This window comes from Terrapene carolina, unplaced genomic scaffold, assembly GCF_002925995.2.
Source record: "Terrapene carolina triunguis isolate 2854851 unplaced genomic scaffold, T_m_triunguis-2.0 Scaffold231, whole genome shotgun sequence".
NCBI lineage: Eukaryota > Metazoa > Chordata > Testudines > Emydidae > Terrapene > Terrapene triunguis.
Genome location: NW_020664582.1, coordinates 19223895 through 19295983, shown reverse-complemented (window position 1 = coordinate 19295983; position 72089 = coordinate 19223895). Strand labels below are relative to the sequence as shown.

The 72089-nt window shown below is 41.8% G+C and overlaps 1 protein-coding gene and 1 long non-coding RNA gene across 2 annotated transcripts; one reads left to right on the top strand and one right to left on the bottom strand.

Annotated features, from left to right (window-relative positions):
• The first annotated feature begins 36948 nt into the window (after positions 1-36948).
• Positions 36949-58412, top strand: FOXN1 (forkhead box N1). The gene is made up of 8 exons (XM_024194352.2): positions 36949-37071; positions 38651-39154; positions 42651-42761; positions 47239-47366; positions 48811-48907; positions 54569-54776; positions 55424-55954; positions 57996-58412. Exons 1-8 carry the CDS (start codon positions 36949-36951, stop codon positions 58265-58267), a joined length of 1974 nt encoding a protein of 657 aa, XP_024050120.2. The 3' UTR covers positions 58268-58412.
• A 3110-nt stretch (positions 58413-61522) lies between these two features.
• LOC112102878 lies at positions 61523-68278 on the bottom strand. Its single transcript, XR_002907789.3, has 4 exons — positions 65780-68278; positions 64544-64617; positions 63925-64046; positions 61523-61634 (listed from the first exon to the last, which is right to left on the bottom strand). It is a non-coding gene; the product is annotated as an uncharacterized LOC112102878 (long non-coding RNA).
• Between the last annotated feature and the right edge of the window lie 3811 nt (positions 68279-72089).

Sequence of the window (72089 nt, the reverse complement as noted above, 5' to 3'; positions counted from 1 at the left end):
CCCTGCAGGGAATGACTCCAGAACATGCCTATGCTCCCTGCTCCAGCAAGATCGGTTCTTGGAGCCCTGACGGGTGCATACATAAGTCAGTCAAATCCTGACACCTCTCAGCCCAGCTGCAGCTCCTTCAAGACACAAGACGACATGGCACTAAATCTTGTGCTCAGAATTTTGCCCATTTTTCTTCCTCTTCTCATCCCTCCAAGATGTAGCATTTAATTTCCTGGTGCTGTCAGTGTGTTTGCAATTTCTACAGAACATAAAATGTGTCATCAAGAAAGTGCACTGCCATCTCACACTGCAGCCACATCATGAAGCATACAGAGAAGAGTAGAGGGCATCCTACGTAAAATAAGCTTGGTGTCTTTGTGTCCCAAATACTTAGCCTCATGGGATACTAACCAGGCCTATAAAATCCAGAAAGGTGATGAGCCTGACTGTCCATAACATTCCTTAAAGGGTGGTTTCTCCTGCATGTGATTCTGGACAAATATGTTACAGGCAAAGAGGAATCCACATAAAAAGGTCAAATTTCCCACAGAAACAAAACTATATTTCCCATGTGTTTCTTCTTAAATGGATGGCAAGTTGCTTTAAAGAACATTCTGATGATAGAAAAATGTTGTAAGTGTCTCTTGTGACAAAGACAAGTTTAATAAGTGCAAAAGCAGGTCCAGGTGATATGAGTTGCAGGAGACAGGGCACACTGGTGTTTACAGACAGGGCTGTGCTGATTTCCTGACTATTTTTTTTGAAGTCACAACTTCTCTTTGGTAACAGTGCCAGATAACGTGATGCAACGTTTACTGGAGCAGAGCATGTAGTGAGAAGCCGTCTGAGCAGATATGTTTTACCACATAGGCTATGATACAACCAGGGCACAGCCCACTTCACCAGCTATCCTGGGACAGGCTTTTAAAAATAGTTTTATTGAAGGGAAAGACTAGAACATACAAAGAAATATAGTTGTGTCTTCATCATGCTTCAGTTCAAGCAGGAAGTTAAGTCTTGTGATACATTTTATTTTAATCTTTTGTTCATGACTAAATGGCATTTTGCGACTGTTTAGAGAACAAGCACTAGAAGAATAAAACTGGAGGTGACCGATTGTAGTGATGGGATGGAACTGAATTGTATTGCACAGAATGGATGGAATGGGGTTGCTTTAGTTTAGACTATATGAAGTGGGTGTAATTATATTATCATTATTTGGTGAGATCCGACATTGTGCTCAGCACTGTACAAGATATAGATGAAAGCAAAGTCTCTGCTTTCTGAAGTTTACATCTTCGTTGGGAGATGACTGTATGAGACAGCATGAGAGTGAAGTGATTACACACAAATCGTAGGAAAATACTTCTATTTACTGGATTTTATTTAGATTTTAATTTGTCATGTAAGAAATATTTGCATGTGCAGCAGTTGTAAAAGAGCTAAGTATGGCACCACCTGCCAGGCTAATAACAATAATTACAAATGTAATAAATTGTTCATTGGAAAGGTAACAAATTGTCAGATCCTTTGAAAATCACATTGGCCCAAGGCAATTCACCACAGACACATTCACCAGTGATGAGAAAATAATGGCAATGAAAGGACAAGAGCAGTTTTCAGGACCTGAAACGCTCATGACAGATCAGAAAACATTAAAACTCAGGACATTCCATGTGACGTGTCCCCACCTGTACAATGATCTGGAGAGAAGCCTGCTTGAGAGAGAATCTCTCATCTGATAAATCCTAATTTTCCTTCTCCTTAGGTCTGCATGTTTGCACCATTTTACATTCTCCACACAGTGTAAGCTGCAGATTCCTTGATGCCTGATTGGCAGTTAGATAGCTGGAGCTGGAGCACAGAACTCTGAGAACATTTAGAGGTGGGAAGACCCAGCAGCTTTAGGCTGACGTTTTCAATGTGCAGATCTTATCATCTGGATTTCAGCCACATGTTTCACACCAAAGGTGGCAGAAAGGGTGAATCAGCCTTATTTCCATGAAACCCTAGCAGATTGCACTCTGAATGGACTGCAGGGTTTGGAGAAATATGTAAGCACAGAAACAGCCGCTTAATTAAGAAGCTGAAACAAACTTTATTGGAATAAAAGTGAAACATTCACATGCAATAACTTCTTCTGGTGCCTCCTTAACTCCCCTCTACTTCCTCTACAACACTCGTCCCAACCCTGATCTGCACTGAACCCCCTTTGGGCTGGGTTCTTCTGACCACCCTGCATCTCACTCACTCAATTTTAGTTCCCAAGTCAGCTCTTCTGCCCCACCTAGGTTTCGCACCAGAGGCACGCGGCTGGTCTGCTAGACAGGAGCTCAAGGAACAGCTCCCCCCAGTTGCCCAGTCTGGAACTTTACCATCCATCTTAACTCTGAACAAAACACACAATTTCACATTGTTTTAAACATGCTCCTAGGAAAGGCCTCTCACTGTACATAAACAAACGTCAGTACTGAAAATATGGCCTCATTCTTTCATGGCCCTGCAGGGACTTAGCCCCGCCCTTCGCTGCATCCCTAACACTTCATTTCCAGTGTCTGAAATTAAAAAGCAAATCCAGGAATTTGTGAGTGCAAAATACTTGCCTCAGTCCCATCCCTTTTCCTCCCTCCTCAGGAAGAGCTGCAGACACTCAAACCCATGGGCACAGGAAGATGTCTGCTGCTGAATCCTGAGCTGGTTCTCTCTCCCAGGCAGCAGAAGAGAGAAGAAAATCAAGTCAGAAGTGCTACATAAGCAGTTCTTCCTGAGGCCACGGGTGAGCTCACAGTCCCAGTAAGTCATCTAGGAGGGGCCCATGCGAGGCAGGCGCCTGCTTTTGTTCTTTGCTTTGTATTGGCAAGGGAGTGATATTGCTGTGGTTCGGCACTCCACATATTGACGTGATTCACTCCTTGTTTCACTGAACCATTTTCTAGTTTCTAGAATCCCGTAATACCTGCTGGGATTTTCCCAGCTACTGTCTGCCCAAGTTTAAGGTGTTATGTTCTCCACTGCAGAAGGGGAAGACAAAAGGTGGGAATTCAAGCAAGAGGTGAAAATTCTGAGATGAGATGATGGAGACCCCCTGACAGAGTTCTGATTTCTGGCTGTATCAAAATCTAGCCTCAGACATCAGAATGAGCCAAATTCTCCCCTCAGATATGCACATGCAATTCCTATGTACTTCAACATGAGCTTGTGCACACGTATCTGAGGGGAAAATCTGGCCTGATGTCTCCAAAGTTTCATGCACATGATCTTAGATGGGTCAGCTCAAGATACTGACTGATTGTCAATTACTTACACTCCACAGTCTCTCTGCCAAGTCTGCAATAGCCACAGATTTCCCCAAATCCAAGCCAGCTGTAAAAATGATGTGGTTGGTGTGCACCCCAACGATCCGTCCCAGGTCCTGTTTGCCATTGAAAGGTCATCCAGTAAGTGGCTAAGTAAATCCCAGCAGAGCATTCCTTATGAATGAGCCAGGTCATCGAGTTCAGCTCCTGTTTCCTATTTCAAAGGCAGCGCACTAGCTGGCTAGCTCCTAAGATATAAATGTCTCTCGATCACCTGAAAAATTTGCCACTTTTACCTGTTGACACTACAAATACAACCGTGATTTTGTAACCAGATCATGACATTTTCATGTTTCAAGAAACATATTTGAGTTGTGTTCACGCAAGAGCTTTTTCCCCCCAACACAACCAGGGTTTAATTATGTTTGTGTATCCATGCCTACCACACCAGCCTGTGTCTTTGTCAGTGCATCCTGGGAAAATCTGGGCAGCTATGCCATAATGCGTCAGGAGGTATAGAGTGCCAAGAGGACATGCACACACTGGCACCAGCAGCACATGGAGCAGTGCACTCTGCAACATCCTATTACACAGAGAGACGGAAAGAAGATGGACCAGCCATACAATTTATCGGGAATGGTTCGGGATCTCAATTTACCCTGGAAAAACAACAACAGTAAATAAATCTGTGCTGAGCCAGTTACAGAAAGATAATCATGTGGTAGCCTAAAAGCCTCTGGCAAGGGAGAAACCTGTTAGCTGCATAGTTAGCTAAATATTAACCATATTGCATGTGGGGAAAAACATGTTTAGAGCCACTAACCGGTTACAAACTTGGTTAAAAAGTGTAGTGTAGACAAGGAATGCCATAAGTAATGTTACTTCTAACAGCAGTATTCCTTTATACTCCCCTATACTTAGTTATTACAGGAAATACTTGAATACTGCAAATACAGAGGTAAAGTTACTTAGTTATCCTGTGGCCAGGGCCGGATTAATGCAGGGGCTTTAGGGGCTGCAGCCCAAGGCCTCGGACTAAGGGGGGCCCCGCAGGCCTGTGGGCCAGATGCGGCCCGCTGCTTCTTTTAATCTGGCCCATGGTCCATGCCATGGGCCCAATACCGGTCCCCGAGCCTCGGTGCCCCCTGACCCACCAACCCCCGGGGCCTGGAGCTGCGAGCGCCGGCTTGCCAATGTACCTCTGCGGCCCCTGGGTGAGTGGCATTCAGGGAATCTCTGTGCGCTGCCCCCACTGCCAGCACTGGCTCTGCAGCTCCCATTGGCCGAGTACCACGGCCAATGGGAGCTGCGGGGGTGGCGCCTGCAGCAACAGGCAGCATGCACCATGCAGAGCAGCCTGGCCCCTCTGCCTAGGGGCTGGACATGCCAGACACCTCTGGGAGCAGAGCAGCACAGAGCCAAGGCAGGCAGGGATCCTGTCTTAGCCCTGCTGCACTGCTGACCAGGAGCTGCCTGAGGTAAGCACCTCCCGGCTGGAGCCTACACCCCGTACACCCTCCTGTACCCCAAACCTGTACCCCAGCCCAGAGCCCCCTCCAAGACCCTGCACCCCCACCTGCACCTCAACCCCCTGTCCCAGCCTGGAGCCCCCTTCTGCACCCAAACTCCCACCCTGAGCTCGAACCCCAAACCTCCTGCTGCACTCCAACCTCCTGCCCCACCCCGGGCCCCACCCGAGAGCCCAACCCCCAGCTGGAGCTGCATCCCCTCCTGCACCCCAACCCCCTGGCCCAGCCCTGAGCCCCCTCCTCACTCCAAACCCCCAGGGGCCCCACAAAATCTAATAGTCCTGGGCTCACAGGAGAGTTTATCCGGCCCTGCCGGTGGCAGTATGGCCTAGTGGGTAGAGCACTGGACTGGGACTCAAGAGACCTAAGTTCTGTTCTCAGCTTTGTCACTGATCTGCTGGGGGACCTTGCGCAGGTCATGTCCCCGCTCTGTGCCTCAGTTTCCCCATCTGTACAATGGTAATAATGATCCTGACCTCCTTTGCAAAGTGCTTGGAGAGCTACTGATGAAAGAGTTCTCTGAGAGTTAGATATGGTTAGCAGTAGTATTATTGAAAGGCAATTGGCAGGTTTGTACACTTTCCAAAAAGGATCTAGGAGGCCCTGTGAGCTAAGTACTGCATTCCTATGCTTGGGTCCCACATCGGAGACTTGAAGCAGGCTTTCTGCATCTTTGAAAAGGATTTGAATGCAAGTGTGAAATGTGTTTACGTATCTTACAGCCTGAGAAGTAACACTTTACATTACCTGCAATGTTATTTGAGCTGCATACAGAGCAGTTGTCACTCACAGGGAAATCCTGGTGCCAGCTCAGTCACAACACAGGAAAGGATGCTTCAGCAAAGAGAAGAGAATATGAAAATTGTCCAAGAGCTAAAAGGTGCACAGACTACTTACTGTAATCCTGGCTCATTCAACACACTGAGAAAGCACCTCAAAATTTAAGACAATGGAAAATAAAGAGGGAAGATATCAAGATTTAGAAGCATCAATCTGAATCAGAGCATGAGTGATCATTTCATTGTTTATGTCCTAGTATCACATGATCAAATCTGCATAACACACTCAAAATCATTAATGTGACTCAACAAGATTTGGAGGAGTCACCTGGTGTAAAGGTCTCACCTCTAGTTACAAATGTTCTTAAAATGCCCACAATCCCTCAGGTCCTTTAAAAGAAAATGATCGTAACTAATGTCTCACAAAGAATCAGAACACAACAGTATGCTCATCAGAACGTCTCTGGGTCTCAGCTCTAGAAGGAGCTGTGTAAAAAGAGGCCAGAGGGGTGGGAGGAGGGAGAGAGAGGGTAAGTTCCCCGTTCTTTCCCCTCCAATACCAATACCTAAGTTCCCAACTTCGTTGCCAGGTCACATGAGTCAGACCAAACTCTTTGCCTTTCATTAACCTGTTATGTCTCTTGATTTTGGCCCTAATCTCCCATATTCATGATTTTCTCAAAGAATCTTTTTATTTACCCACCTGCTGTGCTCTGGATGCTGATGTGTGGCAGACTCTTGCCTTTTCTGGGCTATATCATCCCAGCTCCTTCATCCCCTGCTCTGAGTCTGCCATGCTATGCATATAGCAAGACAGCTAAGAATGGAGGAGCCACAAGACAGAGCAAACAAAAGACAGCCCAGCCTGCCTAGCTACCACTTATCCAGCAGCTTCAGGTTAGGAAAGTTCTTCTCTGTTGTTGACACTGTAATGGAGAAGGGAGGGGAAATTATGAGAAGCTCCCTTAAAATTGCAATCAGGTGGGGAAGGGAGAAGTTGCCAAGATATTTCCAGCTCTGCACTAATCACAGTGGTGTGAGAAGACAGAGAGCTGATGACACCTCATAAGACTTCACAACATGATTTTAAAGTCTCCTTCTGAACACATCTTTGACCTTAACAGTTACCAACTTCAAGATTAGAAAATATTCCTCCTTGAGTAAAGCTAGAAGGGCCAACAGCCTCTGGAGCAATCCTGGTCCCGGCCATGGCATGTGCTACTGAACCACTGCAATGGCTCTAGCAGACCCAAGGTCACAGTGTGAGGAAAAACTAACCTATGCCAACCATGACAAATTCTCTCAGCCACACATCCCAGGCTACACACAAGCAGTAGGCAGACTGCATGTCAGAAAAAAATATTGTTAAATGACATGGTGACATTAACATGTGTCTGGTTCACCTGGCAGAGTTTCATCTAGAGCAGAAGGGCACAGGTTCAAGTCCAATATCAGGCCTTGGGCTCATCCCTAACACTAAAACAACAGAGACAAGATAGGTGAGATAATATATTTTATTGGACTAACTCCTGTTAGTCAGAGAGACACGCTTGTGAGCTTACAGAGAATTCTTCTTCAGCTGTGTAAGCGCGGCGCTTGTCTCTCTCACCAACAGAAGTTGGTCCAATTAAAGATATTACCTCCCCCACCTTGCCTCTCTAATATCCTGGGACCGACACAGCTACAACACCACTGCATACTAAAACAACAGAGCAGTATTTGTTGGGAGGGGCTGTTGAACTGCTGGAGGTGCTGTTCTTTAGAAGAGATATTAAATCAGCAGTCAGGAAGTGATAGTTCATATTGAACAGTTTTGAGTAGTTTCGTACATTGTTTAATCTTACATTGATATGGCTGGATATTGCAATCAACAGATAGAAAGTTCTACAGATCTCAACAGCAGAACCCTGTTATTTGAGTGCCAGATTTGAAACCTACATTCCAAGTCAGCTCCCTTCAAGATTCCCACAGAATATTGCGACTCTCACATTTTCCTGAGGTTGTGAAAAACCAGAGGGCAAAAGAGAGAAACCTTTTGTCAGAGAGAAGGGCTTAGAATTGTAGCAAGGTTACAACTTGGAGGTTTCAAACTGCCAAATAAATGTACTTGAAATTGTTTCTGAGGGACCAAAACGGGCTGCAATGTATGTAGGTTAATCCAAGGTGTGTATTCCCTAGGGATATCTCAGAAGATAAAGAGCAAGCCCTGACTACTATTTAAAGGCAGTACAGCAGACGGTTAAGTTACACCCAGGTGTGTCTTCCCTGAGGTGATCCCAGGGGAGGGATCCCAGGCCGCTTTTCCTATTGAAAGGTTGCAGACTAGCTGGTTGGGTTATGTCTATAGTAATTTTGTAACCATATTGTCTAAACGTTATGATACAAAAATGATTAAAACAAAATCTACAAAGCTGCTCATAATGAGTAGCATAAACACTGTGGCCACCACAGCAAACCAAAGTATAACACACCACATCAAACACTATTCCCAGTCACATCATAACCTGCAGATGATTGAACCTGGCCTCTGGTGGGCCACAAAGGGGACAAGTTCCAAAGGGGGGATCCTCCGCTGAGAGAATTCCAGGGACTAACAATAATGGCCAATCTTAAATGCCATGGCAGGATTCCAGTCAGGTGACAAGTGGTCTTGGGGCCTAAGACCATTCAAGGCTTTAAAGTTTGTCATAAACACCTTGAATTGCACCCAGTGAGCTAGTGCAAAGCTCTGCGCCCAGGTTTTAAATTCTCATTGCAGCATGCCCCACTCAGAAGAGCACTAGACGAAGACTCTGGGACAGGGGACAAATTGGAACAAATAAAAGATCTTGATACTCCTCCAAATTCCGCCCACTTGAGATGCCCAGATGAGAAGCCACTGAGTAGATAGTGCATGCTGTCTGGGCTTCTTGGGATTGGCTCCTTCTTCAAAAAAAGTGTTGTTACTGTCCTAAGTGCTACCCGCCTCATAGAACCACACTGAGACACCGCTGTCAGTAGATTGTGCAGATTTTCTTCACTTCCCTCTTTTCTTTTCCAAAACACTCTGACCAACAGGGACATGTTAACAGTGTTGACATTTTAATAATCCTCACCAGGCCCCCGAGTTAACGCCTCACTAACACAAAAATGGGAAGTTCATATTTCTCAAAGCTATTTTTTCAGAGTCAGCGAAAACATCACTACATTAGTTCTATTTGGTTCAAATATAAAGGTTTTCTTTGCAAACATGAAGGCTAAAATTTTCTTTTTTCAAAATGGAAACTTAGATCCTGGAGCACAAGCTGGCAGCTTGGAAGAAGTGCCAGGGCACTGAATAACTGCTTACCGCCCCAATTCAGACCCTGTCCTGGAGGAGTCCAAAGGGATAGCTCAAAATACAATTCATTACAGTAGTCTAGTCTGGATGTAACAAAAGCTGTAGATGATTGTTATTAGGTCAGCATTAGAAAGGAAAGGTCACCACAGTTTGGCCATAGATTAAAAAAAAAAGTACTGAGGCTACCTGGGAATCCAGGAACAGTAATGGATCCAGTAAGAGCATCTTGGTGAAAGTGGGCATATGCCTTCAAACAATATTGCAGACACTGTCTCAGCCCATTCCTCTAATTCCTCCCCCTTCCCCTCCCCCTGAGCAATCACTATTTCTCCCTTATCTAGGTTAACTCACAACCAGTTCACTTTCCTCCAAATCCCCATCTTAATCAGAAACTGGGAAATAATGAGACTGTAGGAGCTGGGTTCAATGAAACAGCTGTGTTGTGCAGCCCAAAACAGATCACAATCCCTCCTAACAGATTTACATACATAACCTTGAGGGATGCTAAATGTGAGAGCCATTGGATAGGGCAAGCAATTACCAGTACTATCTTCAGACAGGAAGGAGCAAATCCACTGAGATCCACACTCACAACCTCCACAAGATCCTGTAGATCAGTGGGTCTCAATCTTTCCAGACGACTGTACCCCTTTCAGGAGTCTCAAGCCTGAGCTGCGCCGTCCTGGGCTGAGGCCTGAGCCCAACATCCAGGGCTGAAGTATGAAACTTAGCCTCATGGGGTCCCCTGTGGCCTGGGGCCCCAGGCTATTGCCCTGCTTGCCACCCCTTAACACCAGCCCTGCACTTGCAACCCCCCCAAACCCATCCCATGACCCCCAGGTTGAGAAACACTGGTCTAGATGAATTGATGTACCCCCTGGAAGACCTCTGCTGTAGATGAACTGACAAAACCCTGAGGTTAATAGTGTCAAAAGTTGCTGCTAGATCTAATAAAACCAGCATGGATAACTTTCCCTTGTCTACTGTGAGGAAATTATTAACTATAGATAGAAATACAGTCCTATTCCATACCCCCTACTTTTTATGAGAATTAGCTAACTTAACAGATATTTTCTTTCTATGGTTCACATGACAGAGTCAAACTAGGGTGCAGTGTTTGTACCATCACTTTGCCTTCCACAGTAAAGAGTTTCTGCTTTATGAAAATATCAGGATCTTGTTCAGTATCTCACCGTAACAGTGGGACATAAATATGGGTTGTTTCTGCTGTTTTGTGGGATGATGATAATTATATTTAGCATTTATATAGGGCTTTTCATCTTCAAAGTGTGTTACAAACATTAATCAATCCTCACATCACCCTGTGGGGTAGGTAAGTATCATTACAGTAGTGTGATCAGGTTTTTATAGGGGACTCTAGCGTGTGCATGAGCCAGGTAAGGGAAGTGTATACAAACATGTACTTCTATACCTGCACATATGTATATCCACACCCTCCTATACACCTCGGTACAAACAAATGCACACCCACAAACCCCTTTACACATGCACATGCACACCCACACAAATCCACATACTTGCAGCTCACTCCTATTTTTATGCCTGTGGTGCTGAAGGTTTTAGTAAGGAAAATTCCCTTGAGGACACTTGCCTTGTGCTGAGTTTCTTAGATTGAAATGGTCCAGTGTGTTGACATTATTCCACAGTGGAGCCACAGTACTTTCCCATGATGAAACATCAGACCAAACAAAAGTATGGGAGACCCTGTTTCTGACAACTGAATGCCTTTGCCAGTAGTAAGGTGACGTCCAACTGAGGAAAACCTGTTTTTAATCAACCTACTTAGGGTTAGAGGTTTGCAAAGCAAAGTAAGAGGTGGGCATTTTAAACCGAAAGAAAAGCAAAGAGGGAGAGGGGGGAAATTGCTATCTCCAGACCGTCAGAGTTCAATACCTGTCCAACTTCTCTCAAGAATTACCAAGAGTCTGTGCAAAATGAGGGGAAAAACCTGCAGCTTAGTCATTTTTGTATTCTTATTAAATGCAGGATTGCCTCAGGCTAAGAGGAGCTGATATCATAATTATTGGCTTGCCTAGCCAGCTGCCTTCCCTCACCTGATGTAAGATCAGATCTTTCCAGCCTTTGGGAGTCTCGGCACTGCTGAGCCTCCACTCTCTCCTACAAGGCTGTTTGCATGACCTAATCCCATCCTGGAGCAGCAGCACGCTGTTTTGCTTCAGTAGAAAGGTAAGAGGAAACCTCTGTCAACTTCATACAGCTTTTTAGAATTCACCCGTGAAAGCCAAAGGGAAGGGGGCGCAGAACTCTCTTATCTTGGCTCTTCTATTTAATCTGAAGTCTCTGAACTCCAGGCTGAGTCGGGTGGAAGGTCAGCATTTATATCCCTTTCCCCTCCGGCTCAGTCTAGGCTCTTGTCAGCTGTGAATGGGGAGCATTAAGAGTGGGAAAGAGTCGAGTAGACACCAGGTAAGCTCAGAGCTCTATTTTTCTTTTACTGGGAACAAGGAGTGTTGGTGACTAATGTTTAAGGGAAATAGTGACATACAAACGAGCCCTTAGCTGTCCTTAGCATATGTACCAACTCCTGGGCTGCCAATTGCTTCATTGTTACAGGGAAAATCCAGGGGGATTTACCATTACTTGAAAAGTAATAATAAATATTAATATTCACAGGACAGAATATGGGAAGCATTCGCAAGAAAATAAAATGGGTAACTCTCATGCCTTGTAGTATTAGAATGGGATTTATTTAAATTACATCTCCAATGGTAAGTCAAAAACCAGGAAAGCAAAATCTTTTGAGGCTAATATTGTGACCCCTGTTTTGGTTTAAGTATCACTGGTTTTGCCTTTTGTATTTTGCAATTTTTGGGTGGTAGCTGTGAACTTCTTTTCAGATTTGCTGCTGCACTGAAAGGCATTTCAGGATGGACACCTTAGATTAATTGAGAAAAATTACTTATATGATGGCTGCAGGTTGAAAGTTGGTTCTGTTTCTCTAAAGCACATATTAAATCTGTAGCTGTCTAATCTATCCCTCAATTTCAGACTACCACAAAGAGAACCATTTGTGTTACAAAGGAGAGTAGTTATCAAAATTATCTGTAACAACCAGGCATCTCTGACCCTCTTAAGTGACAGATGTGACATCAGATTAAATCTTGTTTGAAACAGAATTTACTGTACAAACAGTTTGGCTTGATTTATCCTAATCACACATTTTCTAATCCGAATATTGGTATAAACTGGGATGAACTGGGTCAAACTCCATTTTATTTTTAAATTTACTAGGAGTGTGAAAGAGACAAAAGTATTGAAATCTCTGGAGTAGAAATGCTCCGGCTTAGGGTGCAGGTTTGTGCACCTTGCTCTCAAGCATCTGCTGAACTGTACAAACAGGTGCATCCAGGTGGCATGTGAGTCAATAGCTACCTCACTTTCATTTACTTTACATCCAGATGTACATCCACCATGAGGTGGACATGGGCAGGATTAATTAACATGCTTCATGTGGTGCATTAATCTGAAGAAAGAGGTATTAGAACCTTGTAATATCAGTGTCTATACTGATCCATAGCTGATAATGTACAGCGTGAGATGGTGCTAGTTTGTACAATGAGCACAAATCATTGTACATACACCTAGAATAACACCAGGTTGCTAGATAGATAACCAGATCCACATACTTTTTACTTAGCTAGCAGCCAGTTGAATGCACAGAAGAGTATATGCAGGTGCCCAGATACCATGGTGATGGGCACGGTATAAGAACCTAAACAGAACAGAATAAAACACTGAATCGTTATTGTAAAACACAGGGCTGAAGGAAGAAATCAGTGGACAAGAGACAACTAGATAAGGCAATGTCTCTCAGTTCCATTCATTACAGTTCCAGGTTTTCTCCAAGACAATATGGTTGCTGTTCAGATACACCCCAATATTTAGGAGGAGACAAACTGAGAGGAGGCCCCAGGAAGGGACATGTTATACTATTTTGAAACAGCTATAGTGTGAAAACAGAAACAGGAAAATATAATAGTTTAAGGCTCCTAGAAATCAAAGATTAACAAGAAACCTTGTGCTGTGAACCTGGGAGAGAGACTGGAGAAGGGGTCCACAATAGGACAACTTTCAAGAACAACTCCCATAACACAGTTCTCTCAGGTTGTTACAAGGCAGAGAGACAGGGAGACAAGCAATGCTGTGGGGCTCGAAGTCACACAAGGCCCCCAGAAAATTATGAAACAGAACCCCTCACACGGTACACAAGGTAATGAAGGCTACACCCACCTTAGAACCCATTCACTGAGAGAGCCTGAGAGTTGGGACATCTGTAACCATAGGTGACTACAGCCAGACTTTTCATATTCAGGGCTCCAGGCTCTGAACAGCACATAGGATTCTCACGTGGTGTCTGGCTGAGCTCCGTAGGTCACGGGAGATAGGAAGGGTCCTGTTCGGGAGACGAGCACAGGTGAAATCGTGCTTGACATTTAGCATTTGAGTGAGAGCCACAACAATAGCAAAAGGAGGCAACTCCTCAGCAGGTAGGAACTGACTCTTTTGTGGCCATGTTCTGAGCTATTAACCAGGGACCCTGAGCCTCATGGTTTGGGTTAAACACCCCTCCCTGATCTCTTGAACCTTGCCAAGAATGACCTTGAAATACAGAGAGATTAATTATGGAGATAATGCAGATTAAATTAGTGGTATGAATAAAGCCCTCCTGAGACACACCTACCTTTAGGCATACCCAGGGCCACATCTTCCAAGGTGTTTCCATTATATAGTTAATGTGTATAAAGCAAACTGTTAGTTCTCACAAGCTAAGCAGGCTTGAAAAGCGTCAGAGTACTTAGAGGGGAGACCACCAATAAACAGCTCTAAGCACGTGGCTGCTGGAGGAAGTGATGCTGATGATTCAGTAGGTGGTACTCTTTCCTCTGAATCAGGCTTGAACCAATACCCCAGCATGGTGCTCAGGGGCACTGTGCTGCTTACATAGCAGATCAGATTTAAAACAAAGGTGTTGATCAGCTGTCATTATTAAAGATCCCATGACACTTTTCATAAGAATAGAAGAATTAACCATGGCGTCCTGGTCAATTTTAAAGTCAGGTCATCTAGCTTGTCTGCTTTCCCAAGCATGATGTGCTGCTCTTCAACTCCCCTCCTCACTAGTCTCCCCTTACCCACACTAACAAAGCTCCTTGTCTTTGGCTAAAGGGCCTTGTACAACTTAGCCCACCTACCTCTTTGCTCTCACCTGTTTGCTCCCCTCTTGCACTGCCCAAGCTGCATGACTAAACATCCCAGTCACCTCTTTCACACTGTCAGTAGCTTCCTCCATGTTTCCCTCTAAGCCTAGAGCCCTTGATGTGACTCAGTCTATCAGGCCCTCTAGCTACTTGAAAACACAGTCTTCCCCAAGAAGCTTGTATACACTAGTTCTCCCCTGAATTAGCATTTACAGAAATACAAATATTACTAAGAAATATAAAACCATTCTCTATCCTGTTTCCATTTAGAATGTAAGCCTTTGAGAGCAAGGACCGTGTCTACTTACCTGCCCAGAAAACACCTAGCACACCTTTTGCTGTATATAAAGAATTGGAATAAAATAATATGAATGTAAATATGTTCCAGTTACCTACATTTCCTAAGCAGGACTGAATACTGCATTCCTCACTTCCTGTCTTAAAATGTTGTTGAATATTGCTGAGTGCTGTTAATGTGGTTGGGAAAGTGATCCCTGTATAGCCCTTGATGAGGTTTAATTAATGTATGTAAAACATTTTAAGTTGCTTGGATGAGACAAGGCTCTTGCAGTGCAAAGTGTTATTATCCTTCTGGCAGTGAAGTGCCCAAAAATGAACACAGCTTGCTAGGGTGAGGTCTCATCAGAGCCTTGTAATGAAGTTTAACATGCTCTCATTTTGATCCAGTTTCCCTCTGTACTGCTGCCGTACCAGCTTGTCACAGTCTCTCAAAGGAGCCCAGCTAGTGTCAGCTTACTACTTCCACACTTACCCCTTGCTTTCCTCCTGGAATGGGGTAAATATCCCTGCCCTGCAAACTCTAGATGCTGGTTCAGCAGGTCTGCCAGGGCAGGTCCCTGCAACATTCCCCTCTCTGGGCAAATGGTAGGATGCCAGAAATATTAGACAGGAACCTGTTCTTCCAGGAATGTAAGTAATCCATTGAAAGAAATCATTTACTATTGTCCCAGCTGGGCAAATTAAACTGCTAGGCACTGACCTCCATCCATGAACAAGACTTCCAGAAAGGAACAGTGCAAACACCAGAGGAGAGAGGGAGCCTCAATCAAAATCTTTCTGTCCCATGTTGGGCTGACAACCCCGTACCATTCTCTGAGGTCAAATCACTACAAGAAGTTTTCCCTTATGGACAACAAGGTCCCCCAGACTCAGGACTCTCTACAACAAGTGCATACAACTAGGGGAAATAATTTTAGAGTTAGGGAGAGTTAAGCCCTGTTAACACTATCATAAAATTAAATCATTCTCAAAATAAGATTTACCTTGACAACTCTTGTTTTTCCACAAGATTAGAAAAACATACCTGAGGAAGTGTCAAATCTCTCTGCTGTTCCCTGTGATTTAACTTCACTGGGTTTAAAATGCATAACCATGTTATTGCAAGTTAAGCTAATTTTATTACTGTAATAGTGTCCATGCTTTCCCATTGGGAAACAGGGCACATGTGCTCTTTAATGCATAAAATCATGGGACAGGGTCATGTCGTATCCCAGAATTCCTCACACTCTGACTTGGCATTTCCCAATTAGCTGTCTACTATAATTTAAGGCCATTAATCAATGGAATATATGCCCTAGTTCCCCCTTTAGGAATATAGGAGCAGTGGGCTAGGGTTCTTTGGAATGCTGAGCAGCTGGAGAACCCCTGAACTGGCAGAGGGGGGAGTCACTCTGAAGTCAATTACCCAGATACTTGAATTTTGTTTTGGTGATGTCCAAGAAATATTGTCTTCTGATCTCTTTCTGAGAGCCTTTCAAATTATTGCAACAGCAGCTTAAATACTAAGGCCAACATTGTCAAAAATACCCTGTCATGTTGGAAGCCCAATTTGGAACAGGTTGGGCCTAATCTTCAGGGGTGTTGAGCACTAACATCTCTTATTTAAGTTAACTGGAGTCAAAGGAGCTCAGCACTTCTGAAAATCAGGTCCAAAAGTGTCTTAAAGTTGGGCACAGAAAAATTAAAGCACCCAAAATCAGCAGCTACTTTTGAAAATTTGGGTTAAAAGTTAAAATAGATGTAACCCTTTTATTTATTATTAGTAGTTCACCTAGGAGCTCAAGCTATGGACCAAGCCCCCATTGTGCTAGGCATTGTACAACCACAATCTCCGCCTCAAAGAGTTTACAATCTAAATATAAGATCAGAGACAACAGATGGGTACAGGTAGAAGGGGGAACACAAGGAAGCAATGAGGCAGTATCGGTCAGCATAACAGGTAAAGGTCTCCACACATCTTGCTTTTCCCATAGAATTCTTTTTTGTTTTTCTTTAGTGGGGGGACAGAGGCAAAGTCTGAGTGGGACAAATTCAGAGATACCTATCACATGGAACACAACATCCTTCATTATGAATTTGTAGGAATTATGGGATTCCAGGACAAGTGCTTGGGATCTTTCTGTGATTTTAACCTAGTAATAGCATGGCTAAGGTCATGTCTGTGCTCTGGGCGCTAAAGTAGCATATATTGTAGCAGAGATGCTGCCTACATGGATGGAAGGTGTTTTTCCTTTGATGTAGGTAATCTACTTCCCCAAGTGGTGGTAGCTAGGTCAACAGACTATTCTTCAGTTGTCCTAGCTGCATCTACACCAGAGGGTTGCTCAGTTTAACTACAGCACTCAGGGGTTACGCTGGCCTTTTCTACACAGGAAGTGAAGTTAATGCACATAAATTGAAGCACATGAAATCCTTGGCGTCTGAATGAGACTGTCTACACTATGTTTAACGTGCTTTAGCTTATGTGCATTAACTTCACACTTTTAGTTAATTTGTTTAACTTTTCTGAGTGGCCCTGTGTAGACAAGCCCAGCAGATAGCAAAAAAATAAGGGCTGTATTCTTGTTGGCATATCCTATCTACAGGCATGAGTCACACAATGCAGAGCAAAGCAAAGATATGATACCAGAGGGACAAACAAAGAGTAGCAGAGTGTACAGGGGAAGGATTGTCCAGTGGCTAGGCCACTAAGCTGGGACTTGGGAGGCTTGGATTCAATTCCCTGCTCCACCAGCGACATCCTTTATGACCTTGGGCAAGTCCCTTAGCCTCTCTGTAAAATGGGGATAATAGTACCCCCTACCTCACAGGGAAGTTGTGTGGATACATACCTTGAAGATTTTAAGGTGCTCAGATATGATGGTGAAGTACATTGGATAGATTCTATACCATGCCAAATTTCTGCTTGGTTATGCAGTGAGTGGGGCAGCATCGGGAAGCTGGTTATGGCTTCCTGAAGCTCTGCCCGTCTGCAGCACAGAAAATGCACCTTGCTTTAACCTCCACTAGCTACCAACAATTTTCAAGAGACAATATGCAACTTTCTCCTTGGCCCCAGTGTCTGCTCAGCCAGGGACTCCCCTATGCAAGGGAAATCCTCAGCAAGGAAAATCATGCCAGATTCCATCCCCTATGTGCCATGAGAGTGGGCTGAGACTCTGTAGCTGGAAGGCTTCACAGCAAAAGTGGGTTTTAAGAAGGTATTAGAAGTTCCAAGCACAGAAGTGGGGTGAAGTTCAGAGTGTGGGAAGTCAACAAAAGGAGCATTTAGGAGAGAGGATTAAAAGTGTGAAGAGTGAAAGAGGGTGTAGGCTGAAACAAGCACTGGAGCTGGAGTGGAGTGAGCTGCTTGAATTTAACATTGTAGTATTGGCAGTTGCCGCGTTCAGAAATCATGAGAGTTTGAAAAATGAATAAATGTGGGGTTCTTTTAATTTTCCTTCTGTTTTGTTTTTTATCACCTTGGGTTCAGGTTTCAAGCTTTCCTCCACAAGCATGGAGGCTAGAAGCATGCTTTATTTTTAAAATGAAAGCTGAGTTTCTCTCTTATTTACATGATTCCAGGAGCTGGGGCTTTTTTTGAAAAATGTGACATTGTGCGAGACTTAGGGTAAGATGGTGAGAGCTGCTCACACAGCGCTTAGGAAGAAAACAGGAAAGGCTTCAAGAAGGACTAGTAATTAGAGAGAAACAATGTGGGATATTCCAGGGCAGAGAGAGACAAGTTTCCATTTTCTTCAGGCTAATTAAGCAAATCAGAGTGGATGTGTTAACTGGAATAGGAAGTACGTGTGACATATTTAGGGTTCAAGCAGGCACCAATGTTTTCATAATACAAGTGGGCTTAGGTTTCTCTTGCAGGAGTTAATTCAGTTCTTTATATTTTTAAGCTTTATTCTCCCTCTAGTTTTCCATTTCCTTCCCCTTTCTTTCCCCACATTTTTGCCAGCTCTGCCACACCACAAGTCAGAAAGAATGTACTGAGCAGTATGAGAGAGTCAGCCAGCCAATCCCATCACATAGCCTGAAAGAATAGCTTGGATTTTTGGCCTGACAATAAAATGCATGTCCCTCATACCATAACCAGTGGGCACCATCCATTAAAGTTCCGAGTTCTGCTGAGAGAAACATTAAATCAAAGGGTATTTATCCCTGAATTAAAACAGGAAAGTCTAAAATAAAACCAGTTACTAAGCCCTCTTGCTCATGGCAGGGCATTGTTCTGCAAATGAAAACTGAACACCTGAGTAATCCCTCTGCTCAGGATCCTACTTTGATTGACATCTTAATAAATAAGTACTTAGGCCAGGCTTCAGCTTTCATTTCCTTATTTCTGATGTAAAAACTTTTTTTTTTTTTTAAATGGTGCATCACACTGTGCTCCAAAGGGAAGATAAACTACTTTCGGTTTACCTCAGCAATACTCACCTCCCACCAGTCCTGCAGACAAATCGTTCATTTCCCAGGAGATCTGCACAGTATCCAAACCCTAAACAATACCTGACCTCTTGACTTCAACAAACAGAAAATGGTCAAATCAACAAGAACTGTATAATGCATGTCTGTACGGGAATTACCAGAAAATCTCTTTGGTGTCTTTTGGGGCAGTAGTTGACACTGGTATACGATGCACACAGGATCATAGCACCAAAGCTGTGGCTTAGAGTTCACATTTCCATTAGAAAACCAGCTACTCCACATGCAATTCCCCTGTTGGAATTCTGCAGGGCTTCCAGCACAGAGCATCTTTTTAAAATAAAAAAAAATGTTTAAATGAGTGTAATTGGAATATTAATTTTAGAAATGGGCATGGGTAACAGCTGATGCTTTTGAGACCATCTTGAATTAACATCTCAAATAAACAAATGAATAAATCAACCACACTTTAATATTAACCCAGCCAACCAAAACAATTTACATCTGTTTAGCTCCTGTGCTGTGGAGCCTTTTAATATTTTGAAAATGTGGAGAAACAGTAATTTATAAAGTAACTGCTGAAGATACATATGTTGCTCACTTCTTTGGTGTCCATAATACCATTACTTCATATCCTTTCAAATGGCACTGGTTACTTTGGACTCAATAGATGAGCTATGTATATAGTTATGAGAATAGGTTCAAATCATCTCACCTTTCTCACCAGTGAGCCCCTGCTACAGAACACCTTTTGGTTTACAGTTACTCCCTGCTCTACAAAAAAACACAGTTCTTTTTGCTCCATTTCCTTATTCCTATATATTTTTTGCATTTATTTATTAAGGCTGGGCTATTTGAGGAGCTCCTTCACTCAGGCTCTTTGTCACTATTGGGCACACACATTCCCCCTCCAGCTCCCTGACTCAAACGGATTCCTACACAGACTGACGGTTTCTCTAATGGAAGGAAGTGGTTACCCTCCTCATCAGCAGATCTTTATTTTTAGAGGAATTAGCGTCCCTCCTTCCCAGACTCTGAACCAAATTTGCAGGTGAGTTTAAGCAAGTCCAAGAAACTCTAGACGGGGTCTAAATTGGTATAATTTATGCTACAGCTACATTAGGAGGATTTGCCGGTATAACTATGCCAGCAAAATGTTATAGTGTGGACAAGTCCTTATATTTCTTTTCCTTCAATTCCCCACAGATGTTTAGACTCCCTTGGGGACCTGTCTAAACACAAACTGTCACTGAAATATATCAATTGGTTTTAATTCACATCTTTTGTAATTATGGTCCAAGCCTGAATAGACTCTCATATCAGATTAAGAGCGTTCTACCTTAATTTATCATTTTGCCAATTTAGGCTAAATTGAAATAGAATTTTTAATCCAAAATAAGAGTGTCTATACACAAATTTTCATCAAAATAACAAAAGGTGTAAACTAAAATCAAGAACGTCCTTATACTAAGGAGCCAAAATCAGAGGTGATCTGTGGGTTAGGTTCCCACACACAATCTAGATCTATGAGAGTTTGGTGTAATTTACACACTAAGGTGCTGAAAGATGAAAGAAGCTGTAAATTAAAGTAGCCTGTACCCTATTTTAACATACACGTATTGTCTCCTCAGTGTGTAAATTACAGCAACCGAAACTCCCTGGCCTGGTGTAGAGCAGAGTTTTTGGTCCTGCTGTAACTCAAGTTAATTGATTTCCACTTTACTCAAGTAGATTAACAGACTAGAAAATGCTAATCTAGACACTCAACAAACATTTGTTCCAGGAACAAATGTTTACTGGGCATTTAAATTAGCATTTACAGTTGTCTTGATTATCTTTCTATTTCCATTCTCAATTTGTTGTCTCTTCCTCATCTGTGTCCTAGTTGCATTTGGGCCCAAAGGAAACAAATCTCAGGGTCCAGCCAAGCCCAGATGAAGAGGCTACTTTTGGGATTTAATGTTATTCTAACTGTGAGCTGTGATTAGGAGAGCACAGAATGGGATGTAGTGAAGAGAATTTCTGAAGACTTCCTCTAAAATATCAGACTTTATTGTTCTGATGATTTCAGAGTATTTTAACACTTTGGAATTCAAAATTAAAACAAGAGAAGACTTTTCAGTCATTAAAAAAAAAGGTTAAATTCGAATGTACTGCAGTCCTTACCTTATCCCCGAGTAAATCCCTTGTTAGGTTTTAGAATCTTACTCCCTTCACAATAAGGATTGTTGTGAATCAGATTAATTTCTTTCCCAGGAAAGGCTAAATATAGACATAGATCATGAATCATGGAGACAGACAAACCTGCTCTGACCAATACACCAACCACTTTGGAAAGGTAGTGGAGTTAGAGCAGAGGTAGGCAACCTATGGCATGTGTGCCGAAGGTGGCACACGAGCTGATTTTCAATGGCACTCACACTGCCCGGGTCCTGGCCACTGGTCCAGGGGGCTCTGCATTTTAATTTAATTTTAAATGAAGCTTCTTAAACATTTTAAAAACCTTATTTACTTTACATACAACAATAGTTTAGTTATATATTCTAAACTTATAGAAACAGACCTTCTAAAAACATTAAAATGTATTACTGGCACGTGAAACCTTAATTAGAGTGAATAAATGAAGACTCGGCACACCACTGCTGGAAGGTTGCCGACCCCTGAGTTAGAGTCTAGCCTTAGAAGCAGTAAATCTTTATTGAATTATTTACTGGTACCATACTACATTTTTCTCTTTAAGGGCAGATTATTCTTGAGAGTCAGGTATGTCTATGGCATAGCGAAGAAAAGTGCAAGTTTGTAGAGGAGTGGCTTACACCACATTTTCACGAACTAGGATGGAGATGCAAGAGTGTCACACTTATTTCTACCAAACTATGATAATGTGTAATTATAATCATCAAAACATGGTGCTTAGATGCCTAAGCAGAGCAAAGCAGCCAGAAGCATGGTCAGTGATCTAGCTCCTAGTGTGAAGTATTACTAGAAACAGCAATGGTGTTTGTCATTGTTCAATAATTTCCATATCAAACGTTCTCCCACCTTAAAAGATTTTTTTTTCTAGCTGCCCGCCCTGGAAACTCAGACTGGAATCAGAAAGTCAAAGAGGATGCACATCATCTCCAGTAACGTTCTGCAGCCAAATCATGGCCTTAGTTACACGTGTGCAACTCTATTGTCTTCTGATTATAAACTAGATTCATCGATTCTAAAGCCAGAAGGGAGCACTGTGATCTTCTAGTCTGACCTCCTGTATAGCACAGTCCGGAGAACTTCCCCAAAATAATTCCTAGAGCAGAGCTCTTAGAAAAACCTCCAATCTCGACTTAAAACTTGTCAGTGATGGAGAATCCACCACAATCCTTGGTAAATTGTTCTGATGGTTAACTATACCTTTGTAACTCCATGGGCTTTATTGTGTACACTGGGGTAAGTGATTGGCCCTGGAACTGGACGTTTGTAAACAATTCTGTTGATGATGCACAGGAGCTGGGTTGGCTCCACAGAACTAACAGAAGTAAAAATAGTACAAAATGGCTTTTATCACTAAAATCAGCTTATAGTTCTCTGAATATACCTAGGGAGATCTGCTGAGCAGGAAGGTACCATTTCTACATAGTCACTTTTCAGAGCAGAACCATGCTTTGGAAAGGGAGCTTTCATAAAGTAAAATTGGAAGGAAAGAGAATTGTAACAAAAACTTCCCCTGAAATTTTCTGTTCTCCCTTTGCTAATCCTGCACAGTACTGGGCACTCCACCCCCGATCCAGCAGAGCACATACGCACACCTGCAACTTTAAGCATGAGCCGAGTCTTACTGAAGACAAAGCATAAGTGCTTTGCTAGATTGGGTACAGAGTAATCAGCATCTTGTTGGATAGGACTGAGCCCAGGGAGAGCAATTCAAGTTTTGCGATATGCCACTTACTTTAAGGGACTTGTTTAATTGGGTCATTTTCTTGTCTCTGGTTGTCGGCTCTGCTGTTTTAGAGTAGCACTAAGCATTATCTTGGTATATTACTCCGGGCACCTGGCTCCCTAATTCTCCCCAACAGAAGCAAAGACTGTTCACTCAGAGGCATTTGCAATTTTCTCAAGTTTGGGGGAATTGTTCCTTTCTGGATTAGATACCTACATCTTTTGTGCTATGATGTGTTTGTGCATATGACAGGCTCATCACCAGAAGGAATTTTTTAGTGGTGAGAGAGCTCTCTCTTTCCTAAAATCACTGGGGCCTGTCTATAAATGAGAAGAGTTGGGGAATGACATTCATAGTGGGATATAATCTGAGACTCCTCCTGAAACATGACCTGACTGCAAACTCTCTGGATCCCATGGGGTTATATTTGTATTTCTTTTGAAAAAAAGGTTGTATCATGAAGAGGTATTTTTAGTTACCCTTAGTGTGGGACTGGGAGAGGGGAATCTATTGATAACTGAGACTACAAATACAATAGTAAAATTCACCCACGAGGAATCAACTGATAGATGGCCTGGATACCCAGCAAACAGAAAGAGGACCCAGGGGGACAGTGATGGGGCTCTGGAATTTACAGCTCTATGACTTGACTGTACGGGTCACTCTGGCAAGCAGACCCATCCCTTTGGGCATACAGTCAACCATTCAAGGTGGGAGTATTTATTTTATTATTTTAGAAGTTCTTAAAAAGGCTGAAATATCTCCAAGCCTGGAACAGACAGAGATGGCACTTGCACTTCTGTAAGCGTGAAAGCCTTCATTTATTCTTTGGGTGTGAGTGTGATTGAGAGGGGGTGGGAAGTATTTTTACTGAGGTCTGAGTACATTTTACCGGTCTGCTGTGTAATGGCTACTCTTTATATTTGCCCCTTTGTTTGCTTTCTATAACGCTACTTAGCACAGGGACTCATAGACAGAAGGTACAAAATGAAGGGCAGCTAATGTCTCATGAATGGTGATTGTATGGTATTGTTGATATAGCAGTCAAAAGTGTGCTGGCTGCCTCCCCAAAGAGCTTACAGGCTAAACAGATAGTACACAGACAAGGGAGGCGGGAGTAGGGTCTGTGCTGTCAGAGCTAAGGCCGGCTCCAGGCACCGGCGTAGGAAGCTGGTGCTTGGGGCGGCCAATACAAAGGGGCGGCACTCTGTCCGGTATCGGGGCGGCACGTCCGGGTCTTCGGCGGGAATTTGGCGGCGGGTCCCTCATTCCCTCTCTTCCTCTTTGAGCTGCCGCTGAAGAGGAAGAGAGGGAGGACCCGCCGCCGAATTGCCGACGACGAAGCAGCGTGATTGAGCTGCCGCCGAAGTGCTGCCGCTCGTCTTTTTTTTTTTTTTTTCCGCTTGGGGCGGCAGAAAAGCTGGAGCCAGCCCTGGTCAGAGCCTTGTTTTTAACCCTTGTCTGTTTGCCACTTATTATTTAGGGTTTAGGGTTTTTTCAAACCCATGTTTATTTGATCTCACTCCTTCTCTTTCTCTCATCAGCACAATGTGGACATCTGATAAGAGTTGAAAGAACTCCTAGCATTTATATTATAATATCTTTCTCCTTCTGAAAATGAAACTAGCTTTGGGAATAGGAAGGGCCTTGTTAATAGTTGGGGTTATTCTTCCACATAAATTGGTGCCTCCCCATGGCACCTGTTCCTCCACATTTGGTGCTTTGTGTGAGATTTTTCCATGCATCTCTAGGGATAAGCGACAGAAGCTTATATCCCTCCAAATCCTATGGTGTGCTTCTGGGAGACAGCTGGATTAGTTAGTAGTTGCTAAATGGATGCTGAAAGGCATTTGATCTTGGGAAGTCAAAGTAAGTATTTAAGGGTCACCTTTTTTCAAGGGCTTTATCAACAGAAACTAGAAATTTGAGCCAGAATCTCTTCATTCTAACCACATGCAATTCCTTGACTACACTGAGGATTTCAGCCTCCAGTGGCCAGCCACCAGTGCAAACTCTTGTAAAAACAGGTAAAACCACCAGTGTAAATTGCAGCTTATAGGAGCTTTGCCTGTCCACACTTGGAACTAGCAATGGTGAAGCTACACCACCAACGGCTGCAATAGGAGCAAATCCCAAATGTAGACAAGGCCTTGAAGACAGCATCTTAAAGAGGACAAGAACTAATGCTCAAAAAAAAAAAAAAAAAAAAAATCTCAGAGGTTTAGCAGCCACTGGAACTTGAGAACTTGTCCGGGGGAAATTCAGTGTCTATGTCTCTGCTGGCTTCTCCCCTTCTTAGTGAACACATCACTGCTCAGTGAATCAGTTGCCCATGTTTTTTTACATACTCAACTTACAACCATACCAATAAAATTCCCAAATCCATTCCCTAGATCAAATAAAGGTAATTACAGAGCTCACTGTGGGCGATTCCCAGGGGGAGGGTGGGAGTGGCCATGGGTGGGGCTGGAAGGTGAATACTGTAAATGCACAACAGAGAAAATGGGAATGTACCACACCCATCGTAAAACATGCTGTCACAGTCAGCAACAGAAATCATTAGGGTGGATCTTTATACACACCTTTCTCATAAAGAAAGAAAGATGGCACAAGATCCCAAGATGAACTCACAAGCCACAGGGAGCTGAGCGTGACTCACTCACTGTGGGAGAGGAGAAAACTGGAGAGGATTGTGAGACTGTTGAAGGAGCAATGTCTTCATGTTTTCTGTGAGATCCTTCCCTTATGGGATGGACTGGGTACATCATATTGCATAGTCTCAGAGAGAATTCATTGGCTATGTCTCACATTCGCAGCACCTCAATAGAAGACACATCAGGTGTGTGACCATACATTCTAACTCCCAGCCCATTCCACGTTACCCTGTGCATCCATCTCAACCTTGTCACATGACCAAGGCTTCTCCCCACTGCTTTTCTCCTTCCATCTTAACTGCTTTCAGCCCCACCATATGCAATGGCTTCTTCAGCACTGCTTCTGTCCATTGATTCTTGTCAGCCAAAAGACAGTGCTGATGTCTCTTCGGTGTTTCTCTAGCCCATACAATGCCACTCCCAGCCACACTGCAGGGAGAAGTGTTGCTCCTGTCCAACTCCTGGAGAATTTGGTCAGATTCATGCTAGTGAAGATGCAACATTGTTCTCTAAATCTGTTTTGCACTGTTTAAACCTGCCGGCTAAGATGGTTATCCTGGGAATGGCTACACTTCAGCTGGAAGTTTGCCTATCAGCTCAGGCAGACTGACAGGTGGTAGCTGTACTTGAGCTAATGTACTAATAATAGCAATGGGCACATTGCAGCAGGAGTGGCACAAGGGCTAGTCACCCAAGTATGGATCCAGGGGGGTCAAATGAGCTTGTACTTGGGCAGTTAAACCATGTTACCCCCCATGTCCACACTGTTATTTTTAATGCACTAGCTCGAGCAGACGTAGCGTGCGTCTGTCTACTCGGACTGGGAGACATGCTCCCAGCTGTAGGGTAAACATACCCACTAAGGGAAACATTCAAAGATTCTCTGTCTATTTAGAGTTGGGTCTGATAGCATGGTCAAATCTATGGTATAAAGTAATGAAATCTCACATGGCTCACATTGAAACCAGCACAAATGTGTTCATCTCCAGAATAGGAAAGTGCTGAGCAATGGATGGGGATTTCAAAAATAAATTTATTTAAGAACATAAGAACGGCCATACTGGGTCAGACCAATGGTCCATCTAGCCCAGTATCCTGTCTTCCAACAGTGGCCAATGCCAGGTGCTTCAGAGGGAATGAACACAACAGGTAATCATCAAGTGATCCATCCCCTGTCGCCCATTCCCAGCTTCTGGCAAACAAAGGCTAGGGACACTTCAGAGCATGGTTTTGCATCTCTGCCCGTCTTGGCTAATAGCCATTGACAGACCAATCCTGCATGAACGTATCTAGTTTTTTTTTAATCCTGTTACAATCTTGGCCTTCACAACATCCTCTGGCAAAGAGTTCCACAGGCTGACTGTGCATTATGTGAAGAAATACTGCCTTTTGCTTGTTTTAAATCTGCTGCCTGTTAATTTATTTGGCGACCCCTAGTTCTTGTGTTATGAGAAGAAGTAAATAACACTTTCTCATTTACTTTCTCCACACCAGACATGATTTTATAGACCCTATCATATCCCCTCCCCCTTAGTCGTCTCTTTTCCAAGCTGAAAAGTCTTAGTCTTACTAATATCTCCTCGTATGGAAGCTGTTACATACCCCTAATCATGTTTGTTGGCCTTTTCTGTACCTTTTCCAATTCCAAAATAACTTTTTTTGAGATGGGGTGAACAGATCCCCTGCACCCCCCACTTCCTTCGATTCACCGTGACTCTCAGCCAGCTAGTAAAACAGAAGGTTTATTAGACGACAGGAACACACTCCAAAACAGAGCTTGTAAGCACAGACAACAGGACCCCCTCAGTCAGGTCCATCTTGGGGGGCAGGGAGTTTAGACCCCAGCCCTGGGGCTCCCTCCATTTCCCCAGCCAGCTCCAAACTGAAACCCCCTCCAGCCCATCCTCTGGCCTTTGTCTCTTTCCCGGGCCAAGAGGTCACCTGATCTCTTTCTTCTCCAACACCCCCCTTATCCCACCACCTAGATACTTAAGAACTGCATAGGGGAAACTGAGGCACCCACACAGTATTCAGAGAAAACATTAAGAACGTTCCCACTTCGTCATAGGAGGAAAGAGAGAGAGGACCAAAAAGAGAGAGAAATGGGTTGGGGAGGACTTGGGGATTGAAGCTCTGTTCAGGAATGCATCGCCTGATGGGTGCTTTGCAAAATGTATGTGGCCCAGATATGGATGACCCTGATGAGAGGAGAGACTAGCAGAGAATCACATGGGGTGCAAGTGGTTTTGGACTAGAAAGAGTGAAAGAGGAAAACCCACAAAAGGTGCAAGGAGCCTAAATGGAAACGGAAGCAGGAAGCCGTCTACGAAGGACTTAGTCCAATTTCTGCACAGCTTGCAAAATCTGAAGTCTCCTGTCACTGAAGAATTTTTAAAAAACCTAAGGAAATTAATTCCCAGGAAAAAAATTCATTACCTGAAAATATCACTTACTTAAGCCAAAAAAACACAAAAACACCTGAACCGAATGTTGTATTTTTTCTCAAAACACAAATGCTAGAAAGCCAGAAAATTCCAAGTTAAGTTTCTGCTTTACACACACACACACACACACACACACACACACACACACACACACACACACACACACACAGCTAAAAACATTCCAAAATATGCAGATGTAGCCAGGGTTCACCAAACAACCTCAACCTGGCCACTGTAACACCACCCTAAGAACTGAAAACTGTGATCCCTTATCCATCCATCATACAGGTTTATTTCATCAGGGACCACAAAAATGGTCCTCTTAATTAACCTGTGTGATGGATAGATAAAAAGTGCATCAGCATTTTTGATTAGGCTCTGGGTGCTGCTACAGGACCAGAATTAAGGGTGCTTGTGTAACTGTGTATTTTCCACTTTTAATTATTTTTATATTTGCTTTTTTTTGTACGGTGTAACCTTGACTTGAAATTTCTAAGCTAACATATGTTTATACAAGATATTCTTACTTTTTTGTTTTGTCTGAAATGATAGATTCTTTCAACTTTCCCCTCCAGTTAATGAAATATTGTGTTTCGGAACAGAGTAGTTATTAGTTTCAGAATTACTCACTTAGGCTTTGGTAGTATTTGGAAACAGTAAAGTTCTGGCACAACTGGTGAACATCACCAAACCTCAAACATCCAGCAAACTTCATAAGGTTAGACTTCAGTTCAGTACGTTTCATGAAAATGAGAGAGATGCTAAACTGTATGAATCTGTGAACTTGGTTCAATGAGGTGGGTGTGGGAAGCAAAACCAGATTAAGACAATCTATGCCCTTAGGCCCACCAACATGGGGCTCCCCTGGGCCCTGACCCTACCCCTTCACTCCCAGAGAGACAGTGGTGTGCACTCCCATGACTTCAGGAGTGGCGGCAGGCCCCCCTCTACCTTGGAAGCAGCATGGCAGCAGAGGAGTACCCTTTCCCTCCCAGAGACAGCTGTGGTGGCAGAGGGATTCCCAGTACTTCTCCCAGCAACTGGGGTGTATCAGCTTGTGTGTGGGGCTGGGCCTGCTGCGTTCTTCTCTTCCCACTACAAACAAAGTCTGTTGGGGATGGGATTGGCGAGCCCCTCTCCCCAAGCAGTGAGTCTTGGAAATAACGTCCTGCTGAGATGGATGGGGGAAATGCACCTGTCAGAGCTGTGGCTTCAGGCTGCATGCAGACTCTGGCAGAAATCCCTCCTTCTCTGACACTCAGGTCAGGTTTTCAAATTCTCTTTGCAACCATGACAGCTAAAAACATACTTTTTAAAAATGAAAGCTGAGTTTCTGATGTGATCACATAACTCCCATTGATGGGACCCTAGCCTTGGGTCTATAGTGCCTATGTTTTAATCTATCCCTTGTGAGGAGCAATTGTGTTCAACTGTGTTCAACATATTAAACAATTAACTACCTTTCTGTGGAGTACAGAGTGAGTGAGCAGACTGCTGTCCCCATTAGTGTAATGGAATGTCCTGCAGCTACCTCTTCAAACACCTTTTAAAAACAGATTTAGAAGAAAAGCACAAGATTCTGGATGCAGTTTGTTGCAGAGGTAGTTGTGATGTATTTTGGGAAAGTTGCACCTGCAGTACATGAAAAACCTGCGGTGAAAACTCCGCTCTCTCTAACTAGGAAAGTGTCCTCTCAGCAGGGATCTGATGTTTTAATAACTCCCAGCCTCTGTTACAGTACAAAGGGAGCATGGATGGGGTGAGAAAGAGACTGATTGCTTTTGTTTCCACTGGTTATTAGGACACAGTAATCACTCAGTGCCCAGACCTGCATATGGAAAGCACTTACTGACAAACAGCCAATAATTTCTTTTTTTTTCCTAATTATCAATGTATGTTTCTACAACAGTAAACTTTAAAAATAATAATAAAAAACAAATTCCAGAAGGGAGTTCTAATGACTTACTGTCAGGGTGCCTAGAGCTTTTGTATAGGCTGGTATTTGGACCTTAAATCAGAATAATAATATCAATAATCAAACATATCACACATGTATATATACATACATACACATGGAATCCATGATGCTGTAGCATAGTACAGTATGAGTTTTGGATGGCTGCACTACTCACAATAGTTGAAGCCATGAATAAGTTATACTGATCAACTCAAATGAGAGAATTATTGATAGGTGCAATAAGTAATGAAATAGCATTTTCTAATGCTTTGCCTAGTCTACTTTTAAAAGGCCCAAGCAACAGGACCCCCACCAGTTCCCTTAAGGATTATCCCACACAGGTCAATAATTTTCGTTATTCCTATTTATATTCCCAGATGCCATTCTAAATAATTCTCCTCTCTCACTGGAGTTTACTCCCTTCATATTCTCACAGGGCATTTATCATGTCCCTTCTTGGGATTTGTCTACACGATGGTGAGAATGTGCACTGCAAGCAGTGATTTCTAAAGTGCACTAAGGGTCTTGCACATTAACTGGTCCGTGTAGCCCCTGCTGATTCATCCTAAATGTTCCCTAGTGTGATTTAATGTATGTTAAAGTGCACTAGGAACATTTAGGGCACATTATGGTTTACATGAACCAAATAATGCACAACACATTAGTGCGCTTTAGAAATCATAACCTATTAGTGCACATTAACCCACTGTTTAGACAAGTCCTTAGTCACTGCCTAGACAACCTGCATGTATTTAGCTCCTTCGAATCTTTACTCATATAGCAATTCCTCCAGCCTTCTAGTCATTTTAATTGCTCTTCACTGAACTTTCTCAAATTTGCTAATGTCTTTCTGGCATTGAGGTGTCCAAAGTTCAGTGCAATGTTCATAAGAACGGCCATACTGAGTCAGACCAATGGTCCATCTAGCCCAGAGGGGTCCCCAAACTGTAGGGTGCACCCCTTAGGGGGCGCAGAACATTCAGAGGAGCGCGGCAGCTTTGGCCCCCAGCCACTGCCCCCTTACCTCATCCACATCTCCCACCCTAGAGCCACGGTCCCGCTCCCGGCTCAGGGGACGTGACCCTGAAAAGTTTGGGTACCACTGATGTAACCCAGTATCCTGTCTTCTGACAGTGGCCAATGCCGGATACTTCAGAGGGAATGAACAGAACAGGCAATCATCTAGTGATCCATCCCCTGTCGTCCACTACCAGCTTCTTGCAAACAGAGGCTATGGATACTCAGAGCACGAGGTTGCATTCCTGACCATCTTAGCTAATAGCCATTGATGGACCTAGACTCCAGGAATTTATCTAGTTCTTTTTTGAACTTGTTATAGTTTTTGCCTTCACAACATCCCCTGGCAACGAGTTCCACAGTTGACTGTGCATTCCAGGTGTGGTCTCACCAAAATTACATAGATAGGGTCTCCCTGCTCTGACTCGATGCCCAAAACTACACTGCCCTATGGCATTGGAAATTCATGGCTAATCTGCTGTAATTACCCTTAGGTTTCTGTCTGCATTACTACTGTCCAGGTTTCTTCCTCCTGTTTGAGATTATTTTTCTAAAATTAATCTTGTTTTGTTATTGCCCCACCATAATCATGTGTCTAAGTTCCTTCCTAATGTTTACCTCTAGTGTTATCTGTGCATATCATTAATAATTTGTTTACCCCTCTCCCAAATCACTAATGAAGCTATTAAATGAGACTGGGCTGAACCTCAAACCCTGAAGCACCCCACTAAACTACACCCCTATTTGAAAAATTACCATTTGTCATTACTCTTTGTTTATGTTCACTCTGTTAGTTATCAATTCACATGCAAGGCTCAAATCTAAGCCTATATGTAGTGATCCTGTAGCTGGATCTGCTCAAGCAGACTTCTGGAGCCATGTGGAACCCCAGTGACTTCAACTACCTGCATATAAACTGGTCAAATGGCACAAGGATTACATCAGCAATACCTTAAGTAATTGCTTTTTGGAACAACTAATGCATGAGGAGATGCTATTCTCAACTTAGTCTTAAATAACATACACAAGTGATTTCAACAAAGTACCTATAGTTTCTAGCTACTAACTAACAGTGGCCCCAGTAAAATTAAGTTCAGCACCCTCAGGGGATGAATCATACCAAAAACTAGCAGTGACACTAAACTTTAAAAACAGGAGGTTTGTTTTTTTTAATGAAGACTTGTCAAAATGGTCTAAAGTGAGGAAAATAAAATCCTTAGAGACAGCGTGAAAGCTACTTAAGTGTACTATAACTGAGTCCCAGAAGCAATAGATACCTCTAAACAGAAAAGGAAGCAGGAAGGCAATGAGAAACTGGCATGGTTAAATGGCAAGTTAGTTTTGTGCAAACATACACATAATTCTACATATTGACATCTGAAAATATGCCTCTTCCAATGTTTTATTAAAAATAGAGAGAACTTTAGTAAGATGGATGTCATACAGGGTGACCAGATAGCAACTTTGAAAAATCTGGACACTTTTTTCCCCCAGGGGGGTGGGGGGGAAGAGGCGACGGGGGGATATAGTTGGCAATATAAGATAAAGCCCCTAATATCAAGACGTCTGGTCTCCCTAACGTCATGGGGCAACAGGTTCCACAACTCAGGGCCCACCACAGCAAAGTACAATCATCAGCCAACCTGAGACACTATCCTTTACAATTCAGTAATGTCTGAGTATAGATTTGTCAGGACAGGAGGACTCGAGGAGGTCGTCTTTCATACAGCCTGGCCCTGCTCTCTTCAAAGTTTTAAAAAGCTCTGATTCTTGTTGATACTGTTTCTGAAGGTCTCCTATATAGTCATGCACTACTAGGAAGAGACATAGACATGGGAGGCTTTGGTACCAAAATTAGGGTTGCCTCTGAAATGCTAGGAATTTGGGATTGATGATTGGAAAATATGTCACTCTAAATATCCAGTTGGAAAAGTGGAAATCTAAAATTCCATGGCCCTTCTGAACACTTGCCTATAAAAGGCCGCTGGAAAATATCCCAGATAGTTGTCTCTTTACTGAGAGGTATCAGTGTGAGTTGGAGAGGAAAAAGATGATTTAGTGCTTTGGAGAGGGGGGAGAAGAAAGAAGCAGATCACAAAAGCTGGTGTCAAGCTAGGAGCAGTACGCTCCTTAAGGCAAGCTGCATGAAGAATGAATTACGAATTGGTGAACATCCAAACACACCTTCCTCTCATGAAAGCTGATCTCAGCCCCAAGGGATACAGAAGGCATTTACAGTAGCACCCAGCATTCAGCACATCTCTGAGTGCTCAGACGGCCCGGTGCCGAGCTCTGGTGAAGTGTGTCGCCGGCAGAGTGTCCTCCAATCTCCAGGAAAGACACAAAAACAAGGATTGTTTCAGCTATGGCCTGGTGCCAGTGGCTTCAGTCATGCAGAGCTAATAGATCAGCTGCTGCTGCCCAGCTTACCCAAACACTCAGCTGAGGTTACAGTTTCTCGCTTTATTTTATTTATATTTTTAAAGATAATTATCTTATCATGGGAGCCTGGGACTGTCATGCAACATTTACAAAAGCAGAAATAACATGGGATTTGGAGAAATGATTTCAGCTACTCCTAAGGGAATAAGATACGTTTTTTAAAATCAAAGGGTCATTGTTTTCCGTGACAAGTTAGCTCTACCTCTAGGGAGTTCATATCCTTCTGAGTCCCCTCCCTTCCAAGAGCAGCTGGGTCATGTTTATTATACTATACAGTCAAGCCTGCTTATTGTCAACTTGCACTGAATACAATTTTTTCCCTCTTAAACGGGATTTTCCAATAAATGGAAAGCCAAACCAACTAGGTAGAAGATTTTTTTCCTCAATCCTTTATGGATAAGGAATAATGTCTGTCCCCTCATTACCCATTTTCAAAAATCATAGAAATAACCTTAGAACAAAGAAAAACTACATCAAAGGCGTTAATGGTGCACTGATTTTATAATTTGCATTTAGTGTACCCTCGAATCTGTTCATACGTAGAACCAGTAGTTAATGAAAAACTCGTTTGTTCTGAGTGCTTCAGCCAACATATAGGATTGTTTGAGACAGGAGCAGTGTTTTACAATTGACAATATATAGAAAAATGTTTGACAGTTGATATTTAACAGGCATATAAGTATGACGTTCATACAAAATAGTTTAATTTAATGCTGAGAATATACTTTCAAATTAATAAGATATTCCATTAACTACATTTTCTTAAGTGGGCTTGATCATGTTCTGAAAATCTGATTTTAATACAAGTCCTTAAAGGCAATTAACCTGACTAATCTCTAGCACACAAAAACAAGTGAGGGAATGGGGGAAGCACGTGATCTGCACACACACACACACACATTTTCTTGACATGCAGCAGGGAGGGAAGATGCTTTGTGTATATTTTTGGTGGGCGTTCCAAATGCAAAGGCAGATAAGGAGACAAAGGCTACGCATCTACCCTATGTGCTAGGGGTGTGATTCCCAGCTCACGTAGACTTACTCATGCAAGCTCTCATTGAGCGCTAAAAGTATTAGTATACTCAGGGTAGCATGGGCAGTGGCAAGAGGCAGCACAGACTAGCTATGCCAAGTACGTGCCCATAGAATTCAGGCAGGTTTGTACTTGGCACAACTAGCCTGCACTGCCACCCTCCACTGCCTGTGCTACCCTGGCTACACTATCCTAGTGGGCTAACTGGGGGGAGGGATAGCTCAGTGGTTTGAGCATTGGCTTGCTAAACCCAGGGTTGTGAGTTAAATCCTTGAGGGGACACGTAGGGATCTGGGGCAAAATCAGTACTTGGTCCTGCTAGTGAAGGCAGGGGGCTGGACTCAATGACCTTTCAGGGTCCCTTCCAGTTCTATGAGATAGATATATCTCCATATATGAATTCGGTGACAGCTAGCACGGATATGTCTTCGTGAGCTGGGAATCACACCCCTAGCTCAACTGGTTTGACAGTGTATTGTTACTAGGGTTGCTTCTAGTTCAATACTCAATAAGACACTTCCACTGCTCAGGGGAGACTGATTCTAGTCTTAGGATGACAGGCAGGCTGTTCCTTTCATGCCAATCTCCAGGAGATAGCAAAACAAAATCCACAGGCTAAGGCTGGTAAAATTTGGCTGCAATTAAGGACATTATATTGGAAAGATCAAACAGTTAGTTTTCCTTATTCACAGTGTACTAACTCCCCATATAACCCAAATGTATTCATTACCACTTTCAGAATGGCAACCCAATGGCTTTCAAATAACTAGAGCCTGAATGTCCTGGTTCAGGCAGGACCTTTCCTGGCCCATGGCAGGAACTCGATTGTAACGCCTCTGAACACAGGACCTATGGCAGACAGAAAAAGAAGCTGAGGTTTGGATGTTATTTACTAGTGTCCCTCAGACAAAGTTCTTCTCTGACTTGCTCACTTCAGTTACATCTCATCAAATTGACTTCTTGGAATCAAGTTACTTCTCATCCTGTATCAGTCTTACTGAGAGAGTCTGTCAAATGCTTCTTAAACACAGTATCACCCGGCCTTTAGTGTAGCTGGACCAATGCTTCTAATCAGATTCTGAATTTTTGGTCCACAAAATGAGGTAATTGGTCAAAATTCAAGTTTACAGCCCAGGTCAGCCACCAAGTGAGAAATGAATATTGAGAACAGGGCTGCCAGTGCTGAACATCTACAAATATATCTGATATGTCCAAGTTGTCAGCATTTCCCACCTGCTCCTTTCATCACGCGCGTCAATAATTAGAAGCTCCCTCCCTGTCAGCCTCCAGATAAGTTGCTCAGAGATGATCCTGGGCCCAAGACATTTCTCAACTTTAGCTAACATCACTTGTTCCTGATCTAGTAGAGATCTCACACCAGATTTCCATTCCCCAGGGTGTTTTATTCCCTTGGGCAGTGCACATTGCAGCCGACCTACTCATCATGAAATAGATTTTGTTCTTTGAACTATAAAGGCAAAAGAAAAGGTTCACGTATTAAAATTATATATTGTTTTTAACCAAACCTAATAAACCCTGCAGTTATTTACCTAATGGCCATTTAAACATGTAGCAAAACTCCACTGATTAACTCTTTATGTAAAGACAGGATTTTAAATTTGTACATCTGGAATCCAACTTCCGTAGTTCCAACACAGCTCAGACATGACAGGATCTCTCTCTAGGGCAGCACGTTCAGCACAAGGTCGTCTGTGATATATAGGCTAGGCCATCACTATTACTGCCTAAGAGACTCTTAGGGAGGTCACAAAGAGCAAGACCCAGGAGAGCCCATAGCACAAAACAAGACATTAGAAGATGAAACTTGCTTCTCTTAACACAAAGCAATAGTATCAGAAATGTCCCCGTTCAAAGGTTAGGGGCAGAGAGGAAGATGTGAGTGATGACACTACATAGCATTAAGTGATGCTGGATCCTTACACATCTCAGCTACATGTAATGATGTAAGGCAGAAGTCAAAAGGTCATGTGCCTTTAACCAACGAAAAAGTGGAAGTGGAAGTATATGACCCCTCCCAATCTAAGCAGTGAAGAGATAAACCTTCCCTTTAAATTGCCCTGCCCAGAATAGTATGGGTTCATCTGCATAAGAGCCTCTCAACAAAGCAGTGTTGTTATCCTCAGATAACACCCCACAAGCAGTGTAGTTTCATCCGTACACGCATAAGCCTCCATGGAAGAGCAATGCACTCCACAGTAAGCCAGCGTGGTTATCACACCTCTCATCAGAGCACTGTAGATACACCTGTATAACACCTCTCCCTATGCAGAAAGTAATGGGAAAATGCCAGTATGCTGGTAATTCTGTAGAGTTTTGGGTGGACAGGGTGACTAAACTGGATATCTGCAGTTGGAATCTTCCCCAGAGAATCAGATGATTTATTTCACAATTCCAATTTTAGAAATACTCACAATCTGAGGGAGAGGAACATTGGTCAGGCAGGTATGCAAATGGTGAAGCCCAAGAGCTTTGTTTGTGACAAGAAAGGCTGTCCGTTTACAGTAGACAGCTTTTTAAAAGCAGATATACACTGATATTCATTGTGGTTTGGTTCCATTACAACAGGATTTCTACCTGGCTGGGACTTGGTAATGGTTTCATTGCTTGAAGATCAACCTAATATTAAGTTCTCTTCTTCGGACACTCTGGAGAGTGACCAACAAGACAACCTCATGCAGACACAAGGGGACCCAAGCTCCCCAGCTCAGCAAACTGTGAGTAAGACATGCAATCTTTTTTCTCCTTTCCAACAAGGACAAGCCCAGCTACAGTGCTTAACAGTTGGTATACTGGGACTCAGATTTGTCCAGCCAAAGAAATAACACAAGAATAAATTCAGAAATCTTTATGGTAACAGAAGGTACCAAGAATGCTGAATTGGTGTACAAGAGCAAACATTTAAATTATATTTCTGAAGGTTTCAGAGTAGCAGCCGTGTTAGTCTGTATCCGCAAAAAGAACAGGAGTACTTGTGGCACCTTAGAGACTAACAAATTTATTAGAGCATAAGCTTTCGTGGGCTACAACCCACTCTATATGCATCCGAAGAAGTGGGTTGTAGCCCACGAAAGCTTATGCCCTAATAAATTTGTTAGTCTCTAAGGTGCCACAAGTACTCCTGTTCTTATATTTCTGAAGTGTCAAAAGCTTACACATGGTGCTGAATTGTAAGCCCTATGGTAACTCTTCTACTGGATTCTCAGTACTCAGGTACAAAAACAGGCAACTTACCTCTAATAGGAATCAGTTATTTTACAACTGGTGGTGTTTTTGAAATTATTTTTATACTGTTTCTTTACTGAACCATAGAAATTAGAGATTCAAAGGATAAACCCATCTTGTCCATCCCCTGCCAATGGAGGATATCACCAAGTGCTTGCTTCAGACTTGGTTGTGACTTTAAGTCATGAAATGAAAGAAATTCTCTGACTGTTACTGCTCACATATTCAACCTGTCAGCTTGCTAAAAAAAGAATGCTGTAATGTTATAGCTGATGATTTTGGCATGTCTGTGTCCACCACCTGGTTTGGTACATTGCATTCAACTACAGTGAAAGCAAATATCATGATTCCATCATGAAAATTCCAGGTGGTGGATTAACAGTATAGTTGTCCAAACAGCTTGGCACCTCTATGATTTTATAATACTTCTTGGTGAAACAAAAATGGCCTACCTGCAGACATGTTTCGCTTGATTGAAGAATGAAAAGGGAAGGACAGTTATAAAAGAATATTACAATTGGTTTTCATTCATACATCAAGCCAAAAATGGCCCGGAGTTGGATTTGCTTTTTGAATAAGTCCCTGAATGAACAGAATTTCTCTGTGAAAACCAGATTAGGACTGACTGCTGATGTTTAGTTGCAAGAAATGCTCAAATTGGCATCACACATCAGGATACATCAGCTTCCCCTTAACATCTCACTACAGTAGCTTACTGAACTAAATTAATACCTTTGATTGCCACAGCAGCAATGGGTGTAGTGCGCCTAATCCATTCAAATTGGACATGTATTTAGAAAAATTAAAAACTAGGACTCTTGACAAACAAGTTCTTATGTAGATTAGTGATCACTGAAACATTACAGGTTTTTTATGACATGCTGCAAGTTCTTCAAGGTCCCTCTCTCTGCAGGGAACACGGTATTTTCATGCAGATTTCCCTGAAGGATCTTTCTGAATCTGCAAGTCCTTCCCTGAATATGCTTCTGTAGCCCAGTGTTCACTGTATATTGAAAGTATCAGCTCTTGGAGTTCAATGGTCTTTAAATGTATGTAAATGTTGCCTTGCAGGATAATCCCAGTTTCAGTTGCCAGTCATATGATCCAGACAGCAGGACAGAAAGAAAGAGTTCAGAATCTTCTCACAGCCCAAGCCCCTCTTCTCCAACCCAGGATCAAATCCATGGGAGATTTCCTGCCAACCAAGGAATTCACTCTGGCAAGTGCAAATTTAAAGTCTCTCCCAACGCTGAGAAATTCAGAAGGTATAGCTATGAGGAAAGCACTGCAGGAAACTATGGCAGGTTCCTCAAGAGCAACAGGAACCCCTTCCATCCCTATAAGAGGGAGTTCAGTGAAGATGTCTTCCAAGAAACTCATCCAGCCCTCACACTGGATAGTAATTCCTTCAAAAATGCAAGAAGCGTTGAGGGTTTTGAAGAGCTACCAGGATCTACAGGCACTGGAGAGTCAGAGTCCTTTCCCACACATATTCAGAACATTTCCACAGAACCAACATGGTGCAACAATCTCCAATACAACCTCACAGGCCAAGATCAGAGTTCCCAAGTCATGGTGAGTTACCATACTACAGAGGGCTATCATCAGGGTCCTCAACTACTTTTGGAAATAATTCCTGTTATCCATGGCATAATGGTACCAAGAATTAGTCTTTCAAGGTTGCTGGCGAGAGTTCATAACTCTCATAACTGTTATGAACTCTCGCCAGAGTTCATATCTACTACTTTTGTTGCAGTTCCCCATGCAACTCCCTTTCCTCAATTAAAGTTAATTCTCAGAAGTCCATAGAAATTATGTCCCTATAAACCCAATATGTGGACTTGAAATATTCAACTTTCCTGACAACTAAGATTCAGGTAGACCTAACTGAGTGGTGGCTCCCATTTAGTTGGCATGCTAACATGGAAAATTGTACTGCTATATGGCATTCAGAAGGCATGTTCACAAATTGTAATGTTTCATTTCAATACTACAGGCAGCAATAAACGAGCTTCAGGACAATCTAAGATCATATTACTATAAGGAGGTTTGGGCTCTTTATATTTCATGCATGTTTTACTTGCCTTGAGACTGATAAAAGAGTAAATATAAGGAAAGGTATAAAGTCTGTAAACTCCTTTAAATTGCAACTCTTTGAAATCCATTATTTCAATTAAGAGCAGGTTTCCTATCTCCATTTCTTCCATGGTTCATCAGAAAAAGAAAGTTTTAAGGCAGAACCTTAGTGACAATGAAAAGACGGTTACCTACCTTTCGTAACTGTTGTTCTTCGGGATGTGTTGCTTATGTCCATTCCAATACGTGTGTGTGCGCCACATGCATGATCGTCGGAAGGTTTTACCCATCCGGTGGGCTGTGGAGCTCTCTGGAGTGGTGCCTTTGTGGCGGTGTATATAGGTCCCTGCCCACCCGCTGCCTGCTGTTCCTTCTTACTGCCACTGACAGTCATTGGAGCAACTGGTTTCTTGCTTTGCCAGTGTTTCTTAGCGTTTTTCCGTGTATATAGTTATTATTTTTCACTAGATCGTTAGTCAGTTTTATTAGTTAGTATGTTTAAGTTGGGGGGTTTCCCCCCGATATTTTCCCCGTCACCGGGGCATGCCGTGGCCCCAGGGGTTCAAGCGCTGCGATAGGTGCAGTAAGCCTGTGCCCAGAGGGGATCCGCACGCTGCTTGTCTAAAGTGCCTGGGAAAGGGTCCTTTGCAAGACAAGTGCACCATCTGCAGAGGTTTCAAGACCAGAACTAAGAGGGAGAGAGACTATCAAGCTCCTCTTGATGGAGTCTGCTCTTCCGCCCCAACCGGCTCAAGAGCCGGCCCCAGCAGCCTCGGTGCACAGCGCCCTGGCCTCGGTGCGGGACATCTCAGCACCGAGGAAGGACTCGCATAAGGAGCATCGGCACCACTCCCCTACGTGGAAGGCCGGCTCATCAATGCGGCACCGTTCACAATCCCCGGCCAGGGTCAAATCTCCTCCAAGCAGCCCCCCAGCTCGAAGCCGAACTTTTGATGGTGCACCCGGGGACAGAGCACCAGCCCAAATCCTGGATTCTTGCCCTCCCTTTGTGAATCATCTGTCCCACTTCTACTGTGCCTGGGGCCAGATTACTTCAGATCGCTGGGTCCTGAGCATGGTAGGGGGTGGGATATTCTATCCAATTTTGTGCCTGCCCACCTTCCCCGTCCCGCTTTAGGGACCCCTCTCACGAGCAACTCCTGCTACAGGAGGTGCAATCGCTCCTCACGCTGGGGGCAATAGAGGAGGTTCCTCAGGAGTTCAGGGGCAGGGGGTTCTACTCCCAATATTTTCTCGTCCCCAAGGCCAAGGGTGGGCTCAGATTCATATTGTTTCTGACTTACCTGAATATGCTGGTGAAAATAAGATGTGCATGTGACCTTTTAATAATGAATTTTGATTGTTTTTAATTTGCAGTTCTCTCTTGTAAACTTGAAAATTACATTTCCATACTTGTTCTCAGTCTGGCTATTCCTCTTATGCTGCTGAAGCAAAAATGTAGTTCCCTTTTATCACTTATACACTACAGTAGAACATCAGAGTTACGAACAACAGAGTTACGAACTGACTGGTCAACCACATACCTCATTTGGAACTGGAAGTATACAATCAGGTGGCAGAAGAGACAAAAAAAAAAAAAAAGTAAATACAATACAGTACTGTTAAACGTAAACTACTAAAAATAAATGTAAAGTTTAAAAAATTTGACAAGTTATGGAAACTGTTTCTGTGCTTGTTTCATTTAAATTAAGATGGTTAAAAGCAGCATTTCTCTTCTGCATAGTAAAGTTTCAAAGCTGTACTAAGTCAATGTTCATTTGTAAACTTTTGAAAGAACAACCATAACATTTAGTTCAGAGTTACAACCTCCATTCCCGAGGTGCTCGTAACTCTGAAGTTCTACTGTATATGCATTCCTTCGAATAGTCCTAAGTGGTTAAAAGACACTGCAAAGGCAGTAGGAGAACACACACTTTTTTGATATATAACACAAAAATATCAGTGATTATTTTTAAAGGGATGTAGCAGATTTAAAAGAAGATATTTAGAACACTGAGGTTGCCCTGCCAGTTTGCATCGGTTGGTAGGGAGCTCAAATCTTAATCAAGTTGCCAGGATCATTTAAAGAATGCCAGCTCTGTGGTTATTAGAAATTATCCCACTTACTCACATATTATGTGTTTAAGCTATTGATCAAATCTGTCCATCAGTCTTTATAACATAACAGTATAATTGAAAGGAAAATTGAGGTTGAGCTTCTCTCTTTTTCTGAGGTAATCTCCCTAAATGTACTGCTGCTCTCTGTTCTCTTCACTAGTACTGGATTTTGCTTGTTATCTGTTGTTACTCCTGGAAGGATAGCCAAGGATTTTGAATATTCTAACCACGTCAGCATCCCTGAGGCAAGTCTGTAGGACTCTGGCAGCACACTAAGTGTGTGGAATCCTAGACAGAGAGATGGGCAGCAGGGGAGAGGCCTATGCTGCTAAAGCCTGACCAACCTATCTGCCTTTCTTGGCAGTTTTAGAGATGGCTCCTATTCTACAACTGGATTTTCTATAGCAATCAAGCTAGCTGATGCAGTCAGTCTAGTTTGACTTTCCTCTGCAACCTGTTTCTCCATATATTTTGATTCCCAACTCTCCCTCCAGCTTTGTGCATTCCTTCTATTGACAGCCTAAAGGAGTGAGAGAAAGGCAGAAAGAGCTAAGGAGTGCAGGTTATTCTGGTCGGTGAAGAAAAAAGGACAAACAGAAATGATCATTTTCTGGATTTTTCATATTTGTGTTAGAGGATTTTAACAACAGCCCCTTTCTTTCTAAATAGCAACTGTACAAAAATCAATAAGAGGATGTGCCTTCTAACAGCTCCAGCAGATGAAATACATTCCTGTTAATACTTCTCGTTTGAGGAGAAAAGTCCAAGAAGGGCAGAGAAAACATCCAAAGGCAAACAGGAGACAGTAACTGAAAGGCTCGATGTAGTTACATGTCTGTCGTTTTCTGTAATAACTCCTTATCTGAATATATTTCAGCGGGATTCAGAGGTCAAGCTTAAGACGCCTCCCCTGGAAGGGCAGCCCAGTCTGTACTGTTACCAGCCTCCAGTGCAGCAAATGTACTGTCCCTCACACCCATTTCACCAGGTATGTGCAATGTGTGTACAACTGAATTAATTGAATGTCCTACAATATACTGGTCTGGAGACTGACTATAAAACACAAAAACTGGGTAAACAGTATCAACTAATTCTGCACTTGCTGGGAAGTTCCTACATGAACAGTCTCATGTTGCTTATGAAAAAACTGTCAAGGAGAAATAGAGATAAATGAATTTTAAACATTTTAAACACAGAAAAAATAACCTATAAACATGTTTTGGTATTGCTTATTTATTCTCTTATAATGACTCCTAGAGAAAACTGGTTCTGTTAACAAGTTAAAATATTTTACATTTGTAACTACCAGCTCCGTCTAAACCCTGGAAACCCACTGTACTCTGACAGTTGCAACAAAAATAAAATATATTTAATGTACCCTCAAACAAAAATACACATAGAAAAATATTTTAAAAATCTGGGTAGTCCACACAGCTTTAAACAGCCAAGTGCTGCTATAGCTACAAATCACCTTATCTGTACTTGATTGCCATAAACCATTTATTTTGCAGCTTTCTCACTATGATAGTGTACACCTCCTAAGATCTGCAGAAGGGGAGCCTACCTCCTGCAGATTTTAGGAGGTGCATAGATGTAGGACACCACTTGAGTAAGTGCACAAACTCCTGGAGAACCTTAGATGATTCCTTGGGGGTCTTCTGAACTTCTAGCCACTGTGAGACTTCGCGCTCTGAACACCCACAGCAGGTCTCGGGAGGCTCATGGCCCCCTGACATAGGCATTAGGAAGCTCATGATCCACTGACCCCTATAAGCCCTGCCTTAGCATGTTCTTGGGGAGTGTCCCACACCCCCATAAAACATAAGAGGGGCTATGGGCGTCCCCACCCCAGTCACATCCTCACAAGCCTTGGGAAGTTCATCAGTGCATCAACACTCCTTGGCAGGCTCCGTGGGAAGGAACAAACCTATTAAGGTGTGTAGGAGGTGGGTCAGGGATGGCACCTGTGAGATTCCTAAGGCTCAGGTGGGGAGAGGGTTTAGTGAGCCTCCTGAGGTACACAGGCTTGCAGATAGCAAATCTATGAAACCATGTGTTCCTATTACTATTACCCTTGTCTTCCCTCTGCCTCCACTCCCTCCATTATGTTCTGTACCTACCTATTACCCTTTGTAGTTAATTAGATTATAAGCTCTTCAGGACAGAGACTGTCATTTACTACGTGTTTGTACAACACCCTGCACAATGGGGCCCTAGTTCTGGCTGGGGTCTCTGGGCACTACCGAAATTCTATTAATTAACTATGTGGAGGATTGTCCTCTCCTACAGACCTCTGGGGGTCCACAGGACTGGAGCAATGCCCACCATATCTTTTCCCCACCCCTCCCCAAGACTCCTGTTCTCTGCAGCCCCCAACTCCCACACCATGCAGACATCCTACAGTGTGCAGAAGCTGAATACCCTTCCAACAGACCTTAGGAAGTGTGCAGGAGCTAAATATATCCAGGGTGGATTTGGGAGAACAGAAGCCTTGGGGCAGATGTCAGAGAGAATAGGTTTTCCTTCTACCCAGGCTATGTATAAGAAACCTGGCTAGGGCACAATGTCACTCCCTGGCATGCTGCTGTGTCTCATTGGAGCCACCAACTAGCCAAAATTAGCTTCTTAGTTCCCAACAAGCTAGGTTGATATTACAATTTTAAATCTTAGCTTTTAAAATAATTTTCTCTTTGGTTCTCAGAACTCGTTTCAACCTGAAGAGTTCAGCGAATCATAATTTCTCTATGTGACTTCTTTTTTTAAGCTATAAAGTGGCAAAAAAAGCATTACATTATTTTTTTAATTCTCATGAACAGCTCTTTTTTGGGTTCATAATTCATGAGACCTTTGCCAGATTAACCTCAAATTTAGTAGAAAAATTGCACCATCCAAATCTACCAGTGTTGAAGTGAACATTCCTTTTTTGTGGATCTGAGAGGAGTGAGTCCAAAACCAGACTTACAATGAAATGAACTATGAAGCAGCTATACAGACAGTAAAATCAGATTTCAGCCTGCTGTCATTGCACCATTCTCCCTCCACATCATATAAATATACAGCCATACACTGCATGTAACTTTAGCAGAAATACCATTTTGGCTGCTAATTAATCTGCACATTCTTTTCATGTTCTTTATTCCCTATGAAGGCAGATGTGTGACTTGATGCCAATATTGTTACTACATGTTGGCATTAACTAGATTTAAAAAAACCTACAGTGTAACCTCTGAAACACAGAAGGGAGTAGCTGAGCAAGACAAGAAGGGAGTAGCTGGGCAAGACACAACAAGCACTACATGAAAGGAAGTCTCCATCCACCTGTAGGCTGGCACTGTGACAAACCTCTCACATGTAGCTAGTTGCTATTATAATTTTCAGCATTTGTTCTTTTTATATTAATATGATAAAGTTAATGGCAATATATGCTAGCGCCCAAAGATGAAAATGACAGGCATGAGTAGCCGAGGCTGCAAGAGGTAGAATTACTGTCTAGCACCAGACACCAAGGTGTAAGTGCTGCAAATGATACAAAGTTTGGGAGAAATAGTAAGTATTGTAATAGAATGCTGTCAGTCTTCAGCAGAGCAGAACCACCACCAAAGCTTTGCCCTGCAAACCTCAACTGGAGCAGAGCAATTTGGCTTAATAAAAATGAAACACAAGCAAATGGGGCTTTTAGCCAGACAGAAGGCTGTCCAAGTCCTGCCTCAGATCTCAATCTAGAGGTGAGAGGTCAGTTCCCTCATTAATTCTGCCAGTAATTTAAAATGGTCTCCCCTTCCCCTTTAATGGGCACAAGATAGAAAATGAGTCATAAGGAAACACCTTCTTATGGACCTGAAAGTAATAGCAGACACACAGCACTTACTGACGTCACCCACCCACCATAAAACATGGACACCTTTCATGACAGTTATGCCATGTAATAAGCAGTACAAGCCCATCATACCAGACCCTTCCCCAGCCTCCAGTCCCTTAAGAAGGAGCAATGAAACCAATAAAACAGAAATAATCTTTAAAACACCCAGTTCTTGCCTCTGGTAATGACATCACAGTCATTTCCATCTCCATCTCCTTTCCTTCCAAAGAGACACTGAAACCAATAAAATCAAAATTACTGTATAAACGCCCAGTTCTCTACCCTGGTAACAACTTTGAACCCAGGAGGACAAGTCAGACAGCCTTTGGAGATGTAACTTATGGTAGTTCCGAGGGCTGCATCTTTGTCCAGTATGTATGTTACTGGAGCAGGATATAGAAAAGTGGAGAAGTTCTCCATGTCCTGTTTCTTTCACTTTTGTTTGTCACTGTTGCAAACAAGTTAATATTTTCAGTAGGTTTCTCTATATGGTTCTGGTGTGATTGCACCTGGAATACTGCATTCAGTTCTGAGCAGCTCAGAACGAAAAAGATACTGGCAAACAGGAGGAAATTCAGAGAAAAGCAACTAAAGTTACTAGGAAACTGGAGGAATTGAACCATTAAAAGTATAGCTTGAGGGGACATGATACCTATTGGCAAATATTTGAAGTGTGTAAACAAGGAGCAAGGGAAATTATTGGTCCAACGAGATATTAATTAGTAATGATGGGTAAAATTAAGAAAAGAGAAATATAAGCTAAATATTTAAGAAAAATTTCCTGACAGTGAAAGCTGTCAAAACTATAGAATAATCTCCCAAGGAAAGCAGTTAAAACCTCATGGCATGGGACTTTTGAAAGGAGGAGGGATAAAGCATTAAAAGGTGCGCAATTGAGAATACTCCTGCATGTACTGCACAGTTTGTTTTCTCCATCTCCAATTTGTGTAATTTTGTTACAGCAAAAGATATAATCAAAATGGGACGGCCATTGATTCAATTATTTACAATGCTTGGATTGGCAGAGTTCAAATCTCAAAAATAAGCTCAGTTTCTTGTTCTTAGGCTGTTAGAGACTTGATAGAATGAATTGCCTCATTTTTTTCTCAGGCCAGTAGAAGAAGATGCTTTGCTTATTTTAGGATTTATTTGTTTTCATGTGTACTCTGACACCACTCATCCTTTAGAAGTTGCATCATCATGTCTAAATTTAGTCAGCAAGCACGGAAGGCTTTGTTGTGCTTACTCTGATGGCGCAGAATGAATTTGCCCCATTGGGCTTCTGTCTTAGTTTATCTCATCTCCACTTTTAAAAAACATTCCTTCTTGTCCCCAGAGGTTTTTTTTAGTAGCTTTAATCTTTTGTCTTATTTTAGAGTTTTAGTCTTTCATGGTGTATTATTGTTTTAAGTATTTCATGCTGTTTTGTTTCTTTTTAATCTAGTAATTAATGTAATATTTTATTTCGCTATGTAGTGCCATATTGGGTTGGTGGAAGGTATCCTCAGAAATATGTTTATTGCTACTATTAATAAAGACAGTTTCTGGGAGTTTCTTGCTTCTTTTGCTTTTAAATCAATTAACTTGTCTTTTATCATGTTGTCAGTATTCCTCAGGAGGCAGTTATCCTGTAACCTATATTACCTCATCACACTATCCTTACCAGAGAATCGCTCCTCAAGGGAGTCAAGAATCCCAGCAGCCTCTGTTTCCTAAACCCATCTACTCCTACAGGTAACTACCTGTTTTTTCCCAAGTCTAAAAGTTAGGGGAACCATGCTATTTAGACACAGCCTGCCCCCAATACAGAATTTGCAACATAGTGCTTGCTCCCATTTGTTTGAAACTTATGAATCATGAAATGTCCTAGATTCTGGAGCAAAGATAGAGGGAAAGTCATATGGAAAGGAGCTCACAAACATTTCACACACTTTTGAGCACGTAAATAAAAAACTGCAGTATGTGTGTGCGCGCACATACACACTCTTTAGTTTTAATATATAAAATATATAATATTAAATTATGTGTTTGTTTTCTCACGAATATGGGGCTCCTGGCAACTGATGGTTTTTCCAGGATATGAAATAATGCTAATTCTTTTCTGCTGAATTAATGGGAAAGACAGGAAATATGTCACACACACACACACACACACACACACACACACACACACACTCTCTCTCTCTCTCTCTCTCTGGACACCACACACACACGCTCGCTCTCTCTCTCTCTTTGGAAACACAAGGGACAGCTGGTAAGCAATGTTTTCTATGAAGTTAGAGCGTTTTCCTTGTAAAGTGTGGGCTTTTTTTCCACTCTTGTACCATCTGCTTTTTCAGTGAAACTAAACCCTACGGCACTAGTGCTGCCTCCACAGTCTTCTCAGTCCCCATTGTCCTGGAGTATCTGAAATAAATCTAGCTATCCTGCACGCAGGAGGTCCTTTGGTGACCATATAACCTGTATTAGGGCTTTACACTGCCGCCCATCTCCAGTGTCTGTGTGCCATCGCAATAGCAAAGACCCTAGCGGGAACTCTTCTCCAGAGGACAGTTTGCCAAAGTAAACTACTACAAGTTAACCTCAAGTTTAAGCCCTTTGTCATTGTCAGTCTGACATTCCCCATGGGGTCTTTGGCAGCCTACGCATTTGAGCTCAGTGTTAACAAATTCACGCAGTGGCAAGACCCACCAAACTAAGTTTGAAAACCTTGGACCTGATCCTACACTTCATTACATTGGTTTTACACTGATGTAACTCTACTGAAGTCAGACCCTTTAGGTGTAGAGCAACAGTTACTGCTGCAATCCTTACACAACATAATGGATAGCCAGGAAATTACTTGTAACAGCTTCATGCAGCCTTTAGGAATCACCGGGATTCATCTTATTACAGTGAAGATCAAACAAACGAGTTGCACATGCTGTAAAGTTCTGTCTTTTTTTCTATTACCGGGAAACAAAATAATACAGGCTGAAATGTGAAGCTATCATGCCTCTTTATAATAAATTGATTTGTGTTTTATTTAAATATAACTAGTCACATAAACATGATTTTTCTATATATTTATTTACATTTTTGAAAGAGCATTCTAGAACCAGACATGCACTTTCCTGAAGAGAGATTTTCATGCCTGACTGTTAATCTTGCCGTCACTGTTTCTTCTTTGTTCCCAAAGCATCCTGATCTTCATGGCGCTCAAAAACAGTAAAACAGGGAGTCTCCCGGTCAGTGAGATTTATAATTTCATGACGGAACACTTTCCTTACTTTAAGGTGAGCTCTTCATTTTAAAAATTGCTTTCAATACCTTTCTGCTTCCCCCTTTCCTTGAGATCTGCCTGTCAGCACAGGGTAAGAGACCAGGTCCATTCTACTGAAATGGATAGTTTGCTTCTTAGAATACAAGAGCAGTATCTAACCAATGACATAGTATACATCTCCTAGCCCTTTGGTTTTCAAACTGGGGGGTGGGGAGGTGGGGTGGAGGGAGGTGGAAACACGCTGAGGTTATCAGGGGGCCACAAGCAGCACAGAGCAGGGACACTTCCAAGTCAGCTGCATCTTGCAGGCCACCACAGGCCTCATCTAATGACACCATTAGAAGGCTGTAGCCACCACTTCACTGTGCTCAGGGAGGGGGCTCTGCTCAAATTCGGGTCAGGTAGGGAGCCCTGAGGCGCCTGCACTGCAGGGGAGCCAGATTTGGTGTGTGTCTGGTGGGTCTTGTTGTAGGCTGTAGCTTCATGCGTTGGAAAGCAGCAGGGCAAAGGAGGCAGAGCCTCCCTGGCAGCTGCAAAATGGTCTCACTGGAGCAGCAGATAAGAAGGGGAGGCAGGTGGGCACCTGGTAACGGATCCTGACGGGGTATGCATGGGGGAAAAGGAGAGGAATGAACCAGGGATGCCCCTGCCTCTCTATTTCCTGCAGGCACCCAGCACCCACCCACAACCTGCCTCCCCTAGGCACCCAGCGCCTGCCACCCCCTGCATCTTCCCATGCAACTCAACCCCTGCCTCCCTCTCTCCCCCGCATTGCCAGTTTAGATGGCTGGGCTATCGCTCTCCTGTCTTCCGTGGCAGATGGAAGGGGGCGCATAGGACATGAATCTCCGAAGGGGGATACAGCCAAAAAAAAAAAAAAAAAGTTTGGAACCTCTGCCTAGTCCATGAGTCTAGTGTGTACTCAACACACTACCCTAGGCTATGCAGAAGGGATGAGTATTGTATAGGCACAGCGGTTCTCAAACTGTGGATCATGACCCCAAAGTGGGTCGCGACCTCGTTTTAATGGGGTTGCCAGAGCTGGCATTAGACTTGCTGTCACAGCACTAGTCCAGAGCAGTAGCAACAAAAGACCATCAATCCCCATCAGCATCTTTATAATAGAGTTTAATGCAAGGTGCACTCTTATTTTATACTGTTATGTCACAAGGGACTCAGCTATTTGGCCAAAAACAAACAGGAAATTAAACAACATGACAGTGACCTGGAAAAGTGTTTTTTGTTTTTTTTTTTTAAAAGGCAGATCACAAGGAATCTAGAAGTTAGACAAAATATGCTGCTCCAAATCAAGGAGTAATTCAGAGTCTTGAATTTGTTCTCTAAAAAAATGACAGTCGCCTTCCCCTTATTTTTAACACCAGGTACATGAACAGGTACATGAATTAATAGCATGCTAAACTATGATGCCTCGTGGCACAATGCACAAATTATGTGATCTAAAGCCAAGTATTGCATCTTTATTTGAGGACTATATTATTTTCTAGAAGAATAAATTCAATACATTTCAAATCAAAAAGTCAGTTTATTAAAAACATATCAAAATATACATTTTATAAACATAACCATAAACACTCCTGTATTTATTCACTAGTTACTGAAGTTACACTGCCTTATGCTTCACACCAGATTAATAAAAGAAGCTGTTCCAGACCCAATGCTGCTATTGCTAACACAAATACATAGAATTCTTAGGAGTGGGAGAACCTTGCTCCACTAAGTCCCTCTTCCTGTTCCTGCCCTTTGAATGTGTTCCTGATATAGTGTAAAATAGCAGTGAAACATCCATCCTTTCCTTAAACACATTTTTCTGCATATATTCCACTACAGCCTTTGAGTATCAATTGCCCACTCCAGTAACAGTCAGAGAGAAGGTGCCATTTCTGATACCTTTCCCTCCCATTCATGACTCCACAAGATGTCAACTCCTTGGAGTGTGAACAGTTCTTTTCTCATATCCTTGTGTCCCCTCACTTAAGTCACTTAAAAACCACAATGAGAATGAGGTTCTCCTCCTCCGCTCAATCCAAGTGTGCTATAAATAGAATGACAGAGGGTACTGCTGGGACAATCACACATTTTGCAAGAAGAATCTTTTTGCACGTTAGTTTTATAGTCAACTAAATTCCATAATTTCATCCCAAACATCCTTAAAATAAACATAGAAAATGACAGAACTGTATCTTTTACTTTGGGGCAATCAGTTCTAGCTGTATCTAATCTATAAAATTACCAGAGTCATCCACCATACAATAGGTTACTGCCCTATGAACTACTTGTTCTCTTTGGAAGTCTTCGTCAAGATCCTTGTGAAGTAGTTCCCTTTATGTTATCCTCAGCAGTCAGGCAAAAATAGTTTTGTTTTTTTCTATCAAAAATCACTCAGTAGTTACCAGAACATGGAGCCAAGGGTGGGGAAGCAATTACAGCTGGGGAGAAACCATATAGTACAAATGCACATGGGATCTTGCTGGGAGACATTAGATGACACAAGCCCAGTCAAATTAACTTCTACTCACTGCCACAGCAAATGCAATTTCTATGATGCAACAGTCTCATTTCTAGTTGAAACAGAACAATCCAACTCCTACGTCCTAAAAAAAATCCATACAGCTAAAGTGGAATTGCTCTTTGAAGTACCTCTCCCTTCTCTTGAGAGCCAGATTTAAAGAGAAAGAGTTTTGCAAGATCATAAAACTCTTTAAACTTCAAGAGGCGGTCACGATCAATGGGCCTGTGCAGAGTAACACTAATTTATGTATATATAAATTGGAGATAAAAATACTGCCAGTGGTCTGGAGGTTAGAAAAGTTTGTGGTCTGATGGGACCATAACACAAGGTATTTTCCCTCTCTTAAATTCTACACTCCCTCCCACCATACTGCTTGGTGTGAGACAGGAGCCAGTTAGTTACCAGGTTCCAACTGTAGAACAGCAGCTTTGGTGATCAAAGCTCATTAATACTGGACAAGAAAAGTCTTAACTTAAAAAAACAGTTACCAAGAGAAGATGCATCATTAACACATTGTTGGACCATGCTGACAACTGAACTGGGTAAAGCGTTAAATTTTCCCTGACAAGCATCTTTGAGATCTTGATGTCAGAACCAATTCATCGCCTGGCATCACTCTTCAGAACCAGTCCTCTTACTAATAGTTTTAGGAACATCTAAAACAAAAAAGTATTTCAAAGCATGTGCCCCACCCTTTCTGAAAACCTCTGGGAAGCATATGCCACTCCCCACTTTCTCTACTGCTGAGCAGAAACATTAATTATCCTTATTAGGCAGGGACAGGGCAGACATATAATCTTTCATTTATAGGGCTAGAAATAAAATCTCATGTTCTGCTTTTTAAAAAGCTATATCATTCACTATCAAGTATACACTGGACGTAAGGGGAACATCTTTATTGTTTATATTTGGAATTGGTTGGCATCAACTTAAAGATGACCTGCAAAGGGGAACAAAATTGGGCTACTGCCCTTATTTGCTGCTTTGTGGTGGATAAAGACGGCCCAATTTTTCTGCTTGTTTTTTTAAATTAGAATTAAAGTCCTCACTCACCCTGAAGACTCTGATGAACTAATAAAATGGTGATGTCACATGAGTCAAGAAAGTGAAAGCTGAGCTATTAAGAGGGGAATCGATTTTTTTCAGATTGGCTCATACGCTGTTTTTTTGTTTTTGTTAACATCTATTTAACCTCTGTCACTAATTAATATTTTGAATAAAAGAAGCCCTTGTTAAAGATCCAACACCCTCACCCATTCAATTAAGGTGTCAAGGACACTCAGTAAATAATCCTTATACCACTCAGTTGTCCTCCAACAAAGCTAAGGAAAACCAAATTTTAGATTCCTGATACCACTTCTCTTTTCAAACTTCAGTTCTAAATAGACAGTGATGAAAAAAATCCAGTATGTGAAATTATACCTGTAAGTAAAATAAATGTCAGATAGAAATCTTTCTTCTTGTTTTGCATTTCTAGGCCTATACAATGGAGAAAATCTTGCTTCTGCTGTAGGTTTTTTCCTTCTACTCTATCTGAATCTTTGTGATTAAGTGCAGAATTTCCCCTCAGGGCAAGGAGGGAACGGTTTTTATCTCACTGATCAGAGAGTTCTTGAATAAAAATGGCGGGGGTGGGGGGCTTATTTTATTGAAGCAATTATATGTATTGTTCAATCTAAGAACCTCCCAATTTTAACAACTGGCTTAAAAATAAAGGTGAAAAAAAGACAGTAGTCAGGTGTGGAAACTGTTTTGCCTCATCTAGAAGGCTAGTGACTCAGCCTAATAGTTATACAATTTGCTAACACACAAAATTACACCCATAGTAACATGCTAAGTCCTATTTGATGTCTATTGTGACACTCAGGTGAAGTCCAAATAATGTGTAGCCATTCGGTTATTTGCTTGAATTTTTTCTAGATGTTCTGAAGTGGACTAAAGATGAACCTTCTTTGTATAGTTAATTCTTCTTTTGATTTTTGTGAGCTCACTCTTAAATGATCCAGTGGCCACTCCTGTGCAAAAATTGCTAGTTGGAACGTGGTGACTGTCCCACAAACTTCCTTGCATCTTAAAATGTCATGTTTTTCCATCACTGCTAACCTCTGGCATATTGTCCTTATAATCCAAAAAGAAGAAGCAACACAACTATTATCAGCCAAAAGCTATACCTAAATATGATTTCAAAAGCACTTTAAAACATTAAACAAAATGAAGGGCAAACTTATTTGTCAGTGCTAGGTACTGCCATGTGAAAAGTCATGGGTTTATTCCGGTCTCAGCCTTTTGATCTGGCATGCAGCCTTACTGTTTTGAGCTATGAACTTGCAAATCTCATAAACAAGAACTGGTCAGTACTAGGACAGCAGACCAAAAAAAAAGGAAAAACTGAGGGTGCTGCAGGAAGTGATAATAGTGATTATGGGCCTAACTGAAAGCCCACTGGAGTCAATAGAGGTCTTTCCATTGACTTCTATGGGCTTTGGAACATACCCTCAACATGTGACACCATTCTCTGTGAATCAGCATTGAACCAATGCCCCACTTACGATAAGTTGCACTGAGCATCTCTTGGATGAGGAAAGGATGTTGTGCTTCTAGAAGGAAGGCCTTTTGGGTAAAAGAGATGTTCTGTCTGACCATATGTGATCATTAAGGATCCAACAGTACTTTTCATCCATTGTAAAATACTGGACATTATCATGTAACTACACTTCATAAAAAAAATCGGCTTGAGAATGGGAATGAGTAATCATGAGTTTCTACTCTTGAAAAGTTCCTATCAGAAAAATGTTCCTGACAGTGAGTTCTACATAAGATTGTGGAACAAATTCTTAAGGGAAGTGGTGAAAGAATCATTGCTGGGATCTTTGAAAACTAAACTGGTCAAAACATAGACAAATACATGCCGGAAACAATCTTGTGAAGGTCCTTTTGGGAAATGAATAGATCTGAACTAATGACCCTTTTCCAGCTCTAATTTCTTTGGGCAGCCTCTCTTTCAAACCACTGTGCGTTGGCAGCTCTTTACCTTCATTAACAATACACAAAGCTATCCTTTCAGCAGAGAACTTGAGACACCGTAGAGATATATTTGGGAATCTATCTTCCAGTTCACGTCTTAGTTTGAATTCGTTTTTCTAGACAGCTCCAGACGGTTGGAAGAACTCTGTACGCCATAACTTATCCTTGAACAAATGCTTTGAGAAAGTTGAAAACAAGTCAGGTGGCTCTTCTCGGAAAGGCTGTTTGTGGGCACTGAATCCGGCCAAAATTGATAAGATGCAGGAAGAGCTTCAGAAATGGAAAAGGAAAGATCCAGTTGCTGTGAGGAAGAGTATGGCAAAGCCAGGTTAGTAATATGCTAGTGCATTAGTTCTCAAACAGTGATAATACACTGCCTGCTGCTAAGAAGGGTTCTGTGGAAATATTTTGAGAATCAAGCAATAGAGGAGGATTTGAGTGCTGAGAAGGGACATGATCCATGTCCAAGGCCTCTTGCTTATTAAATGGGTGGCAGCACAGAAATGTAGGATTAGGGCTAGAGTAACAGCTGTTTTTGCTGAGAGACTTCCAAACATTCATAATGCTACAGACGAAAAGGCACCCTAGAGCTAAGAGGTGTATTCCCTATCATTTCAGTGAAAGATGCATCTCCCTTGACATCTGTCTAATCTTTGATACAAAAGAGACAGAATTAAGCACTGAGGAATAAAACTGGGGTTATTTAGCATGCAACTATCCCATCTTTGAATAAAAAAAAATGTACTTTATGAAACACTCACTTGAGATTGATGGGTACTCCCTGGGTTTGTTTTTCCACACTAGGTACCAATCTCATTGCCGTTTTAAGGTTGGCATTTTCTTCTCGTGTTCATTTTCTGAGCAACACTAAAATTCCAGTTGCAACTTAGGGAGACTCACAAGCTCAATGTTGGGTAGGCATTAACAGCCCTACATCAAATTGTAATTTATTTTTGTTCTGTTTTTGTCTTTTAGAAGAACTTGACACATTGATAGGAGATAAGGATGAAAAACTAAGATCTTCAACGGTGTCCTGCAATCCAACTGGTGTGGCAAGTTCAACAGTTTCCAGACAGATGTCAGTCCAGCCCCATTCTCTGTCTGAGCCATCCCTGTCGTCTAATATCCGACAGCCTTTACACGCTATTCACACAACAGGACCTCTACGTGCCAAGAACCCACTACCAAGTTTGCTTGGGGGGCACCAAACTCCATGTTATACATCACCACAGGTTTTCCCTCAGATCTCACCTACCTTAATGCAACGATCACCTGGTATCCCTCAGAGCATCTTCCCTTCTGCAGATACTCAAATTGAACTTAGAGCACAACCTAGCACCACCCAAGACTCACCTTTGCCAGCCCAGACCCCTCCCATACATGGTATGAAGATGTTGACAGAGCATTCCACAGCCAGGACAATGCAGGACACACTCATGCAAGAAGCAGACATGAGCAATGATATTGATGCTCTTAACCCTTCCCTGATTGACTTTGATCTCCAAGGTAAGTGCCTGATATTTCACTAAATGTTTATTTGCTATTTGCACACTTATGATATCAAGACCTAACCATAGAAGAAATCTCCTTTTCTCCTTGCATGCATGAAAAAGCAACTACTAGACAAGTGCCATTAGTTCTTTTCTTCGGCTACTTGTCCTTTCCACAGCCAGAGAAGAGCAGTTCACTAGGATTCATTATCTCATGCAGTATAGAATTTAATATTACTTATAGAGAATGTTACCTAGAGAAGACATCGTTTAGAACCAGAGCTTGGAAAACTGTTTACTCCCTGCAAAATCTGCGGTCCCTAAATACTGTACAGTAATGCAATATGTCAAATGTAGCCCTCCACCTCATCACACATATTTCCTAAGTAAAAAGTATCCCAGACATAGTTATTAGATGAATGTCAGATACAATATCACGAGAAGAAGAAAACATGTTTTTATTTGAGTGCATGGTACATAATTTTTGGTTGCATTCACCCTTATTGTTATAATCCTCTTCCAGTTTTTGGCTAAAAAAAAAAAAAAAAAAAAATACCTTACTCCTTATGCAATTTACCACAGATGTTTGAGTGATCACTTCACTGACGACCTACACTTGGTAAAGTTTGCTGAAATGATTGTGTAGTGCAGACATCCAAGCTCCTGTTCTCAGCCAAACAAATCTTCCTTTGACTAGATATAGTGCTCAAGGCCCAAATCACCCTTCCACTGCAAAAATAATCATCAGTGGAAGAGCCAAAGTTAGGTGAAAAATCTATGGCTTAGAGGCTGTAGAGCTCCTGATGGATCATGCCATAGGAAGGGTAGGGTTTGCCCAGCTGCAGGGGACAAGAGGCATACCAAACGTCCTCATGGAAATACAACAGAGTACAGCAGTAGAAACGGAAGAGGCACAGTGCAAGCCTGTGAATCCAATAGGGTTGAGTGCACATCATTATCATGGCAAGGCACTGGTGCAAAATATTGTTCCAGCTCCATTGACAACAAGATCTAAGGCAACGGGGAACAATGGTATCAGAAGCTGCCAGACCATCTCCAAATGATCAAAAAAACCTGTAGCGTATAGATTTCTCCATTAGTTACTGATGACTAAACAGGTGGATTTCTAAGTGCACCATTCTGCACATTTTGAAATACAAAATTCAACAGTCCATTCCTCTCTCTTGGCTCCTCACCACTTCTAAATACCTTATTTTGTGTACACACATATTTGTGTTCCCTGTACTCTGTACCTTTGACCCCCCTGGCATGATGCCACCAAGCACCAGCGCTGCTGTTGCACAAGTTTTTCAGCCATTCCATCTTAAATTACTTCCCTTTCTCTACTCTATGGCCTTTTTTATTCTACAAAATGATCTGGCCTTGGGTTTGGGGTTTACTGTCTAATAAGTAAAAAATGGGACTTGTTAAGTTGTCAAACATCTCACAAACTTAAGGCCAATTCAGACTTCATTTACATGGAGTACGTCAAATTTATTCTAGGAAGAGGGCTAAATTATATTTCACATTATGATGCATAAACCGTAGTTACAAATTTAGGGAGATATACTCCCCCATATCCACAGAAAGTCTCCCGCAATAAGTGAGCGGAGAATATGGCCCTCATGCAGTAGCTTAACTTTTAATCAGTGTCACCTTTGCGTTCTGCATCATTCAGTGAGAAACGGCAGTGTACACTTTTAGGACAAGCAGCATTTCTGATGTTTGCTTATTTGACCATTCATACATGCAGTTTTAAAAGCTGTTGCTTCTTTCAGTTGAAAATTCATCAGTTCACATTTTCAAAGGCATGTTCACGACAATATGGGCTAGAAATTAGTTTTAAATGAAAGTATATATGCCGCTGAATGTGAATTTGTCAGCTGATGATGTAAAACAGTTCTTGCTGTCTGTTTTATCTCACAAGCGCTCAGTAGTAGACATGATGCACCAAGAGTGCACTCACTAGTATCTCTTACATAAAAGAAACAAAAGCAAACACGCACACACGAAAGCTGAAGACTACATCAGTGTGTTGGTTTTGTTTTTTGTTATAGGAAATCTTTGGGAAGAACTGAAAGATGACAGCCTGGCTGTGGATCCCTTGGTTCTCATTTCAACATCCCCAATATCCTCTCAGTGCTTCCCTTCTCACTATCAGATGGATAGTAACAGCAGCAGCAATACCCTCACCACCCAGAATAGCACTCCACATAGCAGCTTACCCGACTTACAACTCACTACTCTTTACTCTGCCTTTATGGAACTGGATACAGTGTCCACAGCCTACTTGAATAATTCTGGATCCAAGCCTATAGCACTAGTGTGAACCACAAAACAACCCAGTTACATTATTTTTGTCCCAATACAGTCTTAACAGTCACACTGTCTGTCTTACTCTTTGCACCTTCCAGTAAAATAAATCAGAACTGTGTCCATTTGAATAAGAACTATCTTTTTTCCCCAGAACTGATCTGCAGGAAATTCAAGACCGCTCTCATACTATTGGTAGCGTATTTTTTTAAATGTTGAAAAAAATATGGCTCACTAGCTTAAAGCCAAAGTGATGTTGACCAATACAGCCATTAATAGCTTAATCAAACCACCCATCTTTTGTATTTTCATAAACCAAATGAGCACCTGGAGAAAAGAAACAACTATCAAATATTTTTATGAAAGGTATTTACAACTTAATGCGTAAATCAAGGCATACAGAAATAAAATCTTCTCCAAACACTTTTCTGAAGTTAGTGATGTCCACAACTTCTGCTGCAGACCACTACAGAAAATGCACATATTAAAAACATTTTCACAACCTCCTCAAAAGAAAGTTTGGCTGAAAGACACACATATACTGCAAACTATGCAAAAATTATGAGAGGATTAGCCTCCTGACAAAATAAAACAAAAAGCAATAAATACACTGTAGCAGGAAGTTTCACACATTTTAATGTGTTTAAAAAGGAATCAAAACTTTTTTTAAAGATAAAACCAACAATTTAGTAGAATTTTTACGTGGCGGGAAAATTATTCATATTTAGTCCCTATTTTTATCCAGATGGGCTGAGGAGGAGGAGGAGGTATTTCACAACCTTTGAATCAAGATGTTGAAGAATACACACAGAGAACCAGCCACAACATTTTTGTGAAGTACCGTTGTATTGGATACTTTCTATTAAAATAGGATTTGAAATGGTTATTAAAAGTATGGTGTCAAGAACTTTTCAAATCATTTCAAATGAGATAGAAATTATATTTAAAAATAGCTATACCTGATTCTGGAAGAGGAAAAAAAGAGCAGCAGAAAATACCAGGGAATAATTTTTGTATGTAGAGGAAGGGTCTGGACAGAATACCAAATCATAATCCTTTGTGGTTGATTATTTTTCTGACAATGTCCATAGAAAGTGAAACCACTTTTGTCTCATGGAATCACAGAATATCAGGGTTGGAAGGGACCTCAGGACGTCATCTAGTCCAAGCCCCTGCTCAAAGCAGGACCAATCCCCAACTAAACTTCTTTTCAAATTAAATGCTATTTAAATTTTGCATCTGGATGGTCTAGTGCAGTGGTTTTCAACCTTTTCTCAGTTTGGGACCCTTAAAAAATTTCAAATGGAGGCGCAAACCCCTTTGGAAATCTTAGACATGGTCTGCAGACCCCCACAGGTCCACAGATCCCAGGTTGAAAATCCCTGACTCCAAAGCCTTCCTAAAGAGACTCTTTATGGGCCTGTCAGGGAGTCTACAGGTTTGACTGACATGACCCTTACTCTACCTACTCACAGGCAAAGCGAGCAGAGTGACAAATACAGGAGAGTTTGCCAAGCTGCCCAATATACAAGGCAAAATGGGGAGTGCTAGGTAAATGTACCAGAGCTGGCAGGATGCCTTCGTGACCATCCAAACGATGATAGGAGAAAAACTGCAGGGTTTGTTACTCCTTTGTTAATGGCTGGCAGGAAATAGAGATATGAGGGGAAAGAAAAACTGTTGCATCTGAAGAAGTGAGGTTTTTACCCACGAAAGCTTATGCCCAAATAAATCTGTTAGTCTTTAAGGTGCCACCAGACTCCTTGTTGTTGTTGCATCAAAAGGAGCTGCAGAAAGCCACAGAATAAATTGTGGGGCAATGTCTTGACATTGTATTGCGATGTCTGCACCATGAGATTTCATCAATGTGAAGACAGAGCCACTTCAATGCAACAACCCTAATCTCATCACAATGTGAGAACTTCTCTCCAGAATTATATTGTGGCTCTCTGCCATTCTATTGGATGACAGAGTAGCTTTTGTGCTATGCAACACTGAGTACTATTTGTCTATTGGAGCTTCTTTACATCTTACTAGAAATACATTATACCAAATGGTATTGGCTCTTAGCACAAATTATGATAGATTGTTTATACTCAGGAAGAGCTATGTTGCATTTTTGTGCATTTCATTCAACAGTTTGTGTATTCAATTCACTGCACTAATATACTGAAGTTAAATTTGGAGGGAAAAGTTATAACTTGTATTAAAAACTGCTGGAATGTCACCCTATTTGTGCTCATAGCATCAGGGAAAAACAAACTGGAAGTATTTTCTGCTTGGAGAGGCATTGCCAAATAGTTTAGTTGACCTACTTAATTCTGGAGCTCTCCAGATTTCTAAATTAAGTCGCCAATCCTGCAAACACTTAAGCACATGTATAACTTTACTAATGCAAGTAGTCCTGTGACATCAGTGGGGCTACTCACTTAAATAAAGTTATACACATGCTTTTGAGTTTGCAGGATTAAGGCCTAGAGTTTTCTGGACTTTGATTAATCTGTCCTGTCATTCTCCCCTTCCAGGATTAAAATAGGCCAAAACGTAATTTGGGTAAGAAAATTACTTCGTCTTGAAGCTGCCAAATCCAAATCTTTAAAGGTGATACATTATTCTAAATATCCATTTGAAAAACATATATTACTATATCCATCGATTTAAAAAATCACAAACACACACAATTGTGATGCTCTTGTGCTCCTTCTGCAGGTTCTACAGTAGTATTTAGCTAACACAATTCCTTGAGTTGTGCTAACATCACTGATAATAGTGGCAGAAAAACAAATAATCATCATGAAACACTGAGCAGGCCAGGGGAGAGAAATCCATATTTGCCTGAATTAAAAGGTTAAGTGTTGTAGAAAGACATTTTATTTTCAAACTTCTAACAGATTTAGAAACCACGGAAAATTCAGAAACGAGTTATTCACTTTCTTAGTTTACCTAAGAAAGCACCTTATACAGAATACAGTTAAGCATGAATTCAGTTTTTAAATGCCTGTTTAATTTCCTGGGTCCTAGCAATTCAGAGTTAGAAATTTTGCTGAATGTAACTGAGCAAATATGCATGCAACTGTTCCATTTATCTTTTGAGGGCAAGAGGAGATGCAGACTCAATTACATTTTGAGAGCAAAGACAATGGCTCAGTAAAGGGCATGTTTAAAATAAAGTTTATTTAGCAAATAATGTTACTCTTCAATATTAAATTTGAAGTAATATATTATACATATTCACAAAATAAAAATCACATGGGCCTTGAACTTACCAAAAGATCAGCTTGCTCAGTTCCTTGTGTCAGTATGGTGTCCCATTTACTTCAATGGGACATTGCAAAGCTATGCCAGTGCAAAACACTGTAGGATTAAGACCATAAATCCTGATCCTGCAAAGCATTTAATAATCATATGTGTAATTTAGCTCAAATGAGTAAGTGACACATGTTTTAATAGCGTTTCATGATCAAAGCCTAAGCATCTGAGGGCCCAAACTTGTATATTTACTAGTTGGTGTAGGCAGAGATTTTCAAATGGGCCGAAGGGAGTTAGATGCACAAATCCTACTGACTTTCAATAAGAGTTGGGTGCCTAACTTCTTTAGGCCTCTTTGAAAATTCCAGCGGTAATGTTCACTACTTCATTTGAGGTCAATGGGATTGTGGACAGCAAAAAGTACTACACAAGTGTTTGCAAGATCAGGCCCTACAAAACTAACAATCTTTCCAATATTTTACATTTTACAGAGGTTTTTCCCCAAGATAATATATAATAAAGTAACAAAAAGAACAAACAACAGAGGTACTAAAAGTATAGCCCTGTCATTCTACATCGGAACACGACGAAATTGTAATAAAAATCTATTTGTGATTAAAAAAATCCCCCAACACACTGCATATGAAAAAGATTTTTTTAAAATGATAAATTAGTTAAGGGCAACAGTGGCTGGAATTTGCCAGCAATGCATTAAATATCAACTATAAAGGCTCCAAATTCAATTATGGTAAAGATTTAAAAACAGAAAAACTAAGTTCAATTTCTGTGTTAAACTTTTCAACACATGGGCATAACCAATTCACCCACACATTGTGAACTGTTAGATTTGGATTTAATGGGCCAAATCCTCCTCTCAAATGCACAATGTATTAAGTCCATGTGGCTATTGTGCTTGTTGCTGCAATATATTCAGTAGTTTTCTTGTACGTCTAGCAGTATTCCACACTTTCTAGGTGATAGAATAAATTTTCCAAAGAATGAATAGGTATATTAAAAGCAAAAGAAAAAACAGCTTATTGTTTTATGTTTTCCTTGTAAATTTTTGTGTAATGACTACTTTGATGCATTATGACTGCACTAAAGTAAGTTATCTTTGCTATAATCTGTTTATATAAAAATATTTATTGTAAGCACCTTAATGTTTTATCCAATGTATTTCAGTGTTAAAGTGGTTGGATATTATGCAAAATTACAATTGATTATATGTTTTTTCTCAAAGCAACTGCTTTGGAGGACAGGGTCATAATTCAAAATGATCTGGACAAATTGGAGAAATGGTCTGAGTTAAACAGGATGAAGTTTAACAAAGACAAATGCAAAGTGCTCCACTTAGGAAGGAAAAATCAGTTTCACACATACAGAATGGGAAGAGACTGTCTAGGAAGGAGTACGGCAGAAAGGGATCTTGGGGTTATAGTGGACCACAAGCTAAATATGAGTCAACAGTGTGATGCTGATGCAAAAAAAGCAAACATGATTCTGGGATGTATTAACAGGTGTGTTGTGAGCAAGACACGAGAAGTCATTCTTCTGCTCTACTCTGCTCTGGTTAGGCCTCAGCTGGAGTATTGTGTCCAGTTCTGGGCACCTCATTTCAAGAAAGATGTGGAGAAATTGGAGAGGGTCCAGAGAAGAGCAACAAGAATGATTAAAGGTCTTGAGAACATGACCTATGAAGGAAGGCTGAAAGAACTGGGTTTGTTTAGTTTGGAAAAGAGAAGACCGAGAGGGGCCATGATAGCAGTTTTCAGGTATCTAAAAGGGTGTCATAAGGAGGAGGGAGAAAACTTGTTCACCTTAGCCTCTAAGGATAGAACAAGAAGCAATGGGCTTAAACTGCAGCAAGGGAGGTCTAGGTTGGACATTAGGAAAAAGTTCCTAACTGTCAGAGTGGTTAAACACTGGAACAAATTGCCTAGGGAGGTTGTGGAATCTCCATCTCTGGAGATATTTAAGAGTAGGTTAGATAAATGTCTATCAGGGATGGTCTAGACATTATTTGGTCCTGCCATGCGGGCAGGGGACTGAACTCGATGACCTCTCGAGGTCCCTTCCAGTCCTAGAATCTATGAATCATATTATAAAGAATAATGTTGGGGAAAAAAAGACTGCAAACTATTAATGAATTTGAAATTGACCACTCTTCCAAATTGTGACTTGTTTTTTCTAGCATAACATATATCTAAAGGTCTTACTGTTTTGTTTCAGTTCAAAGTCTGTGACTCTGGTAGCTGGGAAAGTTCCCTTGACATGGGATTCTCTCATCACACACAGATACTATATACCAGAAATGTAGGGCAATTATTAAAAAAAAAAAGTTAACCAAAAAAAAAAAAATCAGAGAAGGTATAGTTCCCACCTCAGTACTATTTGGTTTTGAATTTTTTTTTTTTTTAATATTACCTCTGATGTGATGCAGCCCAGTATAAGTAGACTCTCTTTTCTTCGAACCGGAACCACAGTTTATGATGCGTCGTATGTGGACATAAGATTTTCCAAAGATGGCAATTCTACTTTAGTGTCTTCTGTAAAGAAATTTTTTAGGAAATTAAGGAGAGGCAAGGTTGAGGGAACAATATAAATTCCATATTTTTTCCTGCCCATGGCTAGTGGTGTTTGCTCACTAGTCAACCTGGACCAAATGTATTTGTAAATACCAATTTTTCAGGGGGAAAAAAGAGTAGTCTTCTAGAAATTTAAGTGTACTTAGCATCACAAATAGCTGACTAGAAAACAAAAGGACTTGCTTATGATTTCCTTCTCCAATGGTATGACTAGGAAGCATTTGAATGTAAAAGTTTAGTATGTTTTTAAAACGGTCTCTTTTAAATGCCTGATTTAAACTTCATAATCTCCCTAAATGCCAGTTTATTTTGGTGCTAATAACATTTTTCTGATTTCTTAATTTTTCAAAATTCTCTGAGCTTTTAACTTTACAAGAATTATGGCTAAAGGAGGCTGCCACCCATTCATTTCCCCTTTTTTATTTGTAAAACTACAATCTCATCTGAGGAACATTCACCTGTTTTATTGTCACTATCCACCTTCCAGGATATTTTCAATGAACTCTCTTTGCATCTCACTCAAATACCTGTACTATATATAAACCACAGTATCTGGTCAACATATATTATGGAAATAGACAAAATTTTAAACTGGCAAATTAATGTAATTTTTTGACATTTTTGACAAAAAATGTATCTTGAACATTTTTCTCTGTACACAATCCTTGACACTCAAAAGCATAATTAGTTTGTAGGTGCTTTCAAAAACTACCAACCAAATCCCACCACATGAGCAGTTGATTCAATTAATCAATATTAATGTTTCCATTTTTTTGTAATACTTGAATAAGATTATTTTATACCTGTGCTCAAACACTTGTACTTAGCTACTGCATACCAAAAATAATAAATACTATTAAATGAGTGTTTGCTGACTTTCTGACAATTCCTAGTCTAGGACAAATAAAAATAAGCTGTTTACAAGCTCAAGAGGGAAACAGACCGTTTGTCTTTTCCCTGCTTCCCTCAACTCAGTAATATAATTGGAAGATTGAAGAAGTTCTACACTGAACTAATGGATTCTTCTGTTAAGGCAGCTAAAATGCATACAATTTGAACCTAGACATTTATTGCCATATGGAGAAAAAGGCAGGAGTATTTGCCTGTGTGAAGAGTGATAACTGTAGCAAGATACACAAATAGTTCTGACTCACAATTAATCAGAATCAACTGCAATGAGAACAATGTCAAGGCATTTTAAAGTATGTTACCTTATTTTCCCCTATAGTTTTATAAAATCTTTGAATTCTGCAAAATTTAATGTTTAAATTGTTGAATGGATCACTCAGGTGATATAATAAGCAATGGGATAAAGACCCTCAATACTGACCAAAAGTTACCACCAGTTGTTGACGGTCTATGTGAAATGAGTTGATGGACGTAGCCTCATACCCCGCACATTGTGTAGTTCAAAAAATTACTGCAATCTGTGCAACATTCTGTATGTGTAATAAATATTGCTTTGAACAGTGGTTACTGAATATGTACTGTAGCTACTTTTTAAACCTAAATAATTTACCCATTTTAACAAAATATCAAGAAGTATTAATGCTCATTATAGATTAATGGGAAGTAAAATTTCACATTTTAAATCTAAAATACTTTTGAGTTGCTTGCAAAAACAAATTCAAACTCACAATATTTTATTAGACACAAAATTAATAAAAACACTTATTAACAGTATAACCACTTACATTACTTCATTTTGTTGGATACTATAAATGCTTGGGACTCAAAGTGATATCAGCTAAAGGGGTTAAAGAGAAGATAATGTTTTAATTAAATACATTTTCAAGTGTATATTTCTTCCATAGTGAATGTTAGTATGGGGCCAGGCTTTGAAGGAGATGAAACTATGGCCTCTTCAAATAAAGATCTCCTTCTTCAAGGCTTTGGTCTCTGATTAGAAAATGGGAAGGAATTTTATAATGCCACAGTCTGTTTTGTCATACATTTAGTACCTTACTCCAAAAGTAATAGCACTGACTTCAGTGGGACGAGTTGCCTATTAAGGTACTACTTATGTTTAAGGGTATTAGAATCTGGCCCTAAATTGACAATGGGAGAACTTTCTTTGGCCCTTTGACCTATTGGCAGGTTAGTGAAGAATATGTTTTTGTATATATTTATTTTTATTACTGAGTGCTGTTTACTTTCTCATTCACCTGTTTTCCTGTATTAGTAAATACATACTTGCACCAAAATATTTACGCTTGGATAATATGCTTCACATGCAGCATCCATAAAATTGACACAAGGCTGTTCAGCACATCTGAACATATATGCTGCATATAGGACGATACACTTATAGAAACATAAGAACGCTGCAGAAAAGAAGATTAGTATAGATATTCCCCAGGTCTGCGTTCAGTAAAATTTATACTGGCATTTCTTCCACTGATGTAGCTGCACCAGTGCAAACTCCTAACACAGAACTGGTTTACACTGATGCAACATGATTTGTGCAATACAACGTACCCTAGGGTAAATTCCATGAGTGCAAATTGTTCTGCACTGGTGCAAACAGCATCTATTCTAGGCGTTTGAGTTGTTAGTTGAAAACCTGATATGGCTAAGGCTTAACAGTTTGAATTCTCCCACTAATAATCGGGAATTTACATAACTAACTCCTTCTGGCATTAATGGAAGGAAAAGATGGTCAGTTTAAGTTTCCCCTGTATTGACAAAATACTACTTTTAGCTTTCCTAAAACTACAATGAAAGAATGAACTAACTTACACTGAACAAATTTGGGAAACCAGGCCAAATATACATGTGATATACAGCATAGGAATACAGTACAATATTACACACAAATCAAAATAAATTCCCTCCCATTAAAAACAGCTAAACTTCTGAAAATCTGTAGCAATAATTTTGATGCAAAGTTTATGTTTTGTGCACCCATTTTCCCCAGGTTAGGAGACAATTTAATTTGTTTTTCCTTCTTGATACAAATTTTTCTTTATTCTTATTCTAATAGTCCTTGGATGGGGTCCTGTGGGTTTAGAACCTGTCCTTTTTGTAGTATCTCCACTTTGTTTCTCTTAGCTAATTCAGCAGCTGCCTGTCTGACCATGTTTTCTTTCTGGTCCTTTCTTCTCTACAAGCTCCAAAATGGCACTGGATAAATCCAGGTCTGCAAACAGGCTGTGTTTGTGTTGATAACTAGTTGATGGATTTGCATACTGTTTAGTCCTTGACTCTTTGTAGACATTTTTTCAGAGGTATTTCCCTCATCCTTGTGTCAATGCTGAAAGACTGTATCACTAAGTGATATCACTGTATCACTAAGTTTTCTCAAGCTGTTGTGGTACTAAATGAAAAAGTAATTGATTAATTATTCAATTTTTTTAATGAAATCATAGCTTCTGCTGGTATAGGGAGTAAGAAATCAAGGTAGGACACAATCTAGGAAACTTCAGCATGGCAGTGCAGAGGATTAGCAAAATAGGTCAGACTATCCAGAACTCTGAATTTTTACTGGAAAGTACTGTTATATGAAGTGGGAATAATTTTCCCCAACACTCTCCTCATCAAGAAATTCACTGCCGTTTTTACTTTTCTTAGTGGGCATAATATAGATGGGGTGTATGCTCCCTTTATGTAGCCAGGTGTGTTTATATTCAAACGGATCCATCTACAGCTAGTCATAGTGTCAACAATTTTAATTGCCCCCACCCCAAAAAACCTGTATTTTCTACTTAGCTTCTTTAAAGCCAGGTACAGGAAAGAGAGGCGCATAGATCCCTTCCTTCCTGCAGAACTGAACGGCAGTCATTCAGATAGCATGAATCCTGCCCCCTCTCAAATCATTACAGTAGCTTCTAAAGGCGAGTAAAACTCGACAAGGGCTGCCCTCCTTTGCCTTGGGTTCTACGCTGGAGCCTTTCGGGTGCACGTGCGTCAGGTCTGCACTGTTCTCTCCAGCCGGGGGGGCCGGAACGGACACTTCAATGACAGCCGAGAGTCTCCCCCAACCGCAGGAGCCGAGACGCGAAGGCCTCAGCCCAGCACCAGCAGTGGCAACACTGGCACATGTCGGGCACGAGCTGTCGCCGCCCAGCGGGTGTCCCCCGCGCCTTTCCGCGCCGCTGCTCGGGGAGGCGCCAGGACGGCGGACGGGAAGGGGGCGAGGCGCGGAGAGGCGGAGGCCCACCGAGCTCGCGAAGCCCTGCTGAGGAGGGCGGGTGGCAGCACACCCCTCACCCCCGCGGGCTGTTTTCACCGTTGTTTCGCCCGCAGCCGGGGGGTCTCCGGGCCGCTCGCCGCGCTCAGGCACGGCGCCCAGGGCCAGGCGTCCACACGCCGCCCCTTAAATCCAGGGGCTTCAACACCCTCCTCCCCCCATTTGCCACACACCAGCGCCTGCCAGCCTGGGGGGAGGGGAGCGTTCAGGCAGCGCTGCCCCTCACAGCCGGCCTCGCTGACATCGCCCCGCCCTCACCTCTCTCCGCGGGAGGAGCAGCCGCTCCTCAGGCTCAGCGCGCGAATTTCGGCCGCTGGGGCCAGCCTCCGCACGCTGCTCTCTGATTGGCTGCCCAGCCCCTCGCGCTTCCACTCCCCCCGCCGGCGGCCCGTTGGCCGTTGGGATTTGAACAAAAGCGCGGGAAAGGCGGTTGGTCTGCCCTTCGCTCGCCGGGGAGACTCGCATGATGACGGGGGTGAGAGATTTCAGCCAAGCCTCTCTCCCCGCCCAGGGCGAGCGCCGCACCGTGCCAGCTGTGATGTGACACCCCTTCCCTCGAAAACTGGCACAAACCCCGCAACGAGCCGCACGCCCACCCCAGGGCTGCACATGGGTCCCTCTGGAATCGTGTTGGGTTTTAACTCCTTATCCTTGTATGCCTCCCCCCAGCGAGGTGTGGGGGCTGTGTAGAGAGCGCTGAGCTGACCCGAACCAACCGCCATGCCAACAGGCCAGAGGCAGGCAAGACACTAGTGCCCAGCTTGCTAGCAGGAGGCGGGCGGCCTTTGGCCAGCTCGATGGGCTCATTCTGGTAGTTGCTATAGCTTTGTATAGGATGGTTGCTGTTAATGCTTTTAAAATCAGTTTTAAAAATTAAAATAACCGTAGGGTTTATAATGGTCCCCATTGCCTTTGAAAATTACTGCTAGCTAGTGTGCGATGCTCTCCTGTACTGCCGATGGTGCTCCTGAGGGCGTTCTGCGCCAAAACTTTAACAAGTCTGCACACAATATTTTAAAATTCTGCAAATTTTATTTGTCAAATAAATGTGGAGGCTCCACCATGTCATTGGGGAGCACAGGCCACTGGCAGCACAGAGGTGGGAGATCACTGTGCAGCTCCCCCTGGGACACGGACTCAGCGGTGAGAGTGCACCCAACCCTGACACCGCGCAAGGACCAGGCCTGCCCCAGAAATACCCCAGAGCCCTGCCCCTCTGTGCCAGGTGCACCATGTGTGGGCAGGTCGGCTCAGCAAAGCAGGATCCAAGTATGGAGGGGCTTAGTGTCGGGGGATCCAGATGTGAGTTGAAAGGGTTTTGTGTGGGGCAATCTGGGTGCAGTAAGCGCGTGGTGGGAGTTTGCAGAGCTTCCTTCAGCCAGGAGAGAAATCTGAGAGCGGGTCTAACCCAGCCCCGAATGCCGTGCAAGGGAAGAGGAAGTCCCGTCCTCCCCAGCCCAGCTGGGACTAGCAGCTGAGCCTACCGCAGGGTAGGAGCCACCCCAGCGCTGCCTCCTGCCCCACAGTGATTTACCTCTCTGCCGGCTGCTCTGGGCCCCTGAAACATACTGTGAAGAGATTATTCAGAGGAGGACATTCTCAAAGGCTGCACAGGAGATGTTTTAAGGTAAGTCTAGGAGATTTGGAATTAGTTTTCAGAATGAAGGTTAATTAAAATAAAATCCATTGTTCAGTTAGAAGCTATTTAAAAGAGAGAAATGCAGCATATCCATTGCATTGTCAAAGGCGGCAATTAGATTGGTTTGACATGATTTAATTGAAAGATCCATACTGGCTATTCCTTATAACCTTGTTATCCTCTACCTGCCTATAAACTGATTGTTTAATAATTTGCTCCAGTATCTTTCCAGGTATTAAAGTTAGGCTGACTGGGTTGTAACTCTCTGGGTCCTCTTTGTTCCCTTTTTAAAGCTACGTACTATGCTGGTCCTTCTCCTAGGGTGACCAGATGTCCCGATTTTATAGGGACAGTCCTGATATTTGGGGCTTTTTTTCATATGGGCTCCTATTACCCTCCAACCCCTGTCCCGATTTTTCACACTTGCCCTCTGGTCACCCTACCTTCTCCAGACCTCCAGGAGAGGACATGTTGCATCTGGGCCTGTGATGTGAGGCTAGGGGGACCACTGTTGGTAAAACATTTGTCATGTTCCACTCCTTGCAGAGCAAAATGTCTCTTTCAATGATCTCTCTCAGCTGGTGGTTAAATCCTCTCTAAAGGGACACTGCCCCATCATGTTTGACCCAAAATTTACATTTTATAAAAAATATTTTACAAGACACATGCAAAATATTACTCTATGAACTATCTTCATTCCAAAGGTAAGCTTTGTCTCCTCTGGACAGTTTGTAACCTAAACACTGAGCTCAGGCCTGGAAGCCTCCTGCATGCTGAACTTCCTATCAATTTCAACAGGAGCCCTGTACACAGAAGGCTCACAGGATGACACCCTTGTGAGTTTTTTGTTTGTTTGCAACCCTAGTTGCAGTATTTTGTTAGAACATGACAATCAAAATGAATCTGACTATGCTACCCTTCTTCCATGTTCATCTGTTCCTTCTTCCTCATTAGCCGCCTATACATGGAGCCCTCTTCATGACTTTCCACCATCTCCTTAAAATACACTTTATAAATAAACCTACATTATTTCTGTTTTTAAGTTTCCTAAGTAACCTTCAAGGGGCATAGATCATCAACATAGAAAATGCATTCTCTTATTTCTGTAACCCTGAGTCTACTTCACCCCCACCAATTTTTCTATCATGTTATATCTTGTCTCAGTTTAGAACATGACTCTATAAAGACTTACACACATATTTAACTCTTTGCACTGAGTAGTCCATTGACTTCAAACCACCTAGTGATCTATTCATTGTCCAAGAAGAGATACATGTAAAAAGTAAAACTGATGAAAGAATAGTTTTGAAATTATTTTAATTTTAATAATTCCCTTGGTATAACACAGGTAAGGAAATGTTTAAAAGTTTGCTTTTCCATCCTGAGACTTTTAAAGGTACATGGAGGAAGTCTTGCAAGAATGTATTAGGATAAACAATTCCATTGAAATGAGCTCCTAACTATTATGGAGTATTCTTATTGAAGTTAACAGATTTTAATGTAACTGAATGCAAGCTACAAAAAGACAATGTCCTTGGAGAATGAAATAAAGGAATTAGAAGCCCAACATGAACACAGACGATGTGCCATAGTCTGTAAACAGTTGAGAAATGCTAGGAGTAATCAGAATTTTAGGGCCGTCAAGTGATTAAAAAAATTATTTGTGATTAATCATGCAATTAAAAAAATTAATCGCACTGTTAAACAATAATAGAATACCATTTATTTAAATATTTTGGACGTTTTCTACATTTTCCAATATATTGATTTCAATTACAACACAGAATACAAAGTGTACAGTGCTTCTATTTATTTTTGATTACAAGTATTTGCACTGTAAAAAAAACAAAAAGAAATAGTATTTTTCAATTCAGCTAATATAAGTACTGTAGTGCAATCTCTTTATCATGAAAGTTGAACTTACAAATGTAGAACTATGTTTTATTTTTGATACCAGTTTTTTTTTTTTTTTTTTTTTTAACAATGTAAAATTTTAGAGCCTGCAAGTCCACCCAGTCCTACTTCTTGTTCAGCCAATCGCTCAGACAAACAAGTTTGTTTATATTTGCAGAGATAATGCTGCCCGTTTCTTGTTTACAATGTCACCCGAAAGTGAGAACAGACATTCACTTGGCACTGTTGTAGCTGGTGTTGCAAGCTATTTACATGCCAGATG

Excerpts from the sequence above, each read along its gene's own strand:
- FOXN1 (XM_024194352.2), top strand. The coding sequence starts at position 36,949 with ATGGTTTCATTGCTTGAAGATCAACCTAATATTAAGTTCTCTTCTTCG. Across the intron at positions 42,762-47,238 it reads CCTCACACCCATTTCACCAG|TATTCCTCAGGAGGCAGTTA; the intron begins GTATGTGCAATG and ends TCATGTTGTCAG. Across the intron at positions 48,908-54,568 it reads AACACTTTCCTTACTTTAAG|ACAGCTCCAGACGGTTGGAA; the intron begins GTGAGCTCTTCA and ends TCGTTTTTCTAG.